The sequence below is a fragment of the Pristiophorus japonicus genome, unplaced genomic scaffold (genome assembly GCF_044704955.1).
Source record: "Pristiophorus japonicus isolate sPriJap1 unplaced genomic scaffold, sPriJap1.hap1 HAP1_SCAFFOLD_252, whole genome shotgun sequence".
In the NCBI taxonomy this organism is placed as follows: domain Eukaryota; kingdom Metazoa; phylum Chordata; class Chondrichthyes; family Pristiophoridae; genus Pristiophorus; species Pristiophorus japonicus.
In genome coordinates this window covers 432,756-489,519 of record NW_027252252.1, presented here as the reverse complement: position 1 = coordinate 489,519, position 56,764 = coordinate 432,756, and the positions used below count along the sequence as shown (strand labels likewise).

The 56,764-nt window shown below is 46.3% G+C and overlaps 2 non-coding genes across 2 annotated transcripts; one reads left to right on the top strand and one right to left on the bottom strand.

The window, feature by feature from the left end:
• The first annotated feature begins 10,164 nt into the window (after positions 1–10,164).
• On the top strand, positions 10,165–10,236 carry trnaq-uug (transfer RNA glutamine (anticodon UUG)). The gene has a single exon. It is a non-coding gene; the product is annotated as a tRNA-Gln (tRNA).
• A 28,408-nt stretch (positions 10,237–38,644) lies between these two features.
• On the bottom strand, positions 38,645–38,718 carry trnan-guu (transfer RNA asparagine (anticodon GUU)). The gene has a single exon. It is a non-coding gene; the product is annotated as a tRNA-Asn (tRNA).
• Positions 38,719–56,764: the final 18,046 nt, after the last annotated feature.

Genomic DNA, 56,764 nt, shown 5'->3' with positions numbered 1-56,764 from the left:
CAATACATATGTCACTATTTAGTCACCGACTGTCGGCTGAAACTCTTAACTTCTATATTCATATAAACATCCTGATCCTATTCTACTCGTTTCACACCTTCCAGACGTGTGGTTTCTTTTCGGTTGTGGTGCACTGAAATCATTACACGCATAATCTACACTACGCTAGATTCTTACTAAAAATACCTTAACACATATCATATTATTTATGTACATCTGCCACCCATCTCCAGGTGGCCAGGTTAATTTATGCCCTTCTCTTTTCTTCTCCGGCCTCTGGGTTTCCAGCGGGGCCGGTAGTCGGTCGGACTGCACCGCAGGACCTGGAGTGTCCTGACCGGAGGTGGGTCTGAGTCCCACACTATTGGGGGAATGTCCCCTCCGGTGATACAGCACACCGCTCCTTTGGGGGTGTCTGCCTGGTTCATTTTGTCCCCTGGGGGTTCTGCCTGGTTGAGGGCCGTGGGCTGGGGACCCCCAATTAGTGGCTGGTCCACCACTATCTCTTCTGGGGGTCCCTCCTCGCCCGAGACTACCGGCTGGGTGTCCCTGCTCGCAGGCTGGTCCCTGATCTTAGGTACCCTTTCACGGCAGATCCCTCCCCCGGGGCTGAACCACTTAAATTGGGCGCTGGTGACCACGGTGACTTAGGCCGTGGTGTGCGGAGAGTCCTTCTCAGGGTTTTGACTCCTGGGGGTGCGTCCAAGTCCCAAATGATTGGGGGGATAGCTCCTCCAGTAACTCAGTCCATCGCCCCTCTGGGTACAGTCTGTGTGTCTGCCACGTCCCCTGTGGGATTTCCACAGTCGGGGGCTGCTGGCTGAGGGTCCCTGCCTTTAACACGGTTCTCTGTTTCTGGCTGTCCCTTATGTTTAGCTGCTGGCCCGGGGTTGAAAAGTTTGCACTGGTTTATGTGGAACCACTTTGTACGGCGAGGCATTTTCACGGCACAGACCATGGGGCTTGCCTTGTCGACAATGTGGTACGGCCCCATGTACAGTGCCTCATAAACCCCTACTCGAGCATAGTTCCATACCATAACCTGGTCCCCTATCTCCCATTCGTGGTGTTTGAGGGGCTCTAACAGCAGTCAGTTGCTCCGATGCTGTTTTCCCATATTGTCAGCAGCCTGCCAGTGAATCTGTTTAATGTGTTCAAACAGGTTCCTGACAAAGCTGTCCCAGCTCGCTTCCCGGAGCTGACCTTCCGTGAGTACCGGGGCTAATACATGGGTGGGGGTTCACCTGGCTCTGCCGGTCATGAGCTCATACAGGGAGTACCCCGTGATCTTTGACTGGCTGGCCCGGATCCCTATGAGGACCAGTGGTCGGACCTCTACCCACCTCTTGGGTGAGTCCCCTGTCTCTTTTCGCAGCCTTTCTTTGATGTTGCGGTTTAAACGCTCCACAGGCCCGGATGACTGCGGGTTGTGGGCGACATGCCATTTACCTTTGATGCTGAGCTCCTTAAGGATCTCCTGCATCACCTGCCCGGTGAAGTGGCTCCCCTAGTCGGACTTCACGTACTGGGGTAGTCCCCATCGGGAGAACACCTCCCTGACCAGGATCCTGGCTGTTCCCAGGGCAGTGGCTGTTCGGCATGGGAAGGCTTCCACCCATTTGGTGAATACATCCACCAACACGAGACAGTACTTGTAACCTCCCTGGGCAGTGGGTCGGGGCCCAATGTAATCGACCTGGATCGACTGCCAGGATCCCTCTACCCTACTGATATGTCCCATAGACACCTTCCTTTTCTGGAGGTCGGGGTTGTTGGCAGCGCACACCAGACAGCTGGCACAGAACTCGCGGACGTCTTCCCTGAGTCCCGGCCAGCACCCTGCCTGTTCCACCTGTTGCCAAGTGGTCTCAGGTCCAGGGTGTCCTGCTCCTGGAACCTCGTGGGCAAGCTGGAGGAATTCTCTCCGCTGTTGTTGGGGTACTACCCATTGCTCCCCCCTGAACAGCATTCCTTCTGTACGGGCCGTCTACCCTATCCCCTTTTTCTAGCGTGTTCAGGACAGTTTTGGGGACGGGGTCTTGGATCTGAACCGTTTTTAGTTCCGGGGACAATGCTACCCCTGCCCTCCCTGTCATCCCAATCCTGCCCCTGACTGCTGCGATGGGGCCTCGGTTGTACGGATCCCAGAGCTTGCCCTTGCGCACCTTGCTTGTCCAGCATGTCAGCCTGCTGGTTTCCCTCGCTACGGGGTTCAGTCGTGGAATGTGCCTTCACTTTATGTTTATAGATCTTCCCTTCCTCCCCCACGGCTGTCATGATCTTTTCCAGTCGGGGCTTAATTGCCAGGGGTCTCCCGTCTGCAGATGTGTATCCGCGACGGGACCAGATAGCCAAGTACTCCAGACAGGAATTGCATGTGAACATACTGTCCGAGAAAATCGTGTGTGGGCTGGGGAATTCGTCGGAGTGTGTGACTACATATACCACCGCAGACAGTTCAGCGTGCTGGGCACTCATCGTAATGGGGAGTTTAATCACCAGGGCAATGCCTGCCTCTGGGTCATAAACTCCACAGCCTGTGAGTCGTTCACCCGCAGATCCTTGCTTGAACCGTCCACAAGGATCTCTCGGCCTCTGCGGTGTAACCCAGCCCGAAAACCTATGTTAATTTCCCACCGTACTCCGGTGGGCGTTCCCTGGATAGATCATGTTGGCTGCGAGTCTTGGCTCGCAGAGACCCTTTACCCTCAGGTCCATCTGGGAGAGGAGTAGGGTCCAGCGAGCAATGCAGGCACTTCTCTCTGTCCCGTCCTTGATCCTACCGTCCAGGAGCATTTGGGTGGGCGTATGGTGGGGAAGGATGTGATAGGGGATCCCCCTGTGAAGATCAGTGAACTTTTCACAGCCCAGTGAGTGGCTGGGAAATTCCGCTCACAGTTGGAGTGTCCCTTCTCCACATCCGTGAGTATCCTGGAGGAGTAGACCACTGGTCTCAGCCGACCATGCCACTCTTGGAGCAGTACTGCACTCAGTCTGTCCCTTCACTGGCTGCTACCTCCAGGAAAAACTCTTTACCCCCATCAATAGCCCCAAGAGCTGGTGCGGTCTGCAGGTCTTTCTGAGTTGGATAAATGCTGCCTCTCAGCCTTCGTCCCATTCCCACTCCACTCCCTTGTGTCGGAGTCGGAGCAGAGGGGCTGCATAATCCTCAATGAGATCTCTGCTGTTCCCGGTTATCCCGAGAAAAGATCTTGCTTCTGTCACTGTGTCGGGAGCTGGTAACTTCTGCACTGCTTCCCTTCTAGCTTTGTCAATGGCCCTTTCCCCAGCGCGCACAGCCAGTCCCAGGAATTTTACTTCCTTCAGGCCGATCTGTGCCTTTGTGGGATTCACTTTAAACCCTTCTTCTTTCAGCAGCTCCAGCAGTTCAGCCAGCAGTGGGCCATGCTCCTCCCCATCATCGGTGAACAGGAGCAGGTCGTCCACATACTGTACCAGCTGCTGGGGTCTGCTGAAGCTCTTTAAACAGTTGGCCATACATTGATGGAAAATACTGGGGCTGTTGTGGAAGCCCTGAGGGAGACAGTTCCAAGTGTATTGCTGTCCTTTAAAGGTAAAAGCAAACTTGTACTGATCGTTCCTTCTTAAAGGTATGGACCAAACCCGTTGGAAATGTCCAGCTCTGTGAAGGTGGTCGCGGAGGCTGGGATACGTCCAATGAGGTCGGCGACAGCAACAACAGTGGGTGCACAGGCGGGGATGTTACGGTTGAGTACTCGATAGTCCACCGTGGCTCTCCAGGAGTTGTCCCGTTTCTTAACCGGCCACAACGGAGAGTTCACATGGGTAGCTATTGGTCTCAATACCCCTGTTTCACTAAAGAACCCAAGGCTGTTTCCATGTCTGCCTCCGCCTCCCTGGGGAAGTTATACTGTTTCTACGGTCGGGTCATAGGGCACCCATCTATGCTAACCTCGACCACGTTTATCCTCCCACAGTCGTGTTTGTGAGTGGCAAAAGCTGCAAGGTTTGCCCTTACATGCTCTTGGTACTCCATCGGAGTGTTACTAACCAGTGATTCACGGTCGTAACACTCCTTTGGCTTCATGGTGCACACTGTCCCCTTTCCCCGTTTTTCTGGGATAACCATTACCTCACTCTCCTGTCCCGTACAGACTGACCCCCAAAGACAGTCGTTTCTTAAATCCACTAGGATCCCGTGCCCTAGAATAAAGTCAGCCCCCAGGATCCCTCTCCCTTCCTGTTCCCATTTCATCAGGACACAAGTCCACTTGGTGTGGAGTGTTCCTAAATGAACAGAGAGCGGAACGGAGAATGAGCCAACCTGCTCGGTGCCTGTGAAACCGACCAAGCTCTAGGGGACCCCGTTAGACAGAGGTGAGGCGGCGGGGTTATTTACATAGACAAGGGTGCTTGATGCACCGGTATCCAGCAGGTCAGTCTCTTTCATCTTCTCCACTTCCATCTGAACGGTCGGTTTCCCCCACGCATCGTACTCAAGGGAACACAGGGGAACAGGCTGTGTCTGTTCTAGTCACTGTTTTGGCTGGGATGGGGCAGATGGGATTTCGGTACCGGTGGCGGTGGCTACCCTCCCAGAGCCATCCAGCATTGTTCGCAGCGCAGTCAGAAAGGTATCAAACGTGTGGGGAGGGACTGGCTTCTCGGTCTCGGTCTTTTGGGCAGGGGCAGGAGAACTTTTCCCTGCGCTACTCTTCCATGGGTTTCTACAATCCTTTCTCCAGTGCCCACTCTTTCCGCACCCAAAACAGGTACGTTTTGTACCGGAGGGGTTGCCCATTCCCTCTTGTCCTGACTAGGTCTGATTTCGAGGACCCTTCCCTTGGGTAGGTGCTCTTCCATCTCCCTGCCGTTCCAGTAGGCTCGGGTCAGGTCCCTGACCACTCCCTGTTCGGTGGCCTGGGGATCTCTCGGGTCAAACCAGACCTCAGCCTTTGTCCTTATATGTGGTAAATTGTTTGCCATCAGGCTTCGGAGCCAGTGGGCTCTCTCATCCCGGCTTAGGTGATTCCGGTCGAGGTCCCCTCCACAGACGCTCTGGTACACAGGCCACAGCCTGTCTGCGAAAACCTGTCAGGTTTTCCCTGTGAGCTGCACTGTTGGGACTCCCATCATTACAGTCGATGGCTTCTCGAATATCTTCCTGGACAGCGGCACATGTCCTTTGCCCCCTTTTGCTCTCGGCAGAGAGGGACTGGTACAGCTTGCCGTCCAGTGAGAGGAGGTGCATATTTGCTATCTCAGCATCATCACACCCATTAATATCCCCTGCCTGTTCCACTTCCATAAAGTGGACCGAGGTGTCCCCCTTTGGGGTGAGCTTTCCCAGGTGACTTATCATAGCCCTAAGGTGTTGGTTCATGTGGGGAACCACAAACTGACTTTCCACGGGCCCCAGACCCCCAGCACCGGTGGGCGGGCGAAACATTTGTTGTCGGACCGGGCACATTGGCCCTGGTTCTGGCCCTTCCTGTTCTGGCTCGCCTGCCCCTCCTCCCTGCTGCCAAGCCAAGCTGAAACTCGGTGCCACAGGTGGTGGTGGTCCGTTATCCCTGTCCGCCCCACAACTCGTTCACCCCTCCTGCTGCCGAACCGGTATAGTCACCGGCACCACAGGTGGTGGTTGAACAGTTTCCTCCTTCTCTTCCAGGTTTACCCGGGCCGTTCCCGGGTTTATTAGGAATACCTTGCCTTTTGCCTTGCACAGAGCAAGGGTTAAACTTTTGTTTGTTGCTGGCAGGGACCGTGGTCTCCTGACTCAAACCTATTAGTGCTGGCTACTTTATAAGCTGCTGTACGTCTCTTAACTTATCCTCCAGCTCTTTTACTTGAAGGGTGAGGCGAGTGTTTTCCTCCCACAGTATCTTTTCATTATTCTTAGCCTCGGTAACCTGACACTGAAAATAGTCCTGGCTGTTTTAGAACCTTTCCATTCGCTGTATCTTTCCATGTTTTAGTTTACGGAGTTCCCCCCACACCTTTCTTCTGCCATAGCCCTGTCATGTGATGTTTCTGCACATTCACATTCTTCTGCCTGCAGGTACTCGATGTTCTTATCTAGGGGTTGGACCTGTTGCTGTCGTCAGGACAACCAAATTGCCTTTTCTACTGATTCCTTATGGGACTTGCTGGCTGTCCACTGGGCCGTAGCGTCTCCTGAACGCTCAGCGCGCAACAGACCCATTACTTAGTGACATTCACTTTCTTATACACATAGGAGGAAATCCTCTCTTCCATCTTTGTTCTTTCCTCCAAAACAGCAATCTCTGCATCACATCCTTCATACCAAAGTCCTGCCGTGGTCGCCATTCTGTCGGGCGTGGTGTGTGGGGTGAGGTTCATCTCTGACCTTCTGAGCGGTTTGAATCGCTCGCACTATCTGGGTTCTAGACTTTGGATTTATTTGGGGATGTGACAAAGTGCAAGAGACAATTGGTTTTGGTGCAAAGAACCTCAAGTTTATTAAGTGCAAGAACGTAAAATGTCGAGCTTGTAATTACTCGAATAAAAAAACACTTATCACACTTTAAAGGGGTTACAGAAAAATAATACACCTACCACCTCCCAATGCCTAACTCTGATTCGGTGAAACTCGAGGGCAAACAGGGATTATGCTCATAATCCTCTTATTGTCAGTTGGCGGTGATTTGCAGTTTTGAGGTTCGCTGGACTCTGTAAGTTCTGCTTGCCGTACCCTGAACATCGTGGAAGACTTCTTACTGCGTAGTCGTCAGTTGGGTGGTGTCCGCTGATGCGGTAGGGTGCGTATTGGATTTATGGGGTGAGTACCCACTTTCTTCCGTCAGCAGTAGGTTTTAAAGTTCTTTAGGTAATGTTTCACCTGTTGGTATCGAGGAACAGATTGTAGAGGGGAAACTTTCGAAGCTTCGGTTTCTTCTTGAGGACTTTTGTTCTTAGAATTTGCTGATCGCGGTGTTTTCGATGTTACCACGTTGGCTGTGGTCAGTTGCTGCCGCGATGATGATGTCCGAAGTTACTGGGAACTGCTTTCTCTGCTGTGATGATGTTCTTCCTTCTCCTTCGGTAGCAGGGCAGTGTGGTCCAGGAGTGTCGGCGAGGCTGAAGATGTTGGAGCTCAGAAGAGCTGCATAGGAGGCTGTGTAGCAAGCTCTCTGGAAGGCTTGTTACAAACTGCTGCGGCGATCTCTCTCCTTTTTCCTTCCTTCCTGTTCTCCTTCTTTCGTTAAAAAACAAGGCCCCAGTTATACTTTGGGAGCCGTTCTAATCTGCGTGCCAAATGAGACCCGATTCTTTGTTTTAATTTTGGCGGGCTTGATATCTCTTTTTTATATTTTGGCGGGCCCATTAATGGTAACCTGTCTCGGATGTGTTGATCTTTTGAATTTGTTTCTTGATCGGGAAAATTAGATTTTTGGTATTTTCAATGTCAGCCGAGGCCTGGGTTTACCATGCGGGCTGGATGGACCATTGTCATTATGTATACGCTGGATGGGTTTCCTGCTCAGAGTGATGGCTGGCTATCTCTGGGTTGATTGTTGCTATGTTAATGTCTCCCGGGGAGATGGGTTTTCGAGTTTACACAATTCCCCAGACAATTTGTTCAGCTTCAATATCCCAGACAGCTTCAATACCCAAACTGCTTTCTTTGAACGATCCTTTAGTTCTCAGCCCTTTCCACACGGACCCAATCTGCCTTGTAAAATTCCAAATTCGATTAAAACTTGTAGTTTCTTCCATGTGCACTTTAGGATCCCAAACTTTCTGGTTGATAGTTCCAAATTAAATTTCCTTTCCAATGAGTCCACACACTGGGGGGTTGTCCAATGAATTTTTGCAATCCTACTCCTGCACCTATTTTCTATGTTTCTATGTTTCAACAACTTTGGCATGATTGGTTCCATGGTGTAATGGTGAGCATTCTGTACTCAGTAAATCAGTGATCTGAGTTCACATTGTGGTGGAACCTCAATTCTTGCTGTCCCAGCTGCTGAAAATTTGGGACAAACAAGTGAAAGACACCTGGTGTTGGTGGGCAGTTTTGTTGCCTTTGTCAGTGATGCTTGATCTGCAAGTCTAGTTGTCAAATCGTGTGTTCAACCATCAGTTACCTGTTACAAATCAGCGGAGGAGAAACCAGTTTTTTTATCTAATGCTGCCTTTACCTGCACAATGTGTGCTGAGATTATCTGTGCAATATGCTTTCAGCTGGATGAATAAAAGCAACGCTTTTTGAAATGCAGGCACTGCATGTTTTGTACTCGAAAAAATTTGTATTTTCTTTTCATGCCAAGCGTTTACATTAATGCATTGCAATGCCAATGCACTTTTTACCTGGCAAGACTGAAGTACAAGCTGTGATGAACAGTGTGAAACAGAAACAGGCACTTGAAAACCCACAGCCTCGACAGCATCTGTGTGAATTGGTCTGCATCAATAATTAGCAGAACGTAAAGAGGGGAACGCTATGGAAGAGAAAAGGCTGAGCCAAAGTGTAATGTTGGAGATGATTTTATTGTTTTTGAGAAATGTTTCAAATAATTTTTGCATTGTTAGTTCCATGGTGTAATGGTCAGGACTCTGAATTCAGCGATCTAAGTTCAAATCTTGGTGGAACCTGAATGCTTGTTGTCCCAGCTGCTGAAAATTTGGGACAAACAGATGAAAGACACCTGGTGGGCAGTTTTGTTGCCTTTGTCATTGATGCTTGATTGACAAGTCTCGTTGGCAAATCGTGTGTTCATTAACTGGAGTTTAGAAGGATGAGAGGGGATCTCATAGAAACGTATACGATTCTGACGGGACTGGACAGGTTAGATACAGGAAGAATGTTCCCGATGTTTGGGAAGTCCAGAACCAGGGTTCATAGTCTTAGGATAAGGGGTAGGCCATTTAGGACCAAGATGAGGAGAAACTTCTTCACTCAGAGAGTTCTTAACCTGTGGAATTCCCTGCCGCAGAGAGTTGTTGATGCCAGTTCATTGGATATATTCAAGAGGGAGATAGATATGGCTCTTACGATTAAGGGGATCAAGGGGTATGGAGAGAAAGCAGGATAGGGGTACTGAAGGAATGGTCAGCCATGATCTTATAGAATGGCGGGGAAGGCTCGAAGGGCCGAATGGCCTAATCCTGCACCTGTTTTTTTCTATGTTTCTATGTTGCTAACCATCAGTTACCTGTTACAAATCAGCGGAGGAGAAATCAGTTTATTGTCTAAAATGCTGCCTTTACCTGCACAATGTGTGCTTAGATTATCTGTGCAATATGCATTCAGCAAGATGAACAAAAATAACGCTTTTTGAAATGCAGGCACTGCCACTTTAGATAAAAAAAGGCCGAGCCAAAGTGTAATGTTGGAGATGATTTTGCTGTTTTTGAGAAATGTTTCAAAGATTTTGGTGTAGTTGGTTCCATGGTGTAATGGTAAGCACTCTGGACTTTAAATCCAGTTATCTGAGTTCAAATCTCAGTAGAACCTGAATGCTTGTTGTCCCAACTGCTGAAATTTAGGGACAAACAAGTGAAAGATACCTGGTGTTCGAGGGGAGTTTTGTCGCCTTTGTCATTGATGCTTGATCCACAAGTCCCGTTATCAAATCGTCTGCTCAACAATCAGTTACCTTTTACAAATCAGCGTAGGAGAAATCAGTTTGTTGTCAAATGCTGCCTTTGCCTGCACAATGTGTGCTGAGATTATCTGTGCAATATGCATTCCGCAGGATGAATAAAAGCAACGCTTTTTGAAATGCAGGCACTTCATAGAAACATAGAAAATACTTGCAGGAGTAGGCCATTCAGCCCTTCAAGCCTGCACCATCACTCAATAAGATCATGGCTGATCATGCACCTCAGTACCGAATTCCTGCGTTGTCTCCATACCTCTTGATCCCTTTAGCCGTCAGGGCAACATCTAACTCCCTCTTGAATATATCCAATGAACTGTCATCAAAAACTCTTTGCAGTAGTGAATTGCACAGGTTAACAACTCTCTGAGTGAAGAGGGTTCTCCTCATCTCGGTCCTAAATGGCTTACCCATTATTCCTAGACTCTGTTCCATGGTTCTGGACATCCCCAATATTGGGAACTGACGCGAAACATGAGAAAAGGCCGAGCCAAAGTGTAATGTTGGAGATGACTTTTTTGTTTTTGAGAACTGTTTCAAATATTTTTGTGTGGTTGGTTCCATGGTGTAATGGTGAGCACTCTGGACTTTGAATCCAGCAATCTGAGTTCAAATCTCAGTGGAACCTCAATTCTTGTTGTCCCAGTGGCTGAAAATTTGGGACAAACAAGTGAAAGACACCTTGTGCTGTTGGACAATTTTGTTGCCTTTGTGATTGATGCTTGATCTGCAAGTCTCGTTGTCAAATCGTGTGCTCTGTGTGAGCATAGTCCTGCATTGCTGAACTCTTTGCTTCAGCACGCAGTCTGAAGTTTGGATTAAAAAACAGGAAGATTGAAGTTTGGATGGAAAAGATACTGTTAGACAATGTGGTGCCTTCAGCCAGTGAGATGAGTAACTGGTCATTTTCTGGATGTTAAATATTTGAGTACCTTGTTACGGTGGGAATAATGGAAATTCAGGGCTAAACGATTTGACAATGTCTGTATGTTCAGTATTTGAGTGTAACCTTGTTACATTTTAATGAGATCTGTAGGTTAAACAAGCAACATTAAGTCTGTCTGTTAAACGATTCAGAAAGCAGTTCGTCAGGATTGTCTGAATGCAAAGAATAAGAGTTCAAAGGCTTTTTCAGTGTAAAGATGAGACTTTAATGGACTGTTGAGACACAGACAGCAGAGATACTGGACATTTGGAAGGTGTGTGTCTCAAGCAGCCACGGAAATCGAAGCAAGCTGCCTTTGTGAAGTGTTCTCAGTAACTTTCATACTTGGTTTGTTTAGTATGAATGTTTAAATAAAAGACCCTATCCTGCCTTTACTGCAACGGAGTGTGTGCGGGTAATTCGATATTAAAAGCAACGAAGTGAAAAGAGCAAGACAGCCGTTTACAACATTTTGGTGACCCCGACGTGATTTTGAAAAGTTCGTTGGCTTATTCGAAGTCCCCGACATGAAGCAGAAAGTTGGCTGAGTTGTTGGAAGAAGTGTTTCCCACACATCAGTTCGAGGGGTGAGCATTCTCTTAGTTGTCGTGATTAAAGTGATCTTCAGTTAGTAATGGGAAGCTCAGGGGATATTCCAGTTGAAGTCCGGTCATTTCTTAATGAGCGGATTGAGTCGAAAGGAAGACCTTATGGGATAAGACAGGAAACAATGACAGGAGGATGGAGAGAGACACGGCAGTCCTTAGTGAAGAGTGTCCAGTTAAAAAAGATTAAAGTGTTTGGGTTAAAAAGTGATAAAAAGAGAAAAGCGTGAGTGTTGCAGTGTCTCATGCTGGGGATTCAAACGTTAGGAGAAGAGGCTGAGGCTCGAGATAGGGAAGTCTCAGAACTCAGAGAGCAGCTAACAGCAGTGAGTAAAGAAGTAGATAATTGGTGATTTCAGGCACTCGGGGCAGCCAGGACTGTTCTGACACTGGATCAGCATCTTGCTAATGAACAGAAGTGTATCAAGATCTAGAGAAAGGAATATTTAAGCTGCAGCAGATGGTGGTATTAGGTTGGCCAGCGGAGACAGCAATTGATAAAGCCGGGTGGTATCCGGAGGATTCTCCGGGTCTGAGAGTTCAAAGGGGATGAAGGAACAGGGAGAATGCCCACCGTTCCCATCCACAGCTCCGTTGTCTTCTCTGACTTCGGAGCCTCGAACCCGTGTGGTTCGCGTGGCAACGTTAGGTACGGAGGCAGAGCTGTTTGATGCCTCTTCGGTTACTCAGACGCTTAACTCCCCACAACATTACACACGACCTTCCGGTAATGTGGAGAGTGGGGGAAGCACGCTCGAGCGGACAAGGCCAGAGCAGGATCATGGTTCGTCTACTCCCTGTGGAGCTCGTGAAGGGAACACGACCTTAAGTGGTTTTTGGGATACCTGGTATGAGCGAGGAGGGGTACAGTTACAGGACATGAGAGCTATCCTTAGTGAAGTGGGACCTGCACCTCTTCAGGATCTTAATAAGTTTGCCCAGTGGTGGTGTAATATTCTGGGATGGTGGCAGTCAGGGAACATATCAGAGAAACCGAGGGTTCACATGGTTCTGCGAGCTTTAGGGAATCACTGGGGAAAGGTAGTAGGTTTTGAAACAACTTCCAAGTCTCATGCTTGGTAGAATAATAGCTGCAATCTTTGTTACTCATTCAGGGACACAGTTAATAAAGCGGCTTGCATTATTACCAGGGGAAGGACCCAGGGAAGCTGGGGAACGTATATTCCAGTTGTGTAAAAGTTTGGGAAGTAATTGGATTGATATCAGTCATTATGGGGATGCTACACATAGAGAGATCATTTTGACTCTCCTACCCCCGTCAGTAGTTCTGGAAGTAGATGCCTGGGGTGGGGACGATTTTGATAAATGGTTGGCAAGGGTAGAAAGCTTGTATCAGGGAGCTGCAGGAATTTCAGTCATGGAAGTGAGACAGGGGTTACAGCGATGGAAGGCAGAAGGGCCTGAGTGGATGAATCCCGCGAGGAGTCACATAAAAGGAGCAGGACCAGGTGGTGGCCGTCAGTTGATAGAGGACAGGGGTAGATTGGCTGAAGAATTAGAAAAGTTAAAAGAAAAGTTGAAGAATCAGGAAAGCGAAGCGAGAGTCACAGACAGGAATGATACCTCGGTTCAGTTGCTGAGGTTGGGGGTAGATTCCGCAGGTGAGGGAGGATCCCGATAGGGATGCCGCGCCTCAACCACACATGTCGTTCCTTTAGGACCCTTACTTCAGGATAGGGGTGGCCATACCCTTATCGAGGCTTGTGTGGAAGGGCAGCGGGAAATGGACACAGGGTCAGCCGGACAAATGAAGGTACTCCTGGAGGAAGGGGATTCCCCTCTTCAGAGACAGTTCCCCAACACCCCAGATACATGAGGAGCAGTTACTGAACAGTCAGAGATGAAAGCAGTGGGAGAAGCTTGTTCAGAAACATTTAAAGTTTCTGCAGGAATGGGCTGTCTCAGAACTGATGAGATGTTCAGTGAAAAGCTCAAATTTTGGAGTTACAAACATGATCTTAAAGGATGTGAAATAGAAGTTGGATCGTTGCAAATGTCGAGAGAGTGAATGACAGCAGTTCTGAAGGGTGAACTGAGAGAAGGACTGGGTCTCTCGACTGACTATTCAGCATTTCCGTCATCCTTTACTCGATGTTGTTACACTTCTCCCACAAAGCAGAGGAAATTGTTAAAACCTGTGCAGAGTGCAACAGACGTGGTCGAAGACACCGATTGCGAGTTTATATTTCTGAATGTAAACAGCATGGAATTCAGTTGGAAACATCAAAAATTGAAAATTGACTTTTAGGTAAAAATGGATATGGTGATCACAGACCAACGGACTTTAAAATGGCATCCTGAGAATCTGAATCTACAAGAACCCTACTTTGACCCGAAGCGCGCTTCTATTTGGAAGAAGGAAATACGGAAATGGAATACAAAATTTCAACAGCTACAGAGTTTGAATCAAGCAATCGTTGTGGACATTAACCATCACACTGCGGAAAGCGAGAAGGTTCACACACCTTTGGACCAGATTGAACATGTGAGCTGGTGGGAGTCATTGTTGGGATGGAGCCCGACGGCAACAGGCGTGATGAACACAATGATACACTCTGTCCTTATGCTGGTGCTGGTTCAGCTGATCGTGCTGGTCATTTTGGTTTACTGTGGATGTCGTGTTGGAAAACAAGGATTACAACTGGACAATGCTGTTGAGCGAGCTTGAGCCACCATGCAAATGTATGTTACCCAGATAAGACCTGCAGAGAGGCGAGGAGAAGAAGTGGGGGAATGTGGGAGCACAGTCCCGCATTGCTGAACTCTTTGCTTCAGCACGCAGTCTGAAGTTTGGATTAAAAAACAGGAAGATTGAAGTTTGGATCGAAAGAGACTGTTAGACAATGTGGTGCCTTCAGCCATTGAAATGAGTAACTGGTCGTTGTCTGGATGTTAAATATTTGATTGTACCTTTGTTACTATTTAATGACATCTGTAGGTTAAACAAGCAATATTAAGTCTGTGTCTTAAACTATTCTCAAAGCCGTTAGCTGTGATTGTTTAAATGCACAGAAATAAGAGAATAAAGATGAGACTCACACACGCAGACGCCAGAGACACTGGACATTCGGAAGGTGTGTGTCTCAAGCAGCCACGGAAATCGAAGCAAGCTGCCTTTGTGAAGTGTTCTCAGTAACTTTCATACTTGGTTTGTTTAGTATGAATGTTCAAATAAGAAATCCTATCCTGCCTTTACTACAACGGAGTGTGTGCGGGTAATTCGAGGTTAAAAGCAACGAAGTGAAAAGAGCAAGACAGCTGTTTACAACATTTTGTAACAGGTAACTGACGGTTGAGCACACGATTTGATAACTAGACTTGTAGATCAAGCATCAATGACAACGGCAACAAAACTGCCCACCAGCACCAGGTGTCTTTCACTTGTTTGTCCCAAATTTTCAGCAGCTGGGATAACAAGCATTCAGGTTCCACAAAGATTTAAACTCAGATCACTGGATTCAGAATTCTGAGTGCTCACCATTACACCAGTGAACAGAAAATGTAAAATCTTTGAAACATTTCTCAAAAACAACAAGATCATCTCCAACATTACACTTTGGCTCGGCCTTTTCTCATCCACACCGTCAGTTTCCTCTCTTAACGCTCTGCTAATTATTGATGCAGACCAATTCAACCAGATGCCGTCGAGGCTATGGGTTCTCAAGTAGCTGTTTCTGTTTCATACTGTTCATCACCCCTTGTAATTCAGTCTTGCCAGGTAAAAAGTGCATTGGCATTGCAATGCATTAATGCAAAATGCTTGGCATGAAAAGAAAATGCAACGTTTTGTCGAGTTAGCGAGTAGGTGAGGTTTGGGGTTGATGTGTGTCGCTTTCAATCTTTGAAATTTCACCAAACAAAGAAACGGTGAATCGAACTGTCCCTGTAAGCATTGTGTTCACATTTAATCACAGGAATATCTGCAGTCAGGAGCCGAAAAGGAATTAAAACCTAATACCGGCTTCGGGACCATTAGAATACTTCGTCACAGACAAGGCACCGGAAGGCTGGAAGGTAGATCACACCGGTTGTGGGAGAGCTGGTTGGCGGTAACATGGAAGTGTCTGCAGTGTGATGGACCAGACTGCTTCCACACATCCACAATGAATGTCCCACGCTTTACTTGTGAAAAATAAAAATGAGAGTGGACATGTTCCATCCCGGTTGGAGCAATCTGAAGCTTTAACTGACTGACACCCTGGTTTGGGATGTCTTGCAAGGTGCATTTGCGTAAGTCTATGTGGCGCAATGGGTTACCACGTTTGGCTGTTAACAGAAAAGTTGGTGGTTCGAGTCCACCCAGGGACGAAGCCTTTAACTGTTTTTCCCTGAGGATTTGGTGCCGCACAGTTCCAGGTTGACATTGTGCGTTTTGGTTGCACAAACATATTCCGTTAACATTGCCAGCTGTGCTGTTATCCAGTGAGTTCCCACTCCAATACTTTTATGAGCATTCAGTTCAAGTGTCGAGTTTGAGTGTATACAGAACTGTACAGTGATATCAGAAAATTTAACAAGGCTGTGGGACATTGTGTTTTGTTAATATTGAACCACTAATATGAATAAATCCATTTTTTCGAATAATTAATTCAACACATTTTCAAAATGCTTCCGCCCAGTTTCGAACCAGGGAGATTTTGTGTGAGCTGATAACCACTACATTACAGAAACACTGCAACAATGTCAGGAACATCACCAGAGCTTTAACCTACACAGCTGGCCTATACTTCAGGAGCTGGTTTTACGAGAATAGAATGATGGTACTATATTTAGGAAGGCTGTGAGTGTAGCAGGAATTGATCTAGTGTTTGCCAGACTTTGCACACAGGAAGAGGAGGTGACCATTGAGCAGCGAGTGGTTAGGATCTGGAATGCACGGCTTGAAAGGGTGGTGGAGGCAGACTCAATCTTATCTTTCAAACGAGAGCTGGATAAGTGTCTGAAGGAAAAACAATTGCAGGGCTACTGGAAAGGGCGGGGGAGTGGGACTCGCTGAGAGTCGGCACGGGCTCGACGGGCCGAATGGCCTTCCGTGCTGTAACCATTCCATGATTCTGTAAGTTAGTGGCACATTTCATAGTGTGGGTGGAAGCAGAACATTGCAAAGGGACATGGATTGAGTCGGCAAAACTAGAGGCATCTGATTCAGGAGATTCGGGGGGCGCGGAAATTCGGGAGTTTAATGACTTTGAAAGGAACATTTTTGTTTTGTGCAGTTTCTGTCAAAGAAATGTTTGTGAAAGGAATTTTTTGCACAGAGGAATGCAGCATTTAATCTTCTGCCTTAACACTTCTTTCTGGGTGTCGGGGTCACATTTCTTTTCGATGTCATTCTTCGAGAATTTATATTTCCTTTGGTGTTTCACAACAACCAGACTCTTGCTCTAAAGTCAGTCGCAGTGTTTCCCCAGTCTCCTGTTGATGTTACCAGAAATGAACATTTTGAACCAGAATCCGGAAACACACTGTGCAAAATGGAACATGTTTTAACAGTTAACATGGGCTCGAAAACACAAATTCGAGATTAAGAGTTTCATGATCGACCGATTGATCTCACGGGGCTCCTGCCCAAATACACGTTTTTGTCACTGATTGCAGCCAGGCGCCTGTTGGCTCCGCCACAGATGTTTAAACTTGCTGTCGAGGAACTGCCAGGATCATCTTGAATTTTGGACCAGGCTCGAGGGGCCGAATGGCCTACTCCGGCCACTAATTCTTACATGTTTATGATCGTATGACCTTTCACAGGAGAACAAACTCACCCCAGAGCATGCATGAGGAGAAAGCTGCAGAAAATATTCCCGCCCGGTGAACTTTCGCGTGTGAGGCGAACGTGTTAACCGCTGCACTGCGGAAACATCTCCACTTTCAGCACCCGGTCAGACGGAAATGTTCAGTGAGCAGGTGAACTGCTGAATCCCAGTTTTTAGGAGCTCGTCGTGGTGTCAAATGAGTTTTGCTTCATGATGAAAAATAAAATACGTCAGAAGTGGGATGAGAAGCCAAGCTTTACAGAGCAGATTGCAATTTCAACACAACACCTCAGCCATCCTGAGTATTAAAACTGCATCTGGCCACCGGCAGATTGATTTTGAACTTTTGTGTCCTGTCACATGAAATAAATGAGGACAGCAGGCGTATCTCTGCCTGACACCGGGGAAACAGTGAGACAAACCTTGGAGCAAGGGTCTGGTTATCGTGAAACAGCAAAGAATATATTACTTCTCGAAGAACAATATCCAAAAGAACAGTGATCCAGACCTGATTTGAACACACAAGCTTGTGATCGGGAATCAGACTCACTACCGTTGCACCACAAGACCTACACAGGTAACCTGAGATGTCCGTCTATATGAAGGTTTCACAATACAAGGGGCTTTAAAATCCCCGCCCATTCCCACCAGGAATCAGAAGCAACGCTCAGCTGCCAGTCACCGTGTGTTTTTTCCGAAGACTTTTGTGTTGCTTTCACGGGAAAGCATCATTAATTAACCCCTCACCTTCTTTTGCACAATGAAAGAAATGCTAACTGAGGGACAGTCGGATACTTCAATCATTTGTCCTGTGCTTTGGGGAGCGGGCAGGGAAGTGGACCCGAGTCCATGATCGGATCGCCCATGATCGTATTAAATGTCGGAGCAGGCTCGAGGGGCGTATGGCCGACTCCTGCTCCTATTTCTTATCTTCTTATGTTCTTGCGCATGTTAACCTATTTTACACACTGTATTTTAGGAGTCTGCTTTAAAATCTTCATTGCCGATGACACCAGGAATCTGGGGCAACTTTTGTCAACTTTGACAGCACCAGTTATTCCCACCGTGCACAGAAAATAGAATCAGTAGTGAAGATAAAATCCCATGGTGCTCATTTTCAGATTCAACGCAGTAGGATTTCAAATAAAGTGAAATAATTTTACAGTGAAAAGATTTGGAAGTGTTACTTGTATTGTATCTTTCATTACAATTTGTGGCATCTGACTCCCGTTCATGCCTCTGCTGAATAAGAAAGTAGGGTTTGACGTTGACCAGACTGCACTGCCCCTGATATTTGTGAGCTCATCCTTTATATTCAGTGGTTTCTCGCCCTTTGATGGGCTGCAGTGTCGCGGATATCACGTTGGCCTCACACGCGAAAGGTCCCCGGTGGATCCGTTTTCTCTCACTGAATGTTATCTATTTATTGGTTAAATAAAGAGCAATTCAGGAATAAGGGAGCCCTATTGCCAGGAGAATAAATCGCAAATAACGACAGCAAATGCTGGAAATCTCAGCAGGTCAGGCAGTATTTTCCAGGAGACTAATCTCTCCTCCGATTGTTCCCTTTTCGCAAGTTTAAACATAATGTTTCTACCCAGAATCAAACCGGGTACTTTTCACATAAAGCAAATGTGATAACCACTGCACTACAGAAACCTCTGGCACAGCAGCCCCAACAGAGGGGAGCTGACCAGTGAGCTCCCTCTGTGCTGATCGGGAATGTGTTGGCTCACGTTAAACAACTTCTGTCCCACACTGAAAGTTCTGAATCCACCACACGTTAAAATAATCCACGCACAGGCATCTTCCATCCTTCTGGATGTCGTTCGGGTCCTTCATTGAAACACCTGTGAACTCATCCTTTTTCGGCATGGAAGCAAGTCATCCTCGTTTCGTGGGACCGCCTATGATGATGACGATGATGGATACATTAACGTCCCAACAGCTCATTGACTGCAGGAGTGGGACCGTGCGGCGCTTCAGAAGACATGTGGAAAAGGCAAAGTCACTGATTCCATCTCATGTGCTCCTCCGATCAAGAACAGCAACACACACTAAAAATGCTTCAATAATGGTTAAATCTTATCTCCACCTGTGCTAAGCAGTTGGCTCATTGGTCCAGGGGTATGATTTTTGCTTTGGGTTTGCAACCTGAAATTTGCATCGAAACTCTGCAGGAAGGATTTGCATTTCTGCAGCGTCTGTCAGGAACTCCTGATGCCTCAAAGTGCTTTACAGCTGTTGAGTTGCCTTTGGAGTGTTGTCATGTGAGGAAAGATGTGCCCAAATCACCCCACACGCACCTCAACTCTTTGCAAAGAAGTCCATAGGATCATAGATGTTTACAGCATGGAAGGAGGCCATTTTGGTCTATCGTGTCCGCGCCGGCCAACAAGAGGCCATCCAGCCTAATCCCACTTTCCAGCTCGAGGTCGATAAACCTGCAGGTTACGGCACTTCAGGTGCACATCCAAGCACTTTTTAAATGTGGTGAGGGTTTCTGCCTCTACCACCCTTTCAGGTAGTGAGTTCCAGACCCCCACAACCCTCTGCGTGAAGACATTTCCCCTCTAAACTTTCTGCCAATTACTTTAAATTTATGCCTCCTTATTGTTGACCCCTCTGCTGAGGGAAATAGGTCCTTTCTATCCACTATATCTTGGCCCCTCATAATTTTATACACCTCAATGAAGTCTCCCCTCAGGCTCTGTTCCATGGAAACCAAATCCAGCCTATCTAATCTGTCCTCATGGCTAAGATTCTCCACGCCCGGCAACATCCTCGTAAATCTCCTCTGTACCCTCTTCAGCGCAAACATATCCTTCCTGTAATATGGCGAGCAGAACTGCACACAGTACTCCAGCTGTGAGCTAACCTGCCCCACCGACCCCTTCTCTTGTATTCTATGCCTCGGCTAATAAAGGCAAGCATTCCATATTCGTTCTTAAGCACATTAGCTACCTGGCCTGCGACTTTCAGGGATCTGTGGACATGCACTCCCTGGATTCTGGGGAGGACCCAGCAGATTGGAAAACTGCAAATGTAATGCCCCTATTTAAAAAAGGAGGCAGACAAAAAGCAGGAAACTATAGACCAGTTAGCCTCACATCTGTGGTTGGGAAAATGTTGGAATCCATTATTAAAGAAGCAGTAGCCGGACATAGAAACATAGAAAATAGGTGCAGGAGTAGGCCATTCGGCCCTTCGAGCCTGCACCACCATTCAATAAGATCATGGCTGATCATTCAGCTCAGTCCCCCTTTCCTGCTTTCTCTCCATACCCCTTGATCCCTTGAGCCATAAGGCCACATCTAACTCCCTCTTGAATATATCTAACGAACTGGCATCAACAACTATCTGCGGCAGAGAATTCCACAGGTTAACAACTGTCTGATTGAAGATGTTTCTCCTCATCTTAGTCCGAAATGGCTTACCCGTTATCCCTTACAATCTGACCCCTGGTTCTGGACTTCCGCAACATTGAGACCTGTCCAGTGCCGTCAGAATTTTATATGTTTCGATGACATCCCCTCTCATTCTTGTCAACTCCAATGATCTCTCGATCCCTTGATTCCCCGAGACTCCAAAAATCTATCTAACGCAGCCTTGAATATATTCAGAAACTCTGCATCCACAGGCCTGTGGGGCAGAAAATTCCACAGATTCATAACCCTCTGAGTGAAAAAATTCCTCCTCATCTCTGTCTTAAATGGCCGACCCCTGAACCTGAGACTGTGCCCCCTGGTTCTAGACTCACCAGCCGGGGGAAACAACTTCTCAGCATCTACCCTGTCAATCCCCTTCAGAATATTGTGTGTTTCAATGAGATCACCTCTCATTCTTCTAAACTCCGGAGAGTATCGGCCCATTCTACACAATCTCTCAACTTAAGACAGTCCTCTCATCCCAGGAATCAATCTGGTTAACCTCTGTTGTGCCACCTCCCAGGCAAATATTTCCTTCCTAAAATAAGGAGACCAAAAACAGTGTGCAGTACTCCAGGTGTGGCCTCACCAGGGCCCTGTACAATTGTAGCAAGAATTCCTTACTCTTGTACTGTGGGCTATATATTAGGTACTATGGACCGAGTGCCCTGTTTTTTTGCTGATTCGATGGTTGTATAAAAAGTGATTAAAATATGACAGTTGCTCGGCAAACATATTTGTATTTCCTTCAGTGTACTCCTTACTCTTCAAGGGCTAGATTTTCCCCAAGCAGTTTTGTCGGCGCACTGACCTCAAGCGCACCGACTTTGCGCGCAGGAAACGGCTCGGGGAAAAACTCGCACCATCCTGGCCGCTGTGTACAGTCCCCGGAGCCCTGGCGTGGTGTCGATGGTGAAGTGGGGGGTGGAGCCAAATGCCTGCGCCGAAAACACTGCCGGCACCTTCGCGCATGGGCAGTAGGGAGAGAAAACTTGGCACTCTGCCATTTTGAAACAGTGTCAAACCCGATGAAAAGCACTGCAGCTTCTCAGCTTCTCCGGTCGCTCGGCGGGCTCTCCCCCCGTCCCTCCCCGACAAAAAGCACAGCTCCAGCAGCTGCAACTTCTCCGGTCCACAAGCTCACACTTCTCCAGTGTGTCTTCCCCCCCCCCCCCCTATCCCAGGGATATAGGAACCGAGTGTAATGGAGTCAAGTTTGCTGATGATACAAAGATGGGTGGGAAAGCAAATTGTGATACTGCAAAGAAAATCTCAATTCCGGAAGAACAATATGGAAACGAACAGTGATCCCGCTATAAACACGCAGTCTTCTGATCTGGAATCAGACACACGACCGTTGCACCACGAGGTCTACAGCGCAGAGTGCCCATGTTTGGAGACATGAAGGTTCCTGAAACACAGTTTCCTTGACCCTGCATTGGTGCAATGAAAGGGCTTTAAAATCCCCGGTTTTCCCACCGTGGGTCAGACAGCATCAGAAGCAGTGCCCACCTGTCACTCACCCTCTCACACCCGCTTTCATCACCTGCTGCCCGCGGACTGCAGCAAATCCAGTTCATCATCATCATAGGCAGTCCCTCGAAGTGAGGATGACTTGCTTCCACGCCAAAAAACAATAAGTTCACAGGTGTTTCAATGATGGACCTAATATTCCAGGTCCCGAACTGCATGTTGAAGGGTGGAAGATACCTGTGCGTGGATTTTTTTAACGTGTGGTGGCCGTTGCACCCCAGCCATCACACGGGCTTGACTGAGCGAGGTCTTGGTCCAGTGGCAAGGGTTATCCAAGACGACTGGAGACCAGCTCTGCTGCACGGACCCAGTGCCCACACATATCGCAGTGTGGGCTGGCCCGTGCTGCCCCTGGGCCCCTGGCCCTGAACTCACGCCGCCCCTGGGCCCCGATCACATCCCTCCACAGTCTCTCGCTGCTCCTGCTGTACCTGCCCACGCTCCAATCACCGACCTGGACTTTGATGACATCACTCTTCGCTGCCGTCGCCCTCCTACACCAGCTCGCGCTGTACCTTGCCGTGGTACACCACCATGCTGCTCCCAGGCCGCCGCTCACCGCTCCTTTTATGGCCCCGACCTGCCACTGGTGTTCTCACGCAGGTCGGGGCCTCCACGCTGCTCCCAGCAAATCCAGTTACACCCCGTGTCACCGCACAATTCTCAACTGTGATTGTAAGCTGACTATATTTAAAGCTATCGCAGAGACTGCAAACAGTGTTCCCTGGTCATCCCGTGGTTAGGATTCGGTGCTTTTGCTGCCGTGACCTGGGTTCGATTCCCGGTCAGGGAAAGCATTTTTGCAGAGCAAGTTGACAAAAATAAATCAAGTCTGTGAGATACTGAATAATTGTTTCAATCATCATTATTCCACCCACATGTGTTGCACACTGAAGGAAATACAAATATGTTTGCTGAGCGATGGCCGAATTTTCATAGCTTTTTATACAACCGTAGAATCAGCAGAAAAACAGGTTATTCGGCCCATAGTACCTAATATATAGCCCACAGTATAAGAGTAAGGAAATCTTGCTACAATTGTGCAGGGCACTGGTGAGACCACACCTGGAGTACTGCACACAGTTTTGGTCTCCTTATCTGAGGAAGGATATACTTGCCTTGGAGGTGGTACAACGGAGGTTCACCAGATTGATTCCTGGGATGAGAGGACTGTCCTATGGTGAGAGATTGTGTAGAATATGCTGATACTCTCTGGAGTTTCGAAGAATGATCGGTGATCTTGTGGATATCTGAACAGAATATATGGAATTAAGGACAGTAAAGTAAACTGGATATAGGAAAATGTATAAAGCCATGGTAGAATAGCTGGGAGAATGTCAGATTGCAAATAGTGCAACATCAGCACAGTTAACAGTCTTTCTCAAAGTTTCAAGTTACTAATCCTGCCAATAACATAAATTGTAACATGAAATGAATATATGGATAAATCTGCAGAATTGCAAGGTCTCAGCTGGTAGTCACACCATAAATTGAAACATTCAGAGGCAATGCTTGAGCTTTCTTAAAAACATCTCATATAGATTGACTAATGAGTGGCTGAGTTAGAATGTCAATCTAATTGTATATTGTTCTCTATTTTCAAAACTGTATAACTGTTGTCGCTTTACGATGTAACTTCACTTACCCGTAGGGAGTGTGTACGCTCGATCGAGAAAGTATATCTTCTGTCTGATAAGTCTTGCCGGCCGGTAAAATAAAGACTGCTTTGTTCAAAGCACAAGAGGTATTCGACTCAGTAATTTTACTGAACCAGATTGAGAGAAAATAATCTACATTTACATTTGGTGTCAGAAGTGGGATCTTAACGGACGACTGCCGAAAACTTGCGAATTAAGAGCCAGACTAGCCTTGGACGAGACGAGGGGAAATTGGCCACTGGAGTGAGTATGATTTCAATACTGCTCCAGTTTCCCCCGGTTTCAAAAGTCTGAGGAAAGTTTAGCCACTCGCTGGTTCTCAGGTAGTGTCTGAACGAGATCCAGGACAATCTGGTGAATAATTTTCAAATTTAGAATAGGGATAGAGATCGGGAAATTGCGCGATGACGCAAACCAAGCGGCGACTTGGAAAGATAGGTTATAGTTAGAGCTAGATAGGGATAGATGATCAATCATGGATCCAAAAATTAATAGGAAAGAAAAGAGACTCTTGTGAACGTCTGTTTAACTGAGAAATGCTTCTGTAATTTTTACTGTAAAAAAAAAAGCCGGGGAGTTGTGGTTTGCTTTATCTCAAACAGAATGAAAGTTTTCCTGTATGTGGGAAGTTTAAGAGTGTGAACCTTATTGAATTACATATATTCGGATGATAAGTTACGGAGCCAGGAAATGCACAAAGGATAGGTTTGTTGGTGGTTAAAAAAAAGGATTTAACATGCTCACTTACTTGTCGAAAGAACACATTCAGAGAAGGCACAGCAAAACAACTGAGATGGATTCAAAAGGATTCAAAAAAAATATTATATTAAATAACACGACCTTGAGGCTGTAACAATTGAGATAACGAAAAGCAGTCCACAGCCTATGTGCCAGACTTCTCTCTAGTTATGGAAAAGACAAAAAAAAGTAACGTACTAAATAGGTGCTGAAAACAAAATGTTCTGAGATTTTAAATTATGAGAAAAATTCCACTGCAGTCTAAAAGAAAAAAATCACCCCTGTCCAGTTGGCAGAAAAACTCCATTAAATTAGGGCTTTCATTGACTGATTCGATTTAAACTGCGCAGTGACGCGAAAGGATAGGGAAATTTGGAGACCAAAAGAAATTAAATTTAGAAAATTAGGCTCACAGAAAATTAAATAAGGCTTATGGGGAATTAAATAGAGGATAGGTGTTCAAATCAGGTGTGACGTCGACCTTGTATATCACTTGGCCCATCTCGGCACTGATTGAATTTAAATCACGCAGCAACTCGAAAGGTAAGGCTGACGCAGACGCGCAGCGGCGCTAACGCGTAGCGACGCGAGAGGTGCGGCGGCGTGAGCGTCCGGGCGAGTAAAGGAGGGCTAACGCAGACGCGCAGCGGCGCTAACGCGTGGTGACGCGAGACGTGCGGCGGCGCAAGCGTGCACCCGAGTGAACGTGGGCCGACGCGAACGTGCAGCCACGCGAACCACGAAATAATATCAAGTCATTGCTGATTTTTGTAGGTCCGTTTATAGTAAGTTTGTTAATTCTGTTTACTTCAAGTTGGAATCGCGCGGCGACGCGAGCTGCGGGGTGACGTGGCTTTGTGTTAGTTTAGTAAGTTTGTTAAGTCTGTTTCAAGTTTGAATCGCGCGGCGACGCGAGCCACGGGGCGACGCGGCTTTGTGTTAGTTTAGTAAGATTGTTAAGTCTGTTTCAAGTTTGAATCGCGCGGCGACACGAGCCGCGGGGCGACGCGGCTTTGTGTTAGTGTAGTAAGTTTGTTAAGTCTGTTTCAAGTTTGAATCGCGCGGCGACGCGAGCCGCGGGGCAACGCGGCTTTGTGTTAGTTTAGTAAGTTTGTTAAGTCTGTTTACTTCAAGTGTTCAGAATCGTGCGGCGACACGAGCCACGGGGCGACGCGGCTTTGTGTTAGTTTAGTAAGTTTGTTAAGTCTGTTTACTTCAAGTGTTTTGAATCGCGTGACGACGCAAGCCGTGGGGCGACGTGGCTTTGTGTTAGTTTTAGTAATGTCTGAAAGTTTTTAGTTTGTTTAAATCGCACGACTACGTGAACGCGTAACGACACGGTAATACGAGGGACAGCATGAAAATGGGTAATCAGTTGGATAAAACAACGGATGCGGATAGTCCGCTACAAAAGTAAAAACATCTCATATAGATTGAGTAATGAGTGGCTGAGTTAGAATGTCAATCTAATTGTATTTTGTTATCTATTTTCAAATCTGTATAACTGTTGTCGCTTTACGAAGTAACTTCACGTATCCGTAGGGAGTGTGTACGCTCGATCGAGAAAGTATATCTTCTATCTGATAAGTCTTGCCAGCCGGTAAAATAAAGACTGCTTTGTTCAAAGCACAAGAGGTATTCGACTCAGTAATTTTACTGAACCAGATTGAGAGAAAATAATCTACATTTACATTCTCATTGAAACGGATAATATTCTGAAGGGGATTGACAAGGTAGATGTTGAGCAGCCCGGCTAGCTCAGTTGGTAGAGCATGCGATTCATGATCTCAAAGTCGTGGGTTCGATTTGAGCGAATTATTTTCCTTAAACTTTATGTTGCATTCATGGGAAAACATCTTTAATGAACCCATGATCTTCTTTGCACAATAAAAGGAATGCGAACTGAGGGAGAGTTGATAATTTAATCATTTGTTCTGTGATCTGCATAAGAACACAAGAACCAGGAGCAGGAGTCTGCCATTTGGCCCTTCGAGCCTGCCTTCTTTTGCACCGAAACAAATTATAACCGTGTTTTTAAATTAGCAGTGCGAGATATTTAGAGGGCACCTTTCAATGCTTCACAAAACTATTCCTTTCGCTACAGCCAGCTGGGATCGATTCCTGGTTTGGGAAGTAAATTTGATATCACCGTTTGTAATTGAAGTGGAGTAATTTTATTACATTGGATGGATGTCCCAAAGCACTTCAGAGTGGTGTCAAAACAAATGATTTTGTAATTAAACACAATGAATGTTAGGAGTGGGATTCAAACCCATGCCTCCGGAGAAGACTGTGACCTGAACACAGCACCTAAGACCGTTCGGCCATCCTAACTGTTGGATGTTCTTTTTACAAGCTATTACTCTGGATAGTTTCAGAATGGGCACTTGTTCATTGTTGCTGGAAGTCCCAGTGACCAGGATATTCTCTTCCCTGGGGTTTTCCTCAGCCTGTGCTCGGTGTACAGGGAGCTTTGGCCCAGGCCTGAGGTGGTTTGCATCATGCATCAATGTACCCTGGAATGCTTTTGTTCAATTTTATTGCAGACATGTTTTTGTTTCAACAACAATGTTTCTGTCCGTGATCGAGCTGCGGACTTTTCACATGTGAGGCGAACGTGATCACCACTGCACTTCGCAAGCTGCTGCTTAGCTCAGTGCCCAGACAGAAGTGTTCAGCAACAAGCTGAAATGCTCAATCCCTCTCTCTGCAAAAAGTTCCTTTCACAAACATTTCTCTGACCACAACTGCACCAAACAACAATGTTCTCCTTTCAAAGTCATTAAACTCCCGAATTTTCATGTCTGCAATTTTATGGACAAGGACAAGGACTGAAAGCGCTTTGTGATCAGAAAATTGCCGGAATCCCCGGGGTTAATGACAGGGCATTTGATGGTTGATTTCTGTACACACCTTGGGATTCAGGAGAACTGATTTTGTGGTTTGAAGTTCGAGGTAAACCCACGGGGTGGAGCCAACAGTCACCTGGCAGCAATCAGCGACAGGAACATGCAACTTAAGCAGGCCCGGCTATCAACGGCATTACCATCGCCGAATCCCCCACCATCAACATCCTGGGGGTCATCATTGACCAGAAACTTAACTGGACCAGCCACATAAATACTGTGGCAACAAGAGCAGGTCAGAGGCTGGGTATTCTGCGGCGAGTGTCTCACCTCGTGACTCCCCAAAGCCTTTCCACCATCTACAAGGCACACGTCAGGAGTCTGATGGAATACTCTCCACTTGCCTGGATGATTGCGGTTCGAACACACGAGAAGCTCGACACCATCCAGGACAAAGCAGCCCACTTAATGGGCACCCCATCCACCACATTCAACATTCACTCCCTCCACCACTGGCGCACCGTGGCTGCAGTGTGTTCCATCTACAAGATGCACTGCAGCAACTCACCAAGGCTTCTTCGGCAGCTACTCCCAAATCCGTGATCTCTGCCGCCTAGAAGGACAAGGGCAGCAGGCACATGGGAACACCATCACCTCAATTCTCGGGGGAGAGGGTGAACAGCCAGAGGTCATGGTCCATATCAGGACCAATGACATGGGTAGCAAGAGAGATGAGGTCCTGCAGACAGAGTTTAGGGAACGAGGAGAGAGATTAAAAAGCAGGACCTCAAAGGTAGTAATCTCTGGATTACATGCGGTGCCACGAGCTAGTGATTACAGAAATAGGAGGATAGAGCAGATGAATACGTGGCTGGAGAGATGGTGCAGGCAGGAGGGCTTTAGTTTCCTGAGGCATCGGGACCACTTCTGGGCGAGGTGGGATCTGTACAAGCTGGACAGTTTGCACCGAAACAGAGCGGGGACCAATATCCTCACGGGGTGGTTTGCTCGTGCTGTTGGGGAGGGTTTAAACTAGCTTGGCAGCGGGATTGGAACCTGAGAATAGATTCAATAGGCAGGGAAATAATGCTGGAATTAGAAAGCAAAATTAAAGAAAGTGAGTTTGAAAGAGAGAGGAAACAAGCAGGTAAAAAGGGTAAATAAACAAATTGAAAGACACTGTTGTAGGAAGGCAAAGGCACCTGCTGAATATATAAATGTATTTATGTTTAAAATGTTAGCCAAATATAAAATGGCTGCCAGGGGGCTTAGCAAAGCATGATGGGGGCTCAGTAAGCCAAGTTAGCTAAAACTGCTGACTGAGCGCTGACCCTGCAGAGCCTGGTACCAGGAATGTGTTGAATCAACAACTTGAGGCAAGATAGTATACAGAACACTGCAATACCTAGTACGGAATGTCCTCAAGTCAGTGACCCCCAGATGGTGTGCCTAGCAACCACGGAGATAAGTAGCTAGGCACCGGCGGAACCCATGATTAACATCACATGGATATGAATCAGCCCCCAACAATCACGAACTGATTATACAGCCCCCTGATGTACCGGGGTTAATTCTATTGGCCCATTTAAACCTATATGTAATCTAGAATCATTATGATTGGATTGTGTCCAGCCGAAGTGGGCTGAGTAACTGTAATGAACTATTGTAAAACATATAAATATCGATGAATTTCTTTGTTCGGCGGAGTCGAGTGCCTGGAGTTGGACCAGAGGCTCTCTTCCGCTGGCGTAATAAAGGCCGTTTTGGCATTGGAACCGACCCCGAGTGTCGAGTTATTCTTCCACAAAAACATTTGTGATAACAGTGGTTTCACGAACAGGATTTCCCGGAGTCGCTGGACGTCCTTGGCAAAACCTGGGTGAGTATAAAAATGTTTTAATTATTAAGGGTGCGGAAGGTGGAGGCCGGTTGATCGACACGACGAGACGGTCTAATATCTCAAACGACTAGCCTGAGCCTGAATTAAGAGGATTTTTGTCCCACGTGACGGCCAGGAACTAAGTAGGCGTAGGGAACGCACTTAGACCGTGGGATTGTGATACCGAGCGACATCTCCCGGACCCAGTCGTGTGATTTGAAAATAGACCCCGGAGACCAGGCGGTGCACAGCGACCAAAGGAAACCAAACCTGTGAACAGGGTCGAACCGACAGACAAAACGGTGGTAGGTAGTCGTTAAGGAGGCATGGGGCACTGCGGGAATTGCTTAAACGCGTTTTAAGAATTGTATAAGTTTGTGTAATAGCAGAACTTGTGACCTGACAGTAGCCAGGAGACGGTCTGGTACAAGTTACACTAGGAAGAAAGTGGATCTCTGAGGGTCGATTCCTAACGGTTCTAGTCCTACCCAGGAATGGCCAATAAAGCAAGTAATCTCGAGTGGGGACTAGAAGGGTCCCTTACTCGCCATCTGGCGTAAAAACAAAATAAACTAATTGAGAAGATGATTAAGTCAGGATGGAACCCCCAGGACCCGCCAGCAAATCAACGGGAATGGTGGCAGAAGGAAAGGAAAGATAAAGATGAGAAAGCCGTGGTCTTGATTCTTCAAGCCCACATAAAATTAACAGAGGAAGTTAATCAGTATGTAAGAAATAAAAAAAAACCTGATCGTGATTATCTGAAAGGAAGTATGGATCCAATAATAGAGCCAGCCAAACAATAAACTTTGTTGAATGAAAAGAGACATTTGTGAATGTGTAGGAATGAGATAAAGAATGGAGAAGGGAAGCTGTAATGCCTTTTTAAAAAGACTGTGTCTCTGGAGGCTGCAGGCTGGGGAAGTACGCTCCCCTTTTTCCTTTGTGTAAAACCTTGATGCGAAAGCTTTTCGCTCAGGAAAGAGATTTTTAAATTGCAGATTGGCAGTACAATATTGAATTGGGATTTTGAGATATTTCAGGTGATTCTCGTTGATAAACATTTTGGTTGTATAGGAAAATCTTGGGTTTGGAAGCCTTTTTAATAAAAGTACACATACTGCATCAGGAACTGAAGCTTACAAAAGATGTAATTAATGAGATATAGTACCACAAAATTGAAGTCACAGAGCAAAAGATTAGAGTTTTTGATCAGCTTCTAAAACGGAAGTTAGGCAAAAAAATCCAGTAATACCATATTTGACATTTTGAAATTCAATAATAAATACAAATTCTACAAAAGGGGAGCAGAAATTAGGAAGGGAACAGTGAAGAGTTAATTTTGTTGTGAAGGTTTCAAGTACCACTGGTTAAGAAAAGGTGAAACAAAATGCGATACGTTTAAAACAAAAAGTTAAATCTGATCTCTTTTAAAAAATAAAACGAAAAGGTTTGGAAAAAATGACGTAATGTACGAATAAATAAGTGCTGAAAAAAAAAGTGTTTGCGATGGAAAAAGACATAACTTACTAAATACTAGTTGATATTGGCTGTGAAAAAGATATTGGTTTAATTGGGAAAAGGAAAAAAAAATTGGAAGAGGTAAAAGACACTCTCCATTGATAATGATTTTAAATTACGAGAAAGTTTCACTGCAGTTTGAAAAGATTTCCAGAATAGACGTTGTTAATCAAGAAAAGTCCCAAACAGTCTAAACAAGCAGGAGGGTTTTGAAAATAACGAGGAGAAAAGATCTAAGCTATGCGAACTCAGCAGAGAGAGATATTAAACACAAGATTTGCCCACTGAACGGGACCGTTAAAAAATAAACAAAATGTTAGCATGCATACAGTTTGTGTGAAAATTGGATTTCAGTCAACAAAATAGCTATTAAAAATGTGTGCTCTCATTTAAAAAAAAATCTTAGGCAAGTACTTGAATTAGATGTTCAGGAAAAAATTGGAGTTAATCTAAAATGCTGTCTTTCCTGATGACAAGATTTTTATTATGACCACTTTACTAATGATTTCTGCTGTTTTAACGGATTCCTAATTTCTAAGCAAGTTTAGAAGACACAAAGATTTGGATGATTACCCGAAGTCACGTAATGACATCAGGCCTTCTTACAAACCTGTAAAGGAGTTAACCCTTTCCATTGACAGCTGTTTTACACTGGACCTTACGAATTTGAATTTCTTACTAAAATAAAGAAGACTCACCTGACAGACTGTGGAAATGGTGGGATAGTCAGATTAAAAATAAAACAGAACTAGCTGGTCAAGAGTTAAAAGCTAAGATAAATAAGCTGGAAGAGATTTAAAAAACAGGAGCAGACGGATAGTGCAGTGTGCAGCCAAAGCACCATCACCTATGGCAATCGAGCCAATGAATCCCACGGTGGGTAGGTGTAGTCCACAAACCCAACCTAACAGCAAAGCACACTGCGATGTTTGGAGGAATAGTGGTGGCATTGGTGTTGATTAGAGTTTGGATAATATTTAGATGGGTCATCGTGCAGGCTCGAGCACAGCAGGCTCAAATACAAAACCGACGGCAGCCCAGACAGGGACATGAAGTGATCGAGATGGTACGACTATAAAGAATATGGATAACCAAACCCTTACCTCTGATTCCATTGAGTGACCGCGACACAAGTAGACCAGAACCTAACACGTGGTGACGACCAGGCTATCTGTTTAAAATTTGCAGATACAACCATCACCGAGATGGGACCGCAGTGCTGACTTCGACTCTGGGGACTCATGATACTGGGAATCTTGAGGCCCACACAAGCACTGGACAATACAGACCGACTATGAGAGGTACAGCACACGCAAGAAAGACACAACTGCATCAACTATGGGGTTTTGTTTACTTTTACTGATGGAATAGGCATTCCAGCAGCCAAGGACTGGAGCAAGGACAGAACTTATTTTAACGCGTGGCTACAAATGAATCCGGATAAGGATAGAGTATGTGTGCGATGCTCCACGGGTACAAGAAGCAGTTGCATTAGACGAAGGGAGGCCGGGGGGGCCTGATGATTGTATCTTTGGAATAATTTGCGCGCCTCCTGCCCAGCCACAACCGTTAGTCACCCACAAAGAGGGGGTGGGGCTGTGTGGATATTATGAGGAGGTAGAGGCTGCCGCAATATCGTTCTATATATGCTTCTCACCCCTCCGACACCACGCCCCATAAGAACCACCACACTTCCCATGGAATTGTCATGTCCAACAATTACAAGGGGACAGGAAAATGGGATTGTGCTGTCCAACGAGGGTGAACTATTGTATGATAATGTTATGCATGAAATTGTGCCTGTCCTGATCAATATCTCAGGTGTACAGATGCCGGAATATTGTACAGAGCAGACAAGAAATATGTATAATGTATTAAGTAAAGTTGGAATGCAGCAGGCTGCCGATACCATGGGTGCCAGCAGATTCCGAGGACAGGAGCCAGTTCATAGGACTAAGAGGGAAATAGTTAATGATGTTGTGACCGGTTATAATGCCGGAACCTCCATAGTAAACTCACTGGACATACAAAGGCTAAATGAAAGGGTGGAGCAGCTTAAAGGGGTGATGAAGGGATTATTAGAACGGGCAGAGTGGAATCAGGAAGATCAAGCCGAACTCGGAAGAGAGGTGCTGAAATCCAATTGGATGGCCTCTCGGTCCTGGAAGCTCAGGCAAAAACAATCAATCACCTTTTCGACAGTGAGAGAGAAGATACCACAAAACTTAGACAGGGACAACTTTGTCACGCTTATGGCCTATGGATGGTGGGACAGATACGACACAACCACGATCATATCCAAAGGGGGGAGTTGCCAGACTGGATAGACAGCCCACATCTGGCTCAGTTGGCCAAACTGAAGGGGACACTGGGTAATTGCACTCTGAAGGGACTAACCAGAGTATGCCCAGTGATCCCAAACTGCCGAATGGGCAAAGCTGCCGGAGTGGGAATAGCCCTGATGACACAAACAACCTTCCGGATATAAAAGGGGTCGGAGGGTCTAGTAAGGAGGAGGAACTGAGGGAAATCCTTATTAGTCGGGAAATTGTGTTGGGGAAATTGATGGGATTGAAGTCCGATAAATCCCCAGGGCCTGATGGACTGCATCCCAGAGTACTTAAGGAGGTGGCCTTGGAAATAGTGGATGCATTGACAGTCATTTTCCAACATTCCATTGACTCTGGATCAGTTCCGATGGAGTGGAGGGTAGCCAATGTAACCCCACTTTTTAAAAAAGGAGGGAGAGAGAAAACAGGGAACTACAGACCGGTCAGCCTGACATCGGTAGTGGGTAAAATGATGGAATCAATTATTAAGGATGTCATCGCAGTGCATTTGGAAAGAGGTAATATGATAGGTCCAAGTCAGCATGGATTTGTGAAAGGGAAATCATGCTTGACAAATCTTCTGGAATTTTTTGAGGATTTTTCCAGTATAGTGGACAAGGGAGAACCTGTTGATGTGGTATATTTGGACTTTCAGAAGGCTTTCGACAAAGTCCCACACAAGAGTTTAATGTGCAAAGTTAAAGCACATGGGATTGGGGGTAGTGTGCTGACATGGATTGAGAACTGGTTGTCAGACAGGAAGCAAAGAGTAGGAGTAAATGGCGACTTTTCAGAATGGCGGGCAGTGACTAGTGGGGTGCCGCAGGGTTCTGTGCTGGGGCCCCAGCTGTTTACACTGTACATTAATGATTTTGACGAGGGGATTAAATGTAGTATCTCCAAATTTGCGGATGACACTAAGTTGGGTGGCAGTGTGAGCTGCAAGGAGGATTCTATGAGGCTGCAGAGCGACTTGGATAGGTTAGGTGAGTGGGCAAATGCATGGCAGATGAAGTATAATGTGGATAAATGTGAGGTTATCCACTTTGGTGGTAAAAACAGAGAGACAGACTATTATCTGAATGGTGACAGATTAGGAAAAGGGCAGGTGCAAAGAGACCTGGGTGTCATGGTACATCAGTCATTGAAGGTTGGCATGCAGGTACAGCAGGCGGTTAAGAAAGCAAATGGCATGTTGGCCTTCATAGCGAGGGGATTTGAGTACAAGGGCAGGGAGGTGTTGCTACAATTGTACAGGGCCTTGGTGAGGCCACACCTGGAGTATTGTGTACAGTTTTGGTCTCCTAACCTGAGGAAGGACATTCTTGCTATTGAGGGAGTGCAGCGAAGGTTCACCAGACTGATTCCCGGGATGGCGGGACTGACCTATCAAGAAAGACTGGATCAACTGGGCTTGTATTCACTGGAGTTCAGAAGAATGAGAGGCGACCTCATAGAAACGTTTAAAATTCTGACGGGGTTAGACAGGTTAGATGCAGGAAGAATGTTCCCAATGTTGGGGAAGTGCAGAACCAGGGGACACAGTCTAAGGATAAGGGGGAAGCCATTTAGGACCGAGATGAGGAGGAATTTCTTCACCCAGAGAGTGGTGAACCTGTGGAATTCTCTACCACAGAAAGTTGTTGAGGCCAATTCATTAAATATATTCAAAAAGGAGTTAGATGAAGTCCTTACTACTAGGCGAATCAAGGGGTAAGGTGAGAAAGCAGGAATGGGGTACTGAAGTTGCATGTTCAGCCATGAACTCATTGAATGGCGGTGCAGGCTAGAAGGGCCGAATGGCCTACTCCTGCACCTATTTTCTATGTTTCTATGTTTCTACCTATAGTCACACAAGATTCAGGACCGTTTCCCCTTTATCAATTGTAGAATATCGGGATCATACGGTAAAACACCTCCCTCCATTACTATCTGACCGCAGCCCCTGCTGTCCGCAGAGAAAACACACTCTATGGGATCTCCCTGACGGGATGCAAGCAGACGGGTGACATTACGGTGTGCCCTCACCCGGTGGGACAGGGAGAACTAGTCGAATGTGGATTTAATCCAACCGATGGATGTGTATTGGAAATAGTACCTGCCCCCACACATTTTGCCAGAACAGATTACGGGGGCAAAGGAAAATACTGTGTCTCTACCACGGCACATTCATATCGGTACAATGGCTTACAATGCCAGATCTCGCAACCAAACTTTTGCTCCACAGCCCTGTGACCTCACAACAGGACAAGCCCGCATTATCCAGGTTAGACGCCGAGGCCCAAAATCATTAAAGCCATCGATCAGCTCCACGATCACCTGCAGGATTATGACGAGCCAGAGCAGGCCCCTATCCCACATTTAGTTGCAGTATTAAGGGGACTAAGACTCAGAGTAGGCCAGTGTGTCAGACTCTACCACCAACTACAGACAAAGATTGAAATACTGGAGAAGGATACTGATCAAGAGTTACAAAACCAGAGTTGGTGGAGGAGGGTCTGGGACTGGGGCATGAACGTAAACATCCACCCCTGGATTGGAATAATATCACACATACTGGTAGGGATACAGCTGGTCTTAGCCCTAACATGGAGAGTCATGGTCTGTCGATCCTGCAGGCATTATGCACGACAAAGGAGTATCAGAACAAGGGCTCAAGTAAATAAAGTGACTTGTCCAGCAGAGGGACAGGGGAATCTGAACTATATCAATTTGATCGAAGCAACTGGGACTTCTGACACCACGTGACTGGCCAGCACGTTGAGGCAGGAAGTACCGGGTGGTACATAAAAATATAAGTCGAGAAACAAATTATGTTGTCGGTTAAAGGAGACTAGGATTAGTCCATTACCGAAAGGGGGGATTGTTGTAGGGCAAAGGCAAAGGCACCTGCTGAATATATGTATGCATGTATGTATGTGTAAAATGGTAGCCAGATACAAAATGGCTGTCAGGGATTCTGCAAAACACTAGGGGAATTCAGCTAACAGTTAGCTTGAATACATTTTTGGGTAGGTGATGACACTGCAGTTCCATGTACAGGAACACTGGAAAGAGCGAGCTCAGCAGAACGTCCTTAATCAACAAACCACAGACAAGATGTCCCTGCAGAATACTGAACAAAGAAATTCCTGTGACTGTATAAGGATAAGGAGGTTAGGTGCAGACAGAACCCAAGGCCAGTAGAGATAAGGGGATCTGGAGACTATCACGAGGCCATGAATAAGCCCCAGCTAAAACATGAGGTGATCACACAGTCCGCTGGTACCTGAGACCAATTTCATTGTCCCAGTGGAATCGATTTGTAATTTACAGTCGTTATGATTGGATTGTGTCCAGCCGATATGGGCTAAGTAATTGTAATGAACTGTTGCAAAACATATAAATATCGATGAATTTCTTTGTTCGGTGGAGTGGAGTGCCTGGAGTTGGACCAGAGGCTCTCTCCCCGCCGGTGTAATAAAGGCCATTTTGGCATTGGAACCGACCCCAAGTGTCGAGTGATTCTTCCAGGAAAACATTTGTGCGAACATAACTCAAGCTGTACCAGCCCTGGGAGACATTGATGGGACAAGTGTAGAGGGAGCTTCACTCTGTATCTAACCCTGTGCTGTACCTGCCCTGGGAGAGACTGATGGGACAGTGTAGAGGGAGCTTTACTCTATATCTAACCCCATGCTGTACCAGCCCTGGAAGAGATTGATGGGACAGTGTAGAGGGAGCTTTACTCTGTATCTAACCCCGTGCTGTACCTGTCCTGGGAGAGATTGATGGGACAGTGTAGAGGGAGCTTTACTCTGTATCTAACCCCGTGCTGTACCTGCCCTGGGAGAGATTGATGGGACAGTGTAGAGGGAGCTTTACTCTGTATCTAACCCCGTGCTGGATCTGACCTGGGAGGATTTGATGGTACAGTGGAGAGGGAGATTTATTCTGTATCTAACACATGCTGTACTTGCCCTGGGAAGGTTTGATGGGACAGGTTAGAGGAAGCTTTACTGTATATCTTAGATGGGCTGTATCTGCTCTGTGAGTCTTTGATGGGACAATATAGGGGGAGCTTTAATCTGTATATAACACATACTGTACCTGCCCTGGGAGGGTTTGATGTAACAGTGTCGAGGAAGCTTTAGTCTGTACCTGCCCTCTGAGTCTTTGATGAGACAATGTGGAGGGGGCTTTAATCTGTATCTAATCCGTACTGTACCTGCCCTGGCGGGTTTGATGGGACAGTATAGTGGGAGCTTTGCTCTGTATCTATCCTGTGCTGTGCCTGCCCTGGGAGGGTTTGATGGGACAGTGTAGAGGGAGATTTAAACACGTGCTGCACTGTAATGTATATATGCCCGGGTTTACCTGCCACCAGGGGGACCGACCGTCGAAGGTCATTGGGCCACAGGCACACACATGCAACTCTTGTATATAAAGAAAGCCTCCATGTTTAATCCTTTGTTCGAGAGCTAGAAAAGTACGGTCAGGATGCACCTGATTGAGTTCACGGTAGTAAGCCTGCTGAGTTATTGCATATGCAACATGCACCTGCCCTGGAAGAGTTTGATGGGACTGTGTCGCGGGAGATTTATGTTGTAACTAATTTGTGCTGTACATGCCCTGAGAGTTTGATGGGACAAGGTAGAGGGAGCGTTCCTCTGTATCTAACCCCGTGGTGCATCTGCCCTAGGAGCGTTTGATGGGACAGTTTGGAAGAATCTTTACTCTGTATTTAACGCATGCTGCACCTGCCCTTGGAGAGTTTCATGGGACAGTATTGAGGGAGCTTTACTCTGTATCTAACCCGTTCTGTACCAGCCCTGGGAGTGTTGATGGGTCAGTGCAGAGGGAGCATTACTCTGTATCTAACGTGTACTGTATCTGTCCTGAGAGGGTTTGATGGGATAGTGTAGAGGGAGCATTACTCTGTTTCTAACGCGTGCTGTACCTGTCCTGGGAGAGTTTGATGGGACAATGTAGAGGAAGCTTTACTCTGTGTCTAACGCATACTATACCTGCCCTGGGAGGCTTTGATATGACTGTGTAGTTGTAGCTTAACTCTGTATTTAACATTATTGTCCTTTTCGATCCACTTGTTTCACACCGAAACAAATCATAACCGTGATGTGAATTTAACGCCACGTGATTCTTTGAAATCATCTTTAAATGATTGGGTAAAACCACTCCTTATGCCACCGAAAAACAGCTTTGATTCCAGGTCTTGGCGATAACTTTTGTAACACCATTTTTAAATTAAAAACCTGATACAATTGACGACATGCAGCAAAAGTAAGAATTCTTTTAATCACCGTTAATTAGCTGATAATCTTCTTCAGAATGAAATAAATAATAATATAATGACTGAGGAACAGTGGTATCCTCAATCATTCATTTTCTCTTTATATGTGATGAAGTTTTATCCCTATCTCATTTACACGCTGTATGAGAATGGTTTAAAATTCTAAGTGTTTATGACTCAGTTGTAAAACCATTGATTGTGTGTGTGTCTATTCTTGATAGGAGGAGCACTTGAGACCGAAGTTCCAGTTCTATATATGTATCAATAGAATCAATTTCCACCAGTTTCTTTAAACCCAATAGCATAATTTATTTCTAATGGGCTGGATGGAGGAACATGATTGTTATCGTTTTACTTGAACTGAATGCTCATAAATTATTGGAGTGGGAACGAATTGGATAACAGCACAGCAAGCAACATTTGCGGAATAGATTCGTGCAGCCAAAACGCACAATGACAACCTGGAATCGTGCGGCACCGAATACTCGGGGAAAAACAGTTAAACACTTCGTCCCTGGGTGGGCTCGAACCACCAACCTTTCGGTTAACAGCCGAACGCACTAACCCATTGCGCCACAGAGACTGATGGAAATATAAGGTGCAAGACATCCCAAACCAGGGTGTCACTAATTTCAAGCTTCAGATTTCTCCGACCGGGATGGTACTTGTCCACTCTCAGTGGTACTATTCCCAAATAAATGGAGGGACATTCATTGTGGATGCGTGGAAGCAGTCTGGTCCCGCACACTGCAGACACTTCCATGTCACCACCAACCAGCTCTCCCATAACCGGTGTGATCGACCTTCCAGCCTTCCAGTGCTTTGTCTGTGACAAAATATTCTGATTGTCCCGAAGCCGGTATTAGGTTTTAATTCCTTTTCAGCTCCTGACTGCGGATATTCCTGTGATTAAACGGGAACTAAATGCTGACAGGGACAGTTGGATTCACCGTTTCTTTGCTTGGTGAAATTTCAAAGATTGAAAGCGACGCACATCAACCCCAAACCTCCCGTGAGATGGAAGCCCAGTTGCTGTTTCAAGCTTGAATGCAGGTACAAGCAGAACTTATTCAAAGAAAGTCCAAGTCCCTGAGACGCCTGATTATTTGCACCAAACTCCTTTGCAAAGAGTTGAAGTTCATGTTTGGTGATCTGGGCACATCTTTCCCCAAACTTCAACACTTCAAACATAACTCAACGGCTGTAAAGCACTTTGGGGCGTCATGAGTTCCTGAAAGGCGCTGCAGAAATGCAAGTCCTTCTTTGCAAAAGTTCGATGCAATTTCAAAATTTGCGAGCAATATCAGGGCTCCTCTGGGACCCCTCGTAAATTTCAATGAACAAATCCGAATGGAAATCACAGCCCGAGACCAACGAGCCAACTGTTTGACAAACGTGAAGATAATGATCAAAGCATTTTTTTGTGTGTCGCTATTCAGAACATTAGAACTTAAGAACGAGGAGCAGGAGTAGGCCATTTGGCCCTTCGAGCCTGCTCCGCCATTTAATATGATCATTGCTGATCCGATCGTGGAATCAAGTCCATATCCCTGCCCGTTCCCCATAAACCTTATTCCCTTATCAGTTAAGAAGCTATCTCTGTCTTAAATTTATTTAATGCCGTGGCTTTCTCAGCTCTCTGAGGCAGTGAGTTCGACAGATTTACAACCCTCTGAGAGAAGAAATTCCTCCTCATCACAGATTTAAATGGACGGCCCCTTATTCTGAGATTATGCCCCCTAGTTCTCGTCTCCCCTATCAGTGGAACCATCCTCTCTGCATCCACCTTATCAAGCTCCCTCATTACCTTAAACGTTTCGATCAGATCACCTCTCATTCTTCTGAATTCCAATGAGTAGAGGCCGAACCTACTCAACATTTTCTCATAAGTCAACCCCTCATCTCTGGAATCAATCCAGTGAACCTTCTCTGAACTGCCTCCAAAGCAAGTATATCCTTTCGTAAATATTGTAAGTGTTTGTGATCCTCGCCCAATTGCCAGATGGACGGTTTGAATCGCCCCCACCTTACGAAAGTTCTAGATCCGGGAATTATTATTCAGAGTGTAAATTAAATGAGTCACGGAAAGGGATGCTTCTGGGTAAATCGTAGTATATTATTTTGGTCCAACATACACTGGCTAAAACATGCACTGCTAAACGAAATCACTGTCTCTGTGGAGAATAAAATCCCGGTTACAAACAACATACATACAGTACAGAAATGAGCCTAGTAACACGCAGTAATTCCCTGGTGGATTCTAACCCCACCCCTACCAATGAATTACCCTCCCCAGAATAGCCCTGAAAGGCTACACTTCTGAGAAAACCCTGAGCCCTTACCCAGCTGGCCTGGGATATCTGGTTACTGTCTTGGGACACTCGCGACCATGTTCACCACCACACGCAGCCCGTTTCCTTGCTCAGCTCAGCTGTGGGAATTCACTGCCTGGTCATCAGTCTCGGTGGCTTCTTCTGCAGTACTGCGGCCCCTTCCTCTGGTACATCGATCGGTGGAGCGAGAGCGAGTGGGAGAGGGGGCTCTCTCTAGACACAAGCTGCAAGCTGCAAGCTCCAATCTTCACACCAAGCTCCAAGCTAAAAATAAAGTGGAAAGGACCCTGTCTTTCTGGGAGTCTTGCTACCCCTATCTTTCCCGCCAATCTTTAAAACCCCTTTGTTTCTAAGCACGGGAACTTAGTCAGTGATGGGCCATCCCACCCATGCATTGGGCTGATGGCCCTTAGCCTGGGCATCTCTCTGAGCCATTGTGTTGGAAATGACCCAGCTCCTCCTTGGCTGGCCAGGCTGGTGGGTTCATTGTTCTGTGTCTCCTTCTGAGATAGAGGTGAGAAGTGCTTTTACAAATTAGAGTGGCTTTGTCAGTGGCCCCCCTTCCTGGCCGACAGCTCTTTTGTCAATGGATGACTGACAGCTCTTTTGTCCCAGCTAACTTCCATGCGGTCTCTGGAATTTTAACAAAACCAGCTTTTTCACATATCTGCGCAGGGTGTTCCCAGCACAGGGAAGATAGCCTCAGAAAAATAAAATCCACAAAATATTCTCGACTGAGTCCAATCTTTAAACAGAAACTTTGCGATCTCTTCATTCTGCTCTGCTAATTATCGATCTTGCCACGTAAAAAGTGCGTTGGCATTGCAATGCATTAATGTAAAATTAATGAAAAGAAAATGCAACGTTTTGTCGAGTGCAAAACATGCAGTGCCTGCATTTCAAAAAGCATTGCTTTTATTCATCCTGCGGAATGCATATTGCGCAGATAATCTCAGCACACATTGTGCAGGCAAAGGCAGCATTAGACAACAAAGTGATTTGTCCTCCGCTGATTTGTAGCAGATAACTGACGGTTGAGCACACAATTTGACAACTGGACTTGTAGATCAAGCATCAATGAAAAAGGCAACAAAACTGCCCACCAGCACCAGATGTCTTTCACTTGTTTGTCCCAAATTTTCAGCAGCTGGGACAAACAAGAATTTAGGTTTCACTGAGATTTAAACTCAGATCGCTAGATTTAAAATCAAGAGGACTCACCATTACACCATGGAACCAACTATTCCAAAACTTTTGAAACATACTTCGTCACAAACAAGGCACCGGAAGGCTGGAAAGTAGATCACACCGGTTGTGGGAGAGCTGGTTGGTGGTGACATGGAAGTGTCTGGGACCAGACTGCTTCCACACATCCACAATGAATGTCCCACCCTTTACTTGGGAAAAGTACAACTGAGAGTGGATAAGTTCCATCCCGGTCGGAGCAATCTGAAGCTTTAACTGACTGACACCCTGGTTTTGCATGTCTTGCAGTGTGTATCTGTGGCGCAATGGTTTAGTGCATTCGGCTGGTAACTGAAAGGTGGGTAATCGAAACCCATCTCCGGGCGAAGCCTTTTAATGTTTTTCCCCGAGGATTCGGTGCCGCACTGTTCCGGGTTGTCATTGTGCATTTTGGCTGCACGAACATATTCCGCAAACATTGCAAGCTGTGCTGTTATCCAGTGAGTTCCCACTCCAATACTTTTTTGAGCATTCAGCACAAGTAAAACGATAACAATTTTTTACATGGATCATGTTCCTCCATCCAGTCCAATCAAAATAAATTATGTTATTGGGTTTAAAGGAACTGGTGAAAATTGATTCTATTGATACATATATCAAACTGGAACTTCGGTCTCAAGTGCTCCTCCGATCAAGAATAGGCACACACACAATCAATGGTTTTACAACTGAGTCATAAACACTTACAATGTCTCACACAGCATGTAAATGAGATAGGGATAAAAATTCATCACATGTAAAGAGAAAATGAATGATTAAAGATACTACTGTCCCTCAGTAACTATATTATTATTTATTTCATCCTGAAAAAGATTATCGGTTATTTAACAGTGATTAAATGAATTCTTATTTTTTCATATTAGCTGCATGTCGTCAATTTTAAAAGGTTTTGAATTGAAAAAAGCTGTTACAGAAGTTACCGTCCTGACCTGGAATCGAAGCTGTTTTTCGGTGGTATAAGGAGTGGTTTTACCCAATCATTTAACGGTGATTTCAACGAATTACGGGAAGTTAAATTCAGATCAAGGTTACGAAGTGTTTCGGTGTGAAACAAGTGGATTGAAAAGGACAATAATGACACCAAGCATTACGATGCAGCAATGCAGCAATGCAGCGTTCCCTGGTGGTCCAGTGATTAGGATTCGGCGCTCTCACCACCGCGGCCCTGGGTCGATTTCCGGCCAGGGAAATTGCACTTCCATCAAAATTAAAACCTTAGAAAAAAGAGTTACATGCATCTGATGTGGAAAAAAAATTCATTGATATAACATCATTAATTAGTCCATTGTAGAACTTCAATCATTTAATTTGCCCTGAGTATGTGAGGAACTTTTATCCCGACCTCATTGTATTTTAGGAGCATTGTCCAGCCCCGGTATCTCCACCTGTGAAAGTAGGAAACTGCTGGAAATACACAACAGGACGGGTAGCCTTTGACAAACAATTAAACCCAGGTTACAGACTCTCTTCCTTCCCCTGCCCTTTGCGGGACACTTGTTCCCCTTTAATTTTACAGACTGACTGAGTTCACTAACCGCGTGGAGAGAGTCGGTGTCTCAGCGGCCCCACTGTGCTAACATGGAAGATAACACGATGGGGATGTGGGGTGGTGGCTGGGGATCAGTGACATGTTTGTGTAAAGGGCAGCGGAGGAGAAGGATTGACAGCTGTCAGTGAGGGACAGAAGTTGTTCAAGGTGAGCCAACACATTCCCGATCAGCACAAAAGGCATTCACTGGTCAGCTGCCCTCTGCTGTACTTCTGGTCAGAGCGGTTTCCGCAGTGGAGACGTTATCACGTTTGCTTTCCACGCGAAAGGATCCCGCACGGAAATATTATGTTTAAACTTGCTGTGGATGAACAACCATGGGCGAGTTTATTCTCCTGTCAAAAGGGCGACAGTGGCTTCTCCCTTATTCTTTAATTGCTCTTTATTTCCCTTCACTAAATAGATATATTTGAGTGAGAGAAATTGTTCCAGAGTGTCGCCCACTTCATCTTTTGTTCCCTTTTAAACACATAAAATGAGGCCGGTGGAATAAATACAGAAAACAAAGCCGAGGGATACAGACAAGAGGAAGAGAGAAGGGGAAATACTGCCCCTACCCAGAACTAATGCAGAAATCCCTCTGCTGCGCTCGGGGTGGCCACCCACAGCCTGGATACACTAACGTCCCAACAGTTCATTGACTGTCGGAGTGGGACTGTGCGGTGCTTCAGAAGACAGGACGAAAAAGCAAAGTCACTGATTCAGTCCCATGTGCTTTTCTGACTGGCACCGGGGAAACAGTGAGACAGATTTTGGAGCACAGGTCTGGTTATTCTGAAACAGCAAAGAAAATATGAAGTCCGGAATTAAATTATTTAATGTGTATCCTGCTCGTTTAGTGGTTAGGCATTCACAGAGGGAGCCCGAGTTCGGAAAGTAACTTTTTAATTCAAACTTTTTTCAAATAATTACATGCAATTAATTAAACTCTGTGGGAGGCGGGGTGATTAAAACATCACCGATCAGAAAGGAATTGTCCGCGGGAAGCCTCCAACCGGAATTTTTGGGCCAATATTCCCACCCGGATTGTTTTGCAGAATTACAGTCAATCCTTCAATAACTGAACTGTAATAATTTCAGGAGCTATCATCATCGATGATATTTTACACCCCATCGGACTTAACACACTCTGAATTTTTGAAATTGGTTTAAATTGTTCATTGCTCAGAAGACAAGTAACCTGGGGTACGCCAGGCCAGTGCACCACAAGGCCAGAGCGGTGCCGTACGTGATGTGGTAAAAAATAGAAGACGAATTGGACCGCCTGCTGAGGGAAGGCATCATTTTGCCAGTCGAATTCAGTGACTGGGCGAGCCCGATTGTATCGGTGCTCAAGGCGGATGGGTCAGTCAGGATATATGGTGATGACAAAGGCCACCATCAATCGGGTGTCACTCCAGGACCAGTACCCATTATCGAAAGCGGAGGACCTCTTTGCGACACTATCCGGTGGCAAAGTTTTTTCAAAATTGGACCTGACCTCAGCTTACATGACCCAGGAGCTGGCGAGTGAGTTGAAGAAGCTGACCACCATCACGACACACAAGGGGTTGTTTGAGTACAACAGATGTCCGTTCGGGATTCGCTCGGCCGCCGCGAACTTCCAACGAAATATGGAATGCCTCCTCAAGTCGATTCCAGGGACGGTGGTTTTTCAGGACGACATCCTCATCACAGGTTACGAGACTGAAGAACACCTCCACAACCTGGAGGAGGTGCTACGCAGACTGGACCGGGTAGGGCTGCGACTGAAAAAGGCGAAGTGCATCTTCCTAGCTCCAGAGGTAGAATTCCTGGGGATGAGGGTAGGAGTAGACGGGATGAGCCCTACTGTGTCCAAGATGGAAGCGATCCAGAGAGCACCCAGACCCCGTAACACGACGGAGCTGCGTTTGTTCCTGGGGCTCCCCAACTATTTGGTAACTTTCTTCCCAAATTGAGCACGCTGCTCGAGCCGCTACACGTGCTCCTAAGCAAAGGTCGCGAATGGGTCTGGGGGGACAGCCAGGAAAGGGCTTTTAATAGAGCACACAATTTGTTATGTTCCAACAATCTGTTAACACGATATGACCCATGTAAGAAACTTGTGTTAACGTGCGATGCGTCGTCCTATGGTGTCGGGTGTGTGTTGCAGCAGGTCAATGCCAAGGGTCAGTTACAGCCGGTAGCTTATGCCTCCAGAAGTCTGTCCCAGGCAGAAAGGGGCTACGGGATGATAGAAAAGGATGCGCTCGCATGTGTATATTCGGTAAAGAAAATGCACCAGTACCTGTTTGGCAGGAATTTTGAGCTGGAGACAGATCACAAACCCCTAACGTCCCTTTTGGCCGACAACAAGGCGTACAGAGGTGGGCACTCACGTTAGCCACCTATGACTACACAATTCGGCACAGACCGGGCACTGAAAACTGCGCCGATGCACTCAGCAGGCTCCCACTAGCCACCACTGAGGGGGCTACCGAGCATGCTGCTGAGATGGTGATGGCTGTTGAAGCTTTCACAAGCGAAGGCTCACCTGTGACAGCCCGTCAGATTAAAGTCTGGACAAATAGAGACCCTAGTCAAGAAATGTGTCCTGAATGGGGTCTGGTCAGCCACGTGCAGGGCATGCCCTGAGGAATTTAAACAATTTCACAAGTGCAGGGATGAACTCTCGATTCAGGCCGATTGCCTACTGTGGGGAAACCGCGTAGTCATGCCTCAGATGGGCAGAGAGGTGTTCATCAGAGAACTCCACAATGAGCATCCGGGCATTGTCATGATGAAGGCAATTGCCATGTCACAAGTTTGGTGGCCAGGGATAGTTGCAGATGTGGAAGTTTGTGTTCGCAGGTGCAACACGTGTGCCCAGCTGGGCAATGCGTCCAGGGTAGCCCCCCTTAGCCCCTGGCCATGGCCCGCCAAGCCTATGTCACGCATCCATGATGACTACGCAGGTCCTTTCATCAGAAAAATGTTTTTGGTTGCAGTAGAAACCCATTCCAAATGGATCGAGTGTGACATTTTAAATTCAAGCACATCCTCTGCCACGGTAGAAAGTCTATGGGCAATGTTCGCCGCCCACGGTCTACCAGATATCTTGGTCAGCGACAATGGCCCATGCTTCACAAGCACTGAATTCCAGGACTTCATGGCAGGCCATGGAATTAACCATGTCAGAAAGGCACCGTTCAAGCCAGCCTCAAATGGCCAGGCAGAGCGAAAAGTGCAGATAATCAAACAGGGAATGCTCAGAATCCAAGGGGGTTCCCTACAAAGCCACTTATCACGCCTCCTGTTGGCCAAAAGATCCCGACCACACTCGCTCACAGGGGTTCCACCCGCAGAGCTGCTGATGATAAGGATGCTCAAAACCCGTTATTCCATATACACCCCACCATGAAATAAATTGTTGAGAGCAGGCGCCAATCACAATATAACTACCATGGCAGGAATGCGAGGGCTCGATATATTGGTGTAAACGACCCTGTTGTTGTCCATAACTACACTGCAGGGCCTAAATGGCTCGCAGGCACTGTGATTGCCAAAGAGGGCAATAGGATTCTGGCAGTTAAACTTACCAATGGACAAATCTGCCGCAAACACGTGGATCGAACAAAAAGAAGGTTCAGTAACCCCATAGAAGAAGCAGAGGAAGAACACGATATAGAGTTCACTCCAGCACAGGTGACCGAACACCGGAACCAAAGGGAGGAGAGCCCAGTCACTGTGGGCAGTCCGATAGGCCTGAGGCACCGCAAACAGCAGACACGCAGGCCAATGCCCAACAACCGGAGCCCCAACTCAGGCGCTCTACAAGAGAGCGTAAACCACCAGAAAGACTCAACGTGTGATCCCAAAAAGACTTTGGGGTAGGAGGTGATGTCATGTATTCAACCAGCATTGTAACCCATGTATAAACTGACAAGTTGTGCACTGTCAGAACAATGACCACTAGGTGGTGAACTTGTGGGAGACACTCCTAACCTGGACCTTCAGGTATAAAAGGGGAAGCTCCACCCACTTCCATCACTTGTGTGCTAAGGAATAAAGGACAGGTCACAGACTGACCTTCTCTCAAGCATGGGCCTCGTGTGCATTTATACTGTACAGTTAGGACGTATCACTTATGACTCCAGGAATCCGGTGCAACTTTTGTTAAAATTAACAGGACCAACTATTTCATAGAAAAAATCTTCTCTAACATAATGTTTTTAGATCATGCACTGGTCGATCATTCTTCGGTGCAAAGTGGATGAACTGACTCTTCCCCACATTGAACCCCAGTAATCACAGTCAAGGAGATATTTAATCGAGGTTTTCAGAATTATGGGGAAATTGTTTCCACGGGCAGGAGTGTCGGTAACCAAAGGACACAGACATAAGATAATTGGAAAAAGGAAAAATCCGGGGCGGGGGATGTGGGGTGAGGAGATGTATTTTTACCTGCTCCTGATCCTTACATGTTTATGACCTTCCACAGGAGAACAATCTCGGCCCTGAGCATGTATGAGGAGAAAGCTCCAGAAAATATTCAATATTCCCACCCGGTGAGCTTTCGCGTGTGAGGCGAACGTATTAACCGCGACACTGCGGAAACATTTCCACTTTCAGCACCCGGTCAGACGGAAATGTTAACCAAGCAGGTGAACTGCTGAATTCCACTTTAAAGGAATTGGTCGTGGTGCCAAGCAAATGGGTTTTGCTTCATGACGATAAGGAATAAGTGGAATTCGAACCCACACTTCCAGAAAAAACTGCAACCTGAACACAGCACCTGAGACCGCTCGGCCATCCTGACTATTTCATGCTGTATGTGGCCATCTGCAGGTTGATGTTTCAATTTATTTCACAGCAAATATATTCTAAAATGATGTTTCTGCCTGGGTTTGAACATGGGACCTTTTAAGTGTGAGAAACTAAGATGATAACCGCTACACTACAGAAACCCCTGTTTAACTGCCTGCCCAGAGAGAAGTGTTAAACCAGAAAGTGTAATTCTGAATCCCTTTCTGTGAAAAAAATCATAACACAAACATTTCTTTGACCGAAGCTGCACAAGTCAAAAATGTTCCTTTCAAAGTCGTTAAACTCCCAAATTTCCGTGCCCCCCGAATCTTCTGAATCAGAAAGCTCTAGTTGTACCGACTCAATCCATAAATAACAAATAAAAACAGAATAGCTGGAAATCTCAGCTGGTCAGACAGCATCAGTGTTTTTACCAGGAGACTAAGCTCGCCTCCGATTGTTCATCTACAGCAAGTTTAAACATAATATAGAATCATGGAACGGTTACAGCACGGAAGTAGTCCGTTCGGCCTGTCGAGCCCGTGCCGACTCTCAGCTAGTCCCACTCCTCCGGCCTTTACCCGTACCTCTGAGATATTTTTCCTTCAGATACTTATCCAAATCCATTTTGAAAGATAAGATTAATTCTGCCTCTGCCACCCTTTCAGGCAGGGCATTCCGGATCCCAACCACTCGATGCCAAATGGCCTCCTCCTGTTCCTATGTTCCTGTGTATAAAGTCTGGGAAACACGAGATCAATTCCTGCCACTCTCACAGCCTTCCTAAATATAGCACCGTCATTCTATTCTCGTAAAACCAGCTCCTGAAGTATTGGCCAGCTGTGTTGGTTAGAGTTCTGGTTATGTTCCTAAGACAACATCTACCACTGTGTGTCTGTAGTGTAGCGGTTATCATGTTCCCCAAACACACCAAAGGTCCCCGCGTGAAATCACTTTGAAAAAATTAAAATGGACCGAATGGCCGACTCCTGTTCCTAATTCTTACGTTCTTATGATCTTATGTCCTTTCACTGGAGAACAATCTCGCCCCTGAACATGCTTGAGGAGGAAGTTCCAACAAAATATTTCCACCTGGTGAGCTTTCCCGTGTGCGAGGCGAATGTGTTAAACGCAACACTGTGGACACATCTCCACTTGCAGCACCAGGTCCGACGGAAATTTTAAGCGAGCAGCTGAACTGCTGAATCCCACTTTTAAGGACTTCGTCGTGGTGTCAGAACAAATTTTGGGTGAGCCTCCATTTGCCGGCGAAGTTTGAACTTGCAGTTAGAACTTTTGCAAAGAATGACTGCATTTTTACGTGGCCTTTCAACAACTCAGGAAATCCCCAAGTGATTTAAAGGCAATGAAGTACCAATGGAGCCTTGCTAAGTGGGGAAAGATGTGCCCCAATCACCCCACACGCATCTCAACTCTTTCAGAAGCAAGAGAGTGTGTAACCTGGGTCTATAACATAAAGTAATGGGCTCATTAACGATTAAAGCCCATTATTAATCCTCTCACACACCTCAATTATGTTTATGCAATGCATCGATGGAAACTTCAACAACTGAACTTTACTGAGTGAAGGAACTTTAATCATTGATGAAGTTTTATCCTCTATCTGATTTTACACACTGTATTTTAGGAGAGTGAGTTAAAATGCCCATCGCTCATGATACAAGGAACCTGGGGCTACTTTTTAAAATGTATTCCACAGAAAAATATTTGCCAAAATAATGTTTCTGTCTGTGCTCAAACCGAAGATATTTCACATGTGTGGCGAAGGTGATAACCGTTACACGACGGAAACCTCTGCTTACACCTTGAAAAAAAGTATCTTGCAGCGCTACCTCACTTCCCAGCAGCAGATCAAAGCCACAAACAAACCCATTGATTATTCCCACTTCTCCATCTCCACAGATACTGCCTGACCTGCTGAGTGTTTCCAGCATTTTCTGTTTTTACTGAATACACAAACACAGGTATTCGTTCAAAATCAAACTGGAGGTGGCCACACACAGATTGAACAGAGTCAGAGAGACAGACAGGATCGGGAAACACCCGGAAATGGGACGGAACCAACAGGCGCCTGGCTGCAATCACCGACAGGGAGATGTCATTTACAGAATCCTTGCTAGCTCAGTAGATACAGCAGAAGGCTTTTAATCTCAGAGTTATGTGTTTGAGCCCCACATTGGGTGAATCATTATCGTTAAATTTTATGCCGCTTTCTCGGGCAAACTTCATTAATTAACCGATCAGCTTCTTTTGCACAGTGAAAGTAATGTTAACTGAGGGAGAGTCGATAATTGAATAATTGGTTCTGTGCTTTGCATGTTAACTGTTAAACCATATCCCATTTTACACACTGCACTTCAGGCATCTGATTCAGAATGTTCATTGTAAAATGAACGTGTCCCTGGGGAAACAGTGAGACAGGTTTTAGAGCAAGGGTCTGGTTATTGTGAAACAGCAAACACAATATCAATTCCGGAAGAACAACAGTTAAATTAACTGATTTGAACACACAGCCTCCTGATCGGGAGTTAGACCCGTAACCTTTGCACCACGATGTCCAGATTCTACAACAGTCCCAGCAGATCGGAAGGTAGAAAATGTAACATCGCTATTCAAGAAAGGAGGGAGAGAGAAAACCGGGAACTACAGGACAGTTAGTCTGACATCAGTCATCGGGAAAATGCTGTAATCCATTGTTAAAGAAGTGGTGTCAGGGCACTTCGAAAATTATAACATGATTTGACAGAGTCAACATGGTGTTATGTAAATGTCATGGGCAGGATCAGAAAATAATCAAATAAGACTAATGTTAAGCTGGCCTTCATATCTCGCGAACTCGATCACCAGCAAGTGATCAGGAAGGCCAATGGAATCTTGGCCTTTATTGCAAAGGGGATGGAGTATAAAAGCAGGGAAATCTTGCTCCAGTTATACAGGGTATTGGTGAGGTCATACCTGGAATACTGCGTGCAGTTTTGTTTTCCATATTTACGAAAGGATATACTTGCTCTGGAGGCAGTTCAGAGAAGGTTCACTCGGTCGATTCCGGAGTTGAGGGGGTTGACTTCTGAGCAAAGGTTGTTTAGATTGGGCCTCTACTCATTGGAATTCAGAAGAATGGGTGGTGATCTTATCCAAATGTATAAGATTATAGGGGGCTCGACAAGGTGGATGCAGAGAGGATGTTTCCACTGGTGGGGGAGACTAGAACTAGATCTTAGAATAAGGGGCCGCCCATTTAAAACTGAGATGGGGAGAAATTTCTTCTCGCAGAGGGTTGTAAATCTGTGGAATTCGCTGCCTCAAAGAGCTGTGGAAGCTGGGACATTGAATATATTTAAGGCAGAAATCGATAATTTCTTAAACCATGAGGGGATAAGGGGTTATGTGGAGCGGGCGGGGAAGTGGAGCTGAGTCAATGATCAGATCAGCCATGATCTTATTGAATGGCGGAGCAGGCTCGAGGGACGGTGTGGCCGACTCCTGCTCCTATTTCTTACGTTGGTATCACTGGACCACAAGGGGACAGATGTTGTGTGCAGCTACACAAAGCCCTGGTTAGACCTCACTTGGGGGACTGTGTTCGGTTCTGGTACCGCACAGGCAGCATCTGCTTTTTTGCCAGGAGACGAAACTCGCCTCCGATTGTTCATCCACAGCAAGTTTAAACATAATGTTCCCGCCCTGGATAGAACCAGCAACTTTTCACATGCAAAGCGAACGTGATAACCGCTACACTACAGAAATTTGTGCTAGATGAAGCACAACAGAGGGGAGCTGAACAGTGAGCTCCCTCGGTGCTGATCGGGACCGATGCTGATGTGGAAGCAAGTCATCCTCAACTCCGGGGGATTGCCTCAGAAGAAGAGAGGAGGATCAGGAATGTGTTGGCTCACCTTAAACAACTTCTGTCCCTCACTGAAAGCTCTCAATCCTTCTCCTCCGCTGCCCTTTACAGAAATGTCACGTAATTACCACCCACCATGTTCACTTCCACATCCTCACAGTGGGCCACAGAGACACCTGCCGTCTCCCCGCGATCAGCGGACTCACCCAGTTTGTAAAGTTACACCCGGAACAAGTGTCCCGCAAAGGGCAGGAGAAGCCAGAGAGTCTGTAAACTCAGTGTGTAACAGGAAGTAACGGGGTTATTAACGGTGATTACAGCAATTCATCATCATTAGCTGTCCCTCGAAATCGAGGAAGACTTGCTTCCACTCTAAAAATGAGTTCTCAGGTGACTGAACCGTCCAATACAGGAATTACAGTCTCTGTCACAGGTGGGACAGACAGTGGTTGAAGGAAAGGGTGGGTGGGACTGGTTTGCCATACGCTCCTTCCCCGCTGCCTGTGCATGTGTTCTGCATGTTCTCGGCGATGAGACTCGAGGTGCTCAGCACCCTCCAGATGCTCTTCCTCCACTTAGGGTGGTCTTTATCCAGGGACTCACAGGTGAAGGTGGGGATGTTGCATTTTATGAAGTGGCTTTGAGGGTCCTTCAAACGTTTCCTCTGCTCACCTGGGGCTCGCTTGCCGTGCAGGAGTTCCGAGTAGAGCGCTTGCTTTTGGAGTCTTGTGTCAGGCATGTGAACAATGAGGCCCGCCCAACGGAGCTGGTCGAGTGTGGTCAGTGCTTCGATGCTGAGGATGTTGGCCTGATCGAGGACGCCAACGTTGGTGCGTCTGTCCTCCATGGGGATTTGCTGGATTTTGCAGAAATATCATTGGTGGTATTTCTCCAGCGACTTGAGGTGCCCACTGTATAAGGTCCATGTCTCTGAGCCATACAGAAGGACGGGTATCACTACAGCCCTGTAGACCATAAGCTTAGTGGCAGGTTTGAGTGCCTGATCTTCGAACACTCTCTTCCTCAGGCGGCCGAAGGCTGCACTGGCGCACTGGAGGCAGTGTTGAACCTCGTCGTCGATGCCTGCCCTTGCTGATAATAGGCTCCCGAGGTATGCAATTATTCATTCTCTCACAGACCTCAATTATTTTCATACGATAAACTGATTGAGAATAGAAAGAGGGTTAGTGCTCGGGATCTTAACCACCCGACCACCAAGGAAAAATTATGGTAATGGTATATATTAGAAATATATATCTATATTAATAGAATCATAGAATCAGAAAGTTTCAGCACAGAGTGAGGCCATTTCAGCCCATCGTGTCTGCACCGGCCGACAAAGAGCTATCCAGCCTAATCCCACTTTCCAGCTCTCGGTCCAGAGCTCTGTAGGCTGCGGCACTTTAAGTGCACATCCACGTATCTTTTAAATGTGGTGAGGGTCCCTCCCTCTACCACCCTTTCAGGCATTGAGTTCCAGGCCCCCACCACCCTCTGGGTGATGAAATGTCCCCTCATATCTCCTCTAAACCTCCCCCAATTACTTTAATTCTACGCCCCCTGGTTGTTGACCCCTCTGCCAAGGGAAACGGGACCTTCCTATCCATTCTATCCAGGCCCCTCAATTTTATACACCTCAATCAGGTCTCCACTCAGACGCCTCTGTTGCAAAGAAAACAGATTCAGCATCTCCAAACTATCCTCATAGCCAAAATTCTCCACACCAGGCAACATTCTAGTAAATCTCCTCTGCACCCTTTCCAGTGAAATCACATCTTTCGTGTAATGTGGTGACCAGAACTGCACGCAGTACTCCAGCTGTGGTGTAGCCAGTGTTTTGTACAGTTCAAGCATAACCTCCTTGCTCTTGTATTCCATGCCTTGACTAATATAGGCAAGTATTCCATATGCCTTCTTAACCACATTAACTATCTGGCCTGCTACCTTCAGGGATCTGCGGACCTGCACTCCAAGGTCCCTTTATTCCTCTACACTTTTCAGTGTCGTACCATTTAATGTGTATTCCCTTGCCTTGTTAAACCTCCCCAAATGCATTACCTCACACTTATCCGGATTGAATTCCATTTACCACAGTTCTGCCCAACTGACCAGTACATTGATCATCATCATCATAGGCGGTCCCTCGATCTAGGACGATTTGCTTCCATGAGTTCACAGGTGTTTCGATGAAGGACACGATGTTCCAGTCCTGGACTCCAATTGAGGGGGTGGAAGATGCCTTTGTGTGGATTTTTTTAACGTGGGGTGACCGTTGCAAACCAGTCACCACACGGGCTTGACAGAGCGAGGTCTTGGTCCAGTGGCAAGGGTTAACCAAGACGACAGGAGACCAGCTCTGCTGCATGGACCCAGTGCCCACACATATCGCAGTGTGGGCTGGGCCCGTGCTGTCCCTGGGCCCTCGGCTCTTCTGGGCCCCCTCCCCTCATCTGTCGCACCTCCTCCACGATCTGTCACCGCTCCTCCACCATAAACATTCACCGCATCTCGCCACAAACACTCACCGCTCATCCGCCCCGACCTTCCCACTCCTCTCTACCTGGGCCCTGCCAATGTTCTTGCTCACGCTCCAAAATGACGACCAGGGTTTTGATGACGTCACCCAGACGCCCATTTCAAAAACGTCGGTATTTGTTTCAATACCTTAAAAATGTTAACATATATGTAATAAAGCTTGAAGCACCTCCCGGAATTCCTTCTCAGATGGGATTATGGTTTGTTGATCCAGATTCCAGAATCCATGGAGAGATGTTACCCGTGGTATAAGGTGGTGTGGCTGGATTCCGATGGACTGCATGGATAGCTTACCAACTTCGCTTGTTGTTTTAGTATCATCGCGCTGGTCCCTCGGAGAACAGTGTGAAGTGGTAGGAGGATCAATGTGGCCAGGATTCGTGTCCTGGTCAATATTTATCCCTCAATCAACATCACAGAGACAGATGATCTGGTCATCATCACACTGCTGCCTATAGGAGCCTGCCGTGTGCAAATTGGCGGCTGTGTCTCCCACACTACAAGAGTGACCGCAATTCAAAAAGTACTTCATTGGCTGCAAAGCGCCTTGAGACATCCATTGATATCTTCCTGTAGTCCGCCACTTTCTTCTTCATTATCAACCACTCAGCCTATTTTAGTGTCATCTGCAAACTTCTTACTCATACTCTCAACATTTAAGTCCAAGTCATTGATGTATACCACAAAAAGCAAGGGACCCAGCACTGAGCCCTGCGGAACCCCACTGGATCACAAAATCACCCATCAACCATTACGCTTTGATTCCTGCCTCTGAACAAATTTTGGACCCAACTTGCCACTTTGCCCTTGAATCCCATGGGCTTTTACATTCGTAACCAGTCTGCCAAGTGCGACCTTGTCAAAAGCTTTGCTAAAGTGCATTTACATTGCATCATACCACTGCCCTCATCAACCCTCCTGGTTCGCTCCTCGAAAAATGCAATCTATTTAGTCAGACACGACCTTCCCTTGACAAATTCATGTTGACTATCCTTGATTAATCCATGTCTTTCCAAATGAAGATTTATCCTGTCCCTCAGAATTTTTACAAATAATTCTAAAAGGTTCGGCTGGCCAGCCTGTATTTACTCAATCCCTTTCTCCATTTTTAAACAAAGGTACAACGTTAGCAGTGCTCCAATCCTCTGGCCCCGCACCTGTAGCCAGTGAGGATTGGACAATGGTGGTCAGAGCCTCTGCTATTTCCGCTTTTGCTGCTCTTATCAGCCTGGGATACATTTCATCCGGGCCTGGGGATTTATCCACTTTCGAAGCTGCTAAACCACCAATACTTCCTCTCTCACTCTGTTTATTTCATCTAATATTTCACACTTCTCCACCCTCATTGCAAAGTCCACATCGCCCCTATCTTTTGTGAAATCAGATGCAAAGTATTCATTAAGAATGCTACCCACGTCTTCCACCTCCGCGTACAGATTCCCTTTATGGACTCTAATAGGCCCCACTCTTTCTCTACTTATCATCGTGCTCTTAATGTATTTGTAAAACATCTTTGGGTTTTACCAGATTTAATTACCAACATTCTCTCATGCTCTCTCTTTGTTTTCCTGATATATGTTTTAATTGCACCTCTGCACCTCTAGAGTTTCTGCAGTATTGAGTTATCGGTATCTGTCATAAGCTTCCCTTTTTTTCGTTAACTTTCTCTGTATGTCCCCTGACATCCCGGGAGCTCTAGATTTGTTAGTTCCACCTTCGTTTTTAAGGGAACATACTTGCTCTGTACCCTCAGGATCTCCTCCTTGAATGCCTCCCACTGCTCTGACACTGATTTACCAGCAAGTAGCCGTTCTCAGTCAACTTTGGCGAAATTCCTTCTCAGTTCAGCAAAACTGGCTTTACCCCAATTGAGAACTTTTATTGTGGTCCCCTTTGTACTTTTCCATTACTACCCTAAACCTTACTGAGTCTGATCAATCGCACCAAAATGCTCTCCCACTGATACCCCTTCTACCTGCCCCTCTTCGATCACAAGACCCAGTCCAGAACCGCTCCTCCCTTGATGGGCTTGTTACAGACTAGATAAAGAATTTCTCCTGAATGCATTTTAGGAATTCTCCACCATCTGTACCATTCACACTATCATTTTCCCAGTTAATATTCGGGTAGTTAAAATCCTCCACTATTACAGCTCGATAGGTTTTGCACTTCTAAACATTCTGCCGATATACTTGTTTTTCTATCTCCCTCTAACAGCCTGGGGGTCTAGAGTGCATTCCCAGTCGTGTGATCGCCCCTTTTCTGTTCTTTAATTCAACCCACATGGCATCGTTTGATGACCCCTCTCACACATCTTTCCTCTTCACAGCTG